This window comes from Elephas maximus, chromosome 7 (genome assembly GCF_024166365.1).
Source record: "Elephas maximus indicus isolate mEleMax1 chromosome 7, mEleMax1 primary haplotype, whole genome shotgun sequence".
In the NCBI taxonomy this organism is placed as follows: Eukaryota; Metazoa; Chordata; class Mammalia; order Proboscidea; family Elephantidae; genus Elephas; species Elephas maximus.
The window spans coordinates 103,828,029-103,899,354 of NC_064825.1; the positions used below are offsets into that span (position 1 = coordinate 103,828,029).

General features: G+C 45.1%; 2 protein-coding genes and 1 pseudogene across 3 annotated transcripts; 2 read left to right on the forward strand and 1 right to left on the reverse strand.

Moving 5' to 3' along the window:
• Positions 1-1,613: 1,613 nt before the first annotated feature.
• Positions 1,614-6,530, reverse strand: LOC126079847 (sialic acid-binding Ig-like lectin 6). Of its 2 annotated transcripts, none has more exons than XM_049891211.1 (6): positions 6,433-6,530; positions 5,214-5,492; positions 4,942-4,989; positions 2,679-2,930; positions 2,461-2,567; positions 1,614-2,354 (listed from the first exon to the last, which is right to left on the reverse strand). In XM_049891211.1, exons 1-4 carry the CDS (start codon positions 6,488-6,490, stop codon positions 2,827-2,829), a joined length of 489 nt encoding a protein of 162 aa, XP_049747168.1. In that variant the 5' UTR covers positions 6,491-6,530; the 3' UTR covers positions 1,614-2,354; positions 2,461-2,567; positions 2,679-2,826. The 2 variants fall into 2 exon arrangements, with proteins under 2 accessions (XP_049747168.1, XP_049747169.1); XM_049891212.1 differs by having other exon boundaries at positions 1,614-2,357.
• A 19,124-nt stretch (positions 6,531-25,654) lies between these two features.
• LOC126079806 (cytoplasmic tRNA 2-thiolation protein 1) lies at positions 25,655-32,199 on the forward strand. Its single transcript, XM_049891179.1, has 3 exons — positions 25,655-25,737; positions 27,216-27,761; positions 31,378-32,199. Exons 2-3 carry the CDS (start codon positions 27,254-27,256, stop codon positions 31,902-31,904), a joined length of 1,035 nt encoding a protein of 344 aa, XP_049747136.1. The 5' UTR covers positions 25,655-25,737; positions 27,216-27,253; the 3' UTR covers positions 31,905-32,199.
• Positions 32,200-47,080: 14,881 nt separating this feature from the next.
• On the forward strand, positions 47,081-52,050 carry LOC126080139 (kallikrein-14-like; annotated as a pseudogene).
• The last annotated feature ends 19,276 nt before the right edge of the window (positions 52,051-71,326 follow it).

A 71,326-nucleotide genomic window follows, 5' to 3' on the forward strand; every position in this document is an offset into this window, starting at 1 on the left:
TCCTTGTTTCTTTTCAGCTTCTGTTTCTTGGTTCCTTGGAGATCTCATGTGGTGTCAGATCTGTCTTTCCCCAACTGCTTTTTTGCTCCTTGATTAATCAGCTCTTTTATATCTCAAAAGAGACTGACTTAAGAAACAAAAGCATACTGATACTGCCTCATTAACCTAACAGAAAAACCAGCTCCAAGTGTGGTTATAGCAGTAGGTGTAAGGATTAGGATTTACAACCTGTCATGGATTGAATTGTGTTCCCCCAAAATATCTGTCAACTAGGCTAGGTCATGATTCCCAGTATTATATGATTGTGTACTATTTTGTCATCTGATGAAATTTTCCTATGTATTATATATCCTATCACTATGATGTTAATGAGATGGATTAGTGGCAGTTATATTGATGAGATCTCTTTGAGATATATATATAAAAAAGATCTCTTTGAGATATAAAAGAGAGAAGTGAGCAGAGACAGGGGGACCTCATACCCCCAAGAAAGCAGCGCCAATAGCACAGTGCGTCCTTTGGACCAGGGGTTCCTGTGTGGAGAAGCTCCGAGTCTGAGGGTAGACTGATGACAAAGACCTTCCTTCAGAGCTGAGAGAGAAGAGAAAGACTCCCCCTGGAGCTGTTGCCCTAAATTTGGACTGGTAGCCTACTAGGCTGTGAGAGAATAAATTTCTCTTTGTTAAAGCCATCCTCTTGTGGTATTTTTGTTTCAGCAGCAATAGATGACTAAGACAACCCATATTTTTGGGCAACATAATTCAGTTCATACCAGGTATCTAGTCACCAAAGATGGTTCCAAACAATTCCACCCCTTCCTATACAAACATGGTCCTTGTCCCATTGCAAGAGGGAGTTTCTTTCTCCTCCACTTGAATTTGGACTCGGTTGTGATGTTTTGACCAACAGAATATGGAGGAAAAGATGTTCTGACACTTCTGAGGCTCAGTCATTAAGAAGACCTGACAGTGGAAACAACCCAAGTGTCCACCAAAAGATGAATGGATACACAAAATGTGGAACATACATACAAGGGAATATTACTCAGCCATAAAGAGAATCAAAGCCCTGCTACACATTACAACATGGATAAACCTTGAAAACAGCTTGCTGAGTGAAATAAGTCAGGCACACAAGGACAAATTTTGCATGATCCCATTTATATGAAATACCTAGAAGAAGCAAATGCATAAAGACAAGTTTATTAGTGGTTACCAGGTGCTGGGAGAAGTGGAGGTACTGCAACCATAGCCTACATAAATTATAGCTAGTAGGGAAAAATTGGGAGTTGTTTCAAAATACAGGCCAAAAAAACCACTACTGTTGATTCGATTCCGACTCATAGCGACCCTATAGGACAAAGTAGAACTGCCCGATGGAGTTTCCAAGGAGCACCTGGCGGATTCGAACTCCCGGCCTCTTGGTTAACAGCCGTAGCACTTAACCACTACGCCACCAGGGTTTCCAAAATACGGGCAGTCCCGCATTATCAACTAGCTCCGTTCCTAAATCTGTCTTTAAGTTGAATTTATACTTAAGTCAGCACAGTTAGGTACGGTTTGTATCTAACATCAGTTAGTCAAATATTTGTCTTAGTATATAGCATACAGTGTACCTTTCTATGCTCATAAATATTAAAGAAACACTTCCAGATACACCAAAACATCTTTAACGTAATAATGCAGTGATAATAATGTTTTAATGCACGTCACAAAGTAGTTTCCTTTTTAAATTACCAACCATTGTATATACCTCAAATTTTTAATATAATAGGCTTTACAGGGCTTGGTTCCTAAGTACAGTCGGACATTTGTAACCTGGGGACTGCCTGTACCACAAAGTGGTGCCTTTCAAAAACAGAAATTTATTGTCTCACAGTTCTGGAGATTTGAAGTTCAAACCAGAGTATGGGCTGTGTTGATTCCTTCTGAGGCTCTGAGAGAGAGAAACTATTCCTTACTTCTGTCCTAACTTATAACAGATCCCAGCAATCCTGGGCTTTCCTTGGCTTGCAGCTGTGTTGGCCTCCATTATCACCTGGCTCTCCTTCTTCTGTCTACACCTGTCTCTGTGTCTGTTCTTCTATTTTATAAGACTCCACTCAAATGGGATTATGATCCACCCTGCTTCAGCAGACATTGTCCCAGGATCTCTTTGGCCTGATAACAAAGGCCATTTGCCTGTTCACAGGAGCCCTGTCTTCCCACTGGAAACTGGTGTGGGCTGAGTGTTTCCAGGGAGAAGCTGATTGTGATGTCCCCACGTCTGTCTGTCTGGTTTCCATATCCATACCTCGGTCCTGTCTTGAGAAGGGGGGTGCTCAGTCAGCTCTGCTCTGCTAGGGGCCTCCACACCTGCTGAGAAACCCAAGTCCCAAATCAGAATTGGTTACCTTAATTCTAACTCCAGGAATTTGAGGCCCATCACTGGGGTTCCCTGGAGAAGGGCAGGTATGCTCACCTGGTGTAGTAGATCCCGATGAAGCCAGGTGAGGAGGAAGCCAGGCCCCAACAGGGGCCAGGACCCCTCATATTTCACAGACACAGAACTGCTGGAGGAGGGTTTTCCTGGAGGAGGAAAAGGGAGGTGAGGCTCTGTCTCCTGTCCTCCAGCCCTCCCACTGACCAAACAAACCCCTGACTAGGTTGCTTGCCCTCAACACAAGCCCAGCAACTCACTATACACAGAGAGGCTCAAAGAAGTGTGCTGGGAGCCCACAGAGTTCTGAGCCAGGCAGGTGAATTCCCTTTCATTTTCAACTTGGGGCAGCTTCAGGACCCTGGGTGCTGGGAACTGGAAGGTGTTCAGGGATTTTCCTTCATAGGCTCAGCTCAGCATGGCAGGGGGATTGCCATCAGCCATGCATTCCAGAAGCAGGGACTGACCCTCCAGGACAGGTAGCAGTGTGCCATTACCCAAGGTCTTCAGAGCTGGGGAGAGAGAGAGAGGGCAGAGGCTCAGTGAGGGAACAAGCAAACCGGCCTGGAGGGAATGGGGTGAGTGGGTGGGTCTTGGAGTGAGGGTAGTGAGTGGGCGGGTCCAGGAGTGAGGGCAGTGACTAGGTGGGGTGACAGAGAGAGAGATAGAAGGGACAGGGATGATGGAGGTGAGAGGGCAGTTACTCCTTCACCTCCCACCCAAATAGAAACAGAGAACACGTGACTAATGACACTTATGCTCAGATACAGAGGACTCTGTAACCTGACCCAACAAATGCCAGTAAATTTCCACTAGTCCTTAAACTAGCCCAAGCCAGATTAGGCCTACTGTGGCATGTGCAGAAGGGCCAGCTGTGACCACTAAATGACCTCAGCAGAGGATGCAACAACAGAAGGAATCAGAAGGAAAATCATAACCCAGACCCTATTCTGAATTCAGAAGTCAGACAAGAACCACGTCACCTACTGCTTCATAGCTGCCTTCTAGAATTTTCCCTCCCCAGTACACCTGTACAGCTGCCATCTTGCTGCCCAAATCACAGGAGGGATCAGCCTCTGGAGAAGGACACCATGCTTGGTAAAGTAGAGGGTCAGTGAAAAAAAGGAAGACCTGCAAAGAGATGGATTGACACAGTGGCTGCAATAATGGGCTGAAGCGTAACAATTGTGAGGATGGCACAGGATCAGGCAGTGTTTCATTCCTTGTACATAGGGTCGCTATGAGTCAAAACCAACTCAATGGCACCTAACAACAACAACAGGAAGCGAAGTTTACAGGACTTGGTGACTCATGCAGTAGTTGTTGTTAGGTGCCAAGATGCTGTCGAGTAGATTCTTACTCATGGTAACCCCATGTCACAGAGCAGGTGCCCTGTAAGGTTTCCTAGGCTGTCATGTTTACAGGAGCAGATCACCAGGAAGAGTGAGAAAAGGAGGAACCTGGAGTAAGTCACAGAATTCTGTTAGGGTAACTGTGGGGATGGAGGTGCCATGGCCAGAGATTTGGGGCTCAGGAGAGAAAGATGGGGGAGATATCAGGGTGGAACTCAAAGTGAAGCCAGAGGAATGGATAAGCTCACCTAGGGTGAAAGCAGAGGGCGAAAGGGTGGCCCAGGGCACAGCTGGGACCACCCGTACTTGGGCTGATGGGTGGAGATTGAAACAACTTGGCCAGGGAGGGACAAGGTATAGAAGACCAAGAGAGAGGTGACATGCTAAGTGAAAGAAGCCAGACTCAAAAGGGCAAATATGATATAATTTCATTTATATTAATTGTCCAGAATAGTTAAATCTATAGAGACAGAAAGCAGATTTGTAGTTGCCCTGGCTGGGGAAGAAGGGGCTATGTGGAAAAACTGCTTGATGGGTACGCACTTTCTTTTTGGGTGATGTAAATGTTTTGAGAGGTGGTGGCTGCACAACATTGTGAATGCATTAAATACCAAGGAATTGTTCACTTTAAAACGGCTAATTTTATTTGATGAGTATTTCACCTCATTGAAAAATATTAAAGACACAGAAAGAGAGAGAGATGGAGAGAAAGGGAGACAGATGGAGAGGAGAGAGAGGCGTGGCAGTCAAATTTGGCAATGAATTTGACAATAAGGTGGTAACAGTGAGCTGGAGACTGGAGTCCCTGTGTGGCACAGTTAAGTGCTTGTTTACTAACTGAAAGGTTGGTAGTTCGAAGTCACACAGAGGCATCTCAGAAGAAATGTCTGGCAATCTGCTTCTAAAAAGGCACAGTTCTACTCTGACACACATGGGGACTAGACGGCAACTGGTTTTACTGGTTTAGTGAGCTGGACAGAGTTGTATGGGGGGAGTGGAGGAAGACAGGTCTGATTTAGGGGAAAGAGGAGAATGAGACCTGTAGGGGGCCTCTTCAGTCAGATTTAAACTTCATCTTATTTTAATTCTGATACAACTCCCCTTCCCTAAGCTGAAACAGACCCCATTCTTGGTCACATCCCAGCCCCTAAGAAAGACAGCTCATTCCTACCTCTGTAGTTTCCCAAGGAAGCGTTGATGGTCACAAACTGTGGAGCATCTGTGATAGAAAAATGTAGTAGTTTCTACTTCAGTCATTGGGTACCTTGCGGACCTTGGCTTTTTTCCCCCAAGAGGAACAGAACCTGGGAAGGGGGTGGTGCGTGGTGATCTGAGGCCCTCCCCAGCCTGGGCTATAGGTCAAAAACATCAAGGATTCCAGACTCTGGCCCCTTTGAGGCTCCGGTGCCCTCAGGGACCCAGGCATCCTGACCCAGCACTTACAGAAGACATCGAGCTGGACAGTCCTCTCTATGGACACACCTACTCCAGGTAGAGTCACGTAACAGGTGAGGTTGGTGTTGAGGTCTTGTGGCCATGGGATGAGTGTGAGCACCGAGGAACTGCGAATCTTAGAAGCCAGAAAATTGATGGCAGCTCCTGTCCAGAAGAATTTGAGGGGCTTCCCTTTCTCATAAGCCCATGGAACAGTGCAGTTCAAGTTCCCAGGGCGGCTGGACACCAGTGTCTTTGGGATGTAGATCTCAGGTTTCTGGGTCAGAGCTGAGGAAGAGAGAGAGAGGTTGCCTTCACTTATCTCCCTTAACTCCCAGGGTCCTGAATGCCTCCCCCAACCCTGGATGAGAAAATGCCCCGTTTTTCTGGGTCTTTATCCTACCTGTCACCTGCAGGAACACCTTCTTTTTGAAACTGTATTTCATGTAATCACCTCTCTCCGCTCGAAAGATGTATGCCCCCCGCCCCCCGTATGTACATTTCTGATGTTCAGGGAGCAGCCATAACTCTGGGGGTTCCCAAAGAGTTGGAATCTGTCCAGGGTCTCCTCCTGCACTGTTTGCTTGCCATTGTTTGTAGCCACCAGGACATTCTGTCCAGTAGCGGCATCAACCTTGTACCAATAGCCATAAGCTGGGTCCGAGTTAATCCAACAGTACTTGGGGTAGGAGACGGTGCAGGGCACAAGGACACACAGGCCCTCCTGCACTGTCACCGACTCCGGCATTTCAATGGTATAGTCAGGATCCTGAGACAAAGCCCCTGGAGAGAGAGAGAGACTCAGACTCAGACTGTCCAGACTCCACCCTGGACCCCACTAGCCTCTGATCCCCTTCTTCTTGTTGGGTGCTGTGGAGTCGATTTCAACTTATAGGGAGTCCATGTGACAGAGTAGAACTGCCCCATAGGGTTAATCTTTATGGGAGCAGATCGCCAGGTCTTTTCTCCCACAGAGCTCCTGGGTGGGTTTGAACCCCCAACTTTTTGGTTAGCAGATGAGTGCTTAACTGTCATGGCACCAGAGCTCCTCATAGCGACCCTATGGGACAGAGTAGAACTGCCCCATAGGGTTTTCTTGGCTGTAGTCTTTATGGGAGCAGATCATCAGGTCTTTTCTCCCACTGGGTGGTTTGAACAGCCAACCTTCCAGTTAGCAGCCAAGCACTTAACTGTTGCACTACCTGGGCTCCTTTTCTGACCCCCTTACCTTCCCACAGCTTGAACAGTAGCAGCACCAGCAGTGGCAGAAGCAACACTTGAGCCATAAGTGCCAGACACTGGCCTGGGAGAGTCTGATCTCCACGGTTCCTCGCTCTGGAAAGAATAAGTGGAAAAACAGGGTAAACCTCAACAGGAAGTTAGTGGGTGTGGACAGAATGATAAATGTGCACAGAAGTGCAACTTCAGACTTATAGCAGCCAAAGATGGGGAGGTTATTGGAGATCAGCCATTAACACTTCCCTACTCTGCAGAGAGTCCCAGGGTGGTGCAAATGGTTAACAGTCTTGAATACTGACCAAAAGGTTGGATCCAGTCCACCCAGAGTTGCCTTGGAAGAAAGGCCTGGCAATCCACTTCTGACAACTCAGCCTTTGAAAACGCTATGGAGCACAGTTCTACTCTGACACACATGGGTCACCATGAGTTAGACTCAACTCCGTGGCAAATGGTATGGCTCTGTAGAATTTAGGGAGGTCTAGAGAAAGAAAAAGATTTACCAAAAGTCATACTTGATGTGTCATTCATATTTGGAAGAGTTTATGAAAGATTGGAATTATTTCTACCTTGCGTATTCAGTAGAACTTGACAGTGACTTTTGTTTTCCCTAAGAAGTGATGCTGACTACTGAATCAATTCTTTTATAGACACAGGGCTATAGGGGGTTTTCATTTCTTTTAAGATAGCATTGATGAATTACATTTGCGCTTAATCTTCTGTTAAATCACCAATTTTTTACTTTGTTCTCTTTTTCTTTTCTTTCCAAATCTCCCAGGTCAGTTTTTAATTTTTTTTTTTTAATGTGATAAAATATATATACCATAAACTTTGCCATTCAATCATTTTTAAGTGTGCAACACAGTGACATTAATTACATTCACAATGTTGGGAAACCGTCACCACTATTTGTTTCCAAAAGAAAACATAAACTCAGTACCCGTTAAGCAATAGCTCCCCATCCCTCCTCCCCCATCCCCTGACAACCACTAATAAACTTTTGTCTCTGTGCATTTGCCTATTCTAGATATTTCATGTAAGTGAGATCATACAATATGTGTCTTTTTGTATCTGGCTTATTTCACTTAGCACTTATCATATCTGTGTCATATTGTAAAAATGGTGGTGTGGCGGCATCTGACCTCCTCTAACTTCAGGAGGGGAAGGAGAGAGAATCACCATCAAGATGAACATCAGCCCAAGGCTGATTGATTCCTATGAGGTAGAGGTCAAACATACCTCTGTCCTCCAAACTTTCTATGAATTTTGACACCACCTGTCCCTCCCACACACTTTTCTACTTCTCTGTTGAGTTGATAATTGGTTGCAATGGCCAGATAGAACTCACAGACAATACTCACAATTATGGGGCCTATTAGAGAAGTAACAGGTTACAATTCAGGATTAGGAATGACTCCAGATTCTTCAGTAAGAACAGCTTCTCAATCTTGCCTGCAGGCAGGCCTCTCCCTGGCCCTCAGCCTCTCGGCATCTCAGGCCCTCAGGCCTCTTGGGCTGGCCTGGCCTCTGCTCTGCTCTGGTAAGTGTTACAAAGCTCTTTAGTTCTGCCAATAAGTGCCCAAAGGCACCCCACTCTGCCAGCAAACCTCAGCCCAAAGGCGCTCAGCTATCTCGCTCCATGGGTCAGCACACCCACTGTAGTTGCTCTGCTCCTGGGACCAGAAAGCCTACCATGCCATCTTATGCCAGTCTCCTAGTTCTGCTGCCAAGATTTCTCCACCACTGCTTCTCGCCATCACACACCATCTCCAGTGTTACAACTCTGTCTGTCTTCTGGGTCTAGGAGGTTCTCAGCACAGGAAGCCGAGGTCCAAAGGATGCTCTACACTCCCAGCTCTTCTTCTTGGTGGTAGTGAGGTACCCATTTGCTCTGGGATTGGTTCTCTTTTAAGCCTAGCAGGATGGCAAAACTGACCAATCCCCTCATTAGGGTTCCATATACCTTGTTTATGTATTCCCACCCTGCAATAGTTTCATACACCTTATTTGCATTATTAGGAGGCTATCCAATCCCCTTGGTGGGCCACAAGCACCTTTTTTGCATAGCCTCATGCAATTATTACAAAACCAAGAATGGCTGTAAGTGCCGTATTAAGTAATTTACTGCACTGCATGTATCAGAACTTGATTTCTTTTTATGGCTGTATAATCTGTATGTATATATATATATATTTATAATATTTTATTTTATTTCTCCATTCAGCTGTTAATGGGCACTTGGTTTGTTTCCATCTTTTTGCTATTGTGAATAACGCTGCAATGAACATTGGTATACAGGTATCTCTTTGCATTCCTGCTTTCAAGTCATTTGAGTATACACCTAGGAATGAAATTGTTGGATCCTATGGTAACTCTATGTTCAACTTTTTGAGGAACCATCAAATTGTTTTCTACAGTGGCTGCACCATTTTACATTCCTATCAGCAATCTATGAAGGTTTCGATTTCTTCACAGCCTCACCAACACTTGTTATCTCCCATTTTTCTGATTATAATCCCTGGTCACTTTTTATAGGTTGCTATTTTTTCTATTTTCAAGTTTTTTCTCTTTTCCCTTTAAATATAGTTACCGTAGTTTACAATTTTTTTCTGATCATTTCAACAATGAAAATCTTTGTAGATCAGTTCCTATTATTTGGTTTTGTTGCTTCTAGTTTGTGGTGTCTAATTTCCTTCTATGCTAGGTTCTCTTTGTACATGAGTCATTATTATTAAAATATCACTCATGTACATACTTTTGGAAACCCTGGTGGTATAGTGGTTAAGAGCTACTGATGCTAGCCAAGAGGTCAGCAGCTCTAATCCGTCAGGCCTTCCTTGGAAACCCTATGGGGCAGTTCTACCCTGTCCTTTAGGATTGCCATGAGTCAGAATCAATTCGACGGCAATGGGATATTCTCCTTTTTTTTTTAGACAAAGGGAACTTCTCCAGAAAGGTTGTAAAGTTTCTTCTTCTTTCTACAGTCCTAAGGTAAGGTGGTTACACAGGAGCCCTGGTGGTACCATGGCTAAATGCTCAGCTGCTAACTAAAAGGCTAGCAGTTCAAACCTACCCAGTGGGTCCATGGAAGAAAGGACCTGGAGATCTGCTCCCATAAATATTACAGCCCAGAAAAACCTATGGGGCATTTCTACTCTGTCACATGGACTCGCTATGAGTCAAAATCAACTCGACAGTACCTAACAAATTCTGTAACAAATTTGGGGATTTGAGAACTCCCCAAATCTAGAGTAATTGGGGGAATTCAAAAATTGGAAGCAAGAAATATAGTAAGAGTTGGTAGAAAGGTGATTGGAGCAGGACAGTGGAGCTGACAAAGGACTCCGAGTTCAGGAATAAGACTGAAGCCAGAGTGTGGGTGACTATGCTGTCCAGAATAAAATGGCCCTCTGGCTTCATATTTCTTGGGGGACACATGTAATTATCTACATCCATATAAGAAGCCCTGGTGGTGAAGTGGTTAATTGCTTGGCTGCTAACTGAAAAGTCAGCAGTTCCAGCTGCTCCTACGAAGAGAGATGTGGCAATCTGATTCCATAAAGATTACAGCCTTGGAAACCCTATAGGGCAGTTCTACTCTGAGAAAAGATAAGAAAAATAGTTGCTTTGCTATAGTTATCAGAAATTGGGTGGATTCCAATTCTTAAAAGAGCAGTAAACAAGTTCTCTCTATTGTAGGGAAATTTTAAGAAATCACAATGAGACACAACTGAAATGGCCTGGAAAAATGTTTCCAACAGTAACCAGAGACTTAAGGTTATATCCATATCGATGAATTGGTCAGTTGAGCAGGGACTTTGTGATTTCCAAAGCCAGTTGATAAAATCTTTAAGGGCTAAAATTAGATTGGGAAAAATACAAGAAATAGTAAAAGTTGAATAAAAACTTAGAATGTTTCAACAGACTTGCCACTACCATTATGTTTTATGGTATACAGAATTAAAATAATTTCCAAGACCTTTTAGGTAACTTACTGATACTAAATTGAGTTAATAGATATTTGTCATAATTTAAGCTTATATACTTTTGCTTTTTATTCACAAAAGAAAATATATATATAAATATACATATATATAAAACCCTTTCCCGTTGAGTCGATTCTGACTCATAGCGACCCTATAGAACAGAGTAGAACTGCCCCATAGAATTTCCAAGGAACACCTGGTGGATTTGAACCACCGACCTTTTAGTTAGCCGCTGTAGCACTTAACCACTATGTCACCAGGGTTTCCATAGATATATATATCTATGTCTGCAAATGAATGAGTTCATTTTTACCATTTTAAAGGGATATGCAACAAAGACCACATTTAAGAGGTTTATTAAAAATAAATTTACTTGATAATGGTCAAAAGTTTTATCTGTCTGACTGAAATTGATGGTTTGATTTATGAGAGAGTTTTAGAAGCTTCAATGTTAAATAACATATAAAACAAAGAATTAGGTTTCTCACTGTTAAAACAACAAAATTTTCTTTGATTTCTGAGTTGAAAGATTAATGTATTTGTCTAATCTAAAACAAAGTTCTGGCCTCTCTTTAGAATAAGATTCCTGAGTCGAAAATTAAGCCACAAGGCTTTTGGAAAAAAAAAAAAAGTTAAGCTTTTTACCTTTAAGATCTTTGGTTAAATAAACTATTGTTTCATGGCAACTTATAATAAACTCCTGACAGCTTTGAAACATCATGAAAAGCCACAAAAATATTTTTTATAAAGGACAAGTGCTAAAAAGTTTTATTTAACATGTTCTAAATTATATGGAATGTGTTGTCAAAATCAAGAGAAGTGCCCGATTCTCTTTGGGTTAAAATTTATATGTTAACATTTTCTCTTATGTTTTTGCCTAATATTAGACAACAAATATGTAATAGTATGTCATAATTTTGTTATTATTTCTTTATTGTTAACTTGGTCACAACCTTATTTTATTTTTTGAATCTAGCATCATCAAAGCCAAAGGTTTGATTGGGGAAAACACATCATTTGCCTATGAATTTTTTTTTTTTTTACTATTCAGGTATTTAGAGGCTTGATAATCTTGGTATATTCTTGGTGTAGCCTGTCTAAATGATATTTGGTCTCAAGATATCTAAAGTTCTTTAAAAATATGGTTAATGGTTATATTTAGAAATATTTTTGCCTAAAGTTTTTTTTAACTGATTTTATTTGGCCTTTACTTTGTGCTTGGAGTTAATTTCTATCAGGTCTTTGACTACTAAGAGTATCATTTTTGTAAATTAATCGTGGCCATATTAAGTTTTGTCATCTGTAGATACTTTTTACTTTGCTGATTTTCTGAAAACGGTTGACCAGAATATTTCAATAAAAGAGATGGACTATATTGTTCTTATGAAAGGACTGTGACTGGACTGAATCCAGGTTTCCAGAACCCTTATGCAGAAGCTGATGAGTTCACAAACTGCTGTTGATCCAGAATCAAGTGGAACAGAAATTAACTACATAAGACTGAGTAAACTAAAGGATACTATGGGTTTTATGTGGGAATATTGCTGATATCTTAAGGTCCTACTTTCTGGATATAGGAATCATTTTCTTTTCTCCTAAATTATCTAACTAATGGGTTTAGATATTGTAACTCTTAAATTAGAAGTTCCTGTTGATAAACTTCACAAAGTTGTAAATATCATAACTAGAGAAGCATCTGAAGTTTGAGCTGATTTTACAAAATAGAACAGCATTAGATTTCCTATTAGTTCTCTCAAGAGGCAGCTTGTGCCTTAATAGATAAATGCTGCTGTGTTTATATTAATACACAAGCTGAGGTTTTGCAGAATGTAGCTGCTGCTGAGGCACATAAAAGCCATTACCGATGCTGCTTATGCATAAACAAACACCCCCCGAGATTTGTTTCCGTGGTTCAAAGACCATAGGGTCATTGTTTCATTGGTTATTTCAGACAATTGGCCTAATATTATTGTTAGTGTTTCTATTCTACCTCCTAGCTCACTGTATGGTACCTGGCATTTTAAAAACCAGATGGTGCCCAATTACCATTTTTTGAGATTTTTGGTCAAAGATTCTATAGCAAGATCATGATCCAAAGAAGGGAACCATGAGAGCGTTGTATGTAATTCTCCTGGAATGCAGTTTTCTGGCTCTCATGGAGGTTGGGGCAACCCACCAAGGCCATCGCCTTTGGTGTCCTTTTGAACCTTGAGCTTTGAGGAAAAAAAAAAACCAAAAAACTGGTTCCTGAAGCTTTGAGTCAAACAATGGTCCAGATAAACTAGTAAGATTCTTTTGCTCTAGGCTTTGTGCCTTTTTTTTTTTTTTAATTTAGTAAAATCTGTCTGTTTTAAGAAACTAACTTCAAAGTGAGAATTATGTTTAGGGTAAATCAGTAATCGGTTTAACTAGTCTTCAAGACAACGTCGTCTGAATGCCTGTCTAATGTTTGTAATCAAACTGTCACCCTCCTACTATGCAGAAAATTATGTATCTTAAAGAAACCACGTTCTCAGAAGAGATCAACCTCAATGGCTCAGACTCCATTTTGTCTTAGGTTCCACTTTTGCTTCTGAGAAAGCGACCCATGACTGTTAATAGACAAACCAAGGAGAGGCAGCTTGCCCTTAGAAAAACACTTAGCATATTTTAAACAGATTGAAACAGACAAGAGATCGAGCTGGCTGAACTAAATAGCCTCTGACTCAGTATTCTTGGAATCTAAACCTAAGTGCATATAACTTTTGCTGCTGGCACCCAAGAATTACTTGTGATTAGCAAACTAGTTACTTAGACAAGATAAGAGGCTATATTTCAAGGCCTTGTGTGCTTGACCAGCTATAAATTACTGATAATCTTCCTGAGATGTTTTTCAAGGCCCCATCAGGTGCAGACAATGAGCAGTAAAGATCAATGTGACCTATGAATGACCTTCCACATGAGACTAACATGAGCAGAGACCCCTCGCCAGGACTTGAACCAAGGCCCAGAGGCAACATGCAGGTACAACATCCCAGAATAAGCCCTCTTTGATATCCCGGCAGCCTTTGCGACAGACTCCATCTTAGTTCCAGCAACCTCTGCGAGGAAATCTATCTTGAATTCTAGCTGTATGTGCATTTCATTTTCATAATCCCTCTCCTTCTCCTGGATATCTCCACCCATCTAATGAATAAAGATAATGCCCTTTTCCCACCTAAGAACTTTATAAACCCTAGGAAATCCTTTGTTTGAAGAGAGACTGGAGGCTAGCTTAGGCGGAAACACCTCTCCACCTCTCCCTCACGAACCTTTGCTTTCTTTCTGTCACTAATAAACCTTTGTTTGTGTGGAACCTCTGAGCCTATCCTCGTCATTCTTAGTCAGAAGAAGGTAAGAACCTAGGCAGGGCTTAGTTCTGAGCTGGGAAACCTTGCCCTGCAACAAAACTTGGCGAGCCAGCCAGGAGGGATTTTTTCCCTCACTCCTGGGTCTGGGGGCAGATTAGAAGACCTGCTAAGCCCTGATGGACGGACAAGCAGCTGCCAGCGCTCCATTTGACCTGTGTCTCTCCCTTCAATGAGTAGATCTCCGTGCGTGCTCCTCTCATCCCAGTTTCCACGGGAACAAAGGACATCTCTCTGTCTTGCATCCTGAGACCTGGTAATTGAGACTTGGTGTCTATTTACAGTTTGTTTATGGTGACGGCGTTGGCCCCAAGATCTGTGAAACTTGGAAAATCACGTGTGCTTAATAGATACTCTTCCCAGATTGAGTTTTAAAGCCTCCCTCCCGGACTCACGCAATCTGGGAGTCTCACAAGTTGAGTGATTCCCCTCGATTGAAGCTTGGCATCTGCAGTGAGGGGGTGTAAGACCTGTGAGACCTGGTGTAATAAAGATCTGAGAGATCTGGTGTAGTCTGAAGACCTGGTAATTGGCTTTTTCATTCTTCTTTATTTCACTTTCCTCTCCATTTTATTTTCCTTTTCATTAAGTGCTGGCTGGTGGGTGATAGCCCTGGCATTTTGCCCAGTTAGTGCAGGCATTTTTCCTGCCTGTCTCCCCACTTATGGGAGCCCAAGTTGTGATTAGTTTTGTAGTGTTTTGATTCTTAATTGTTACCCAGTTCAGTCTCATTGCATTTGTGATCACAAGGAGGGACTCTTGGTGACTCTAGAGTTTGGGCAGATGTATGAGTGTGTGGTGGCTGTCGTTTTTGTGTGTCTGGATGTTGTCTGTCTCTGGTTCAGCAACCCTAGTTCTGGGGAGTGAATGTAGACATCTCTATCTGTTTAGACGAGGAGATTGAAGGACCCGCATCTGGTATTGGGGATAGGAGGTACCCAGAGGGTTGAAGTGGAGATTCAGATATTCCTAGTAGTGTGTTGGACCTCAGTAAGATCATCCTCATTCCCTCTTTCCCTTTCTGGCTTTTCTGGCCCAAGCGCTCTCTGTCAGTCTGTTCATCTTATGTGTGACCGGTGCTGTCTGGGAGGTTGAGACTGCAAGATTTTCTCCGTCACCTCTGTCTGTGTCTTATGTGTCACTTATGTGTGATGCATAGAAATTAATTGGTGAAAAGAAATTCAGGCTGAATTAGAACGTATTTATAGAGACTCCTGAGAATTTATTGATTGGGCTGGTGAAAGAGATGCACAGGGAGAGCAGATTTTCAGTCTAGACTGGGACTTGAGTCAAAATACAGAAAACACTCCAGGCAGAGTGTTAAGATTTTAAAAAAGAGGTTCTCTCCCAGAGCTGAGAAAACTCTCAGCTGCAGCACAAGAGACAAATAAATTCCTATGGATTAAAAGAAAAAGCTGGTGGTATCAACTACCCATAAAAATAAAAAGCTTGGTTCTTGGGAACAGTTAATTGGACAGAATGAGAAATCAGGAAAACATACCAGGAGATTCACGCTTAGGGTGCATTCTTAAACACTGACAATTCTTTTCTTATGATCAATTAAAGAAAAAGAAAGCTTCAGAAAAAGAAGGAAGTCTAGAGTGAAAAAATCTCTTGGCTAAATAGACTGGCCTGCCAAGTTTACTTTAACTGAGATAAGGAAAAAGATTTACAGACCAAAAATGTCAAGCAGCCTTTCTAACTGCTGTCTTGCAGGCTAAAGGCCATCCCCCAAGAAATCAAAGAAAAGGAGAGAGACCGAGGCCACAGGAGCAGAGAAAGCACCGTGCCCCTTTGGAAAGAGACCAGTGCACATGGTGTAAAGAAAAAAAAAAAATTTAGTCTTATAATAAAAGTAACAGTTCCAGAACAGTAAAAGGGAAAGATATTAGTTATCTTTTACCTTTCAAAAATGTCTGCCTGACTAAAGAACTTTCATTAGAATAAAAAACCAAGCCACATGGCTTTAGGGAAAAATAAAAACTAAGTTTTTTATTTTAAGATCTTTGGTTAAATAAGTAAAGTATTGTTTCTTGGTAACTTATGATAAACTCCTGACAGGTTTGAAAGCCACGGGAAGCCCCTTATCACCCGCACCTACCTGCGTCTTAACTGGTCCCAATCCCTTGCCCTGTCCACCCCCTTCTTCGATGTGGTTGGGATCAGGCAACAAGCTGTACCCTACTCTGCCCTCAGCCCAGAAAACTGGCATGTACCCCCTTAGGGAAGTAGCTAACAGGACTGGGGGCACAACCCGAGTTAATGTGCCATTTTCAGTCTCAGGCTTAAGCCAGGGCAAAGAAAAGTTAGGGAGTGTGTCAGAAGACCCTGAGAAGTTTAAGCATGAGTTCATGAAACTCAGCTTGAATTTTAATTTGACCTGGGGAGTTGTGATGGTCATTTTAACTTGCTGTTGTATCATGGATGAAAAGACTAGGATCCTGACTAATGCTAGAGAACAGGCTGATGAGGTTAACTGCCCAAAACCAACATATGTTATTTTCAGACCAGGAGGAGAAGCAGTCCCTGACACAGAGCCAAACCGGGATTACAATGGGGATGGTAGGGAAAGGGTCAGACATTTAGTTGAATGTGTTACAGGTGGGATTCAGAAGTGTGTAGCCAAGCCTGTTAATTATGATAGGGTGAAAGAAATTACTCAGACAGCAGAGGAGAACCCAGTGGTCTTTCTCACCAGGCTAACTGAGGCTTTTAGGAATATGCTAACACTGACATTGAGAGCCTGAAATGAAAGACTTTGCTAGCCATGCATTTTATTATCCAATCTGCAGCAGATATTAGAAGGAAGTTACAAAAGATAGAGGTAGGACCCCAGGCTCCATTCTCTGGACTGGTTGAGGAATTCTTTAAGATCTTCAATAACAGAGATCTGGCAGCAGAAGATAAAATGAAGAAAAAGTCCCAGTTGTTGGCAGTAGCACTTCAAGGCCCACCTCAAGGTAACCCTACAGGATCTCAAAGACCAAGACTTACACGAGAATTTCCTCATCGGCCGGTGAGTATTGAGCCAGACCAGCGTAGGTACTGTAAAAAGAGATGCCATTGGAAGGCAGAGTGTCCTGAGTGCCCTAGAACAGGGCACCCAGCTGACTTTCCCTGGAGGCCAGCCCAGGTGGCCCACTGTGCCTGATGTCCCTCTCCTTGGAGGAGAAAGAGCGGTCCTATTGATGAGGCCTAGAGGTCTGCTTAGCTCCCGGCCAGAAGACCATCACTGTTTCTGCTGCGGAGCCTTAGGTTACTCTCAACGTGGGAGGTAAGGAGACTGAATTTTTACTAGACACAGGAACTGCCTTCTCTATTCTGACCCAAAATCCAGGCCCACTCTATGGTCTTGCCTGCACGGTCATTGGGGTTGACAGAAAGCCTAAGGTAAGGAATTTTACTTTCCCCCTTTCCTGTGAAGAGGGCCAGAGAACTCTATCCCACTCTTTCTTGTATGTCCCTGACAGTCCTGTTCCCTTGTTAGGGAGGGATTTATTAACTAAGCTGGGTGTAACAATATATTTAGAAAAAGGGCAACTCACTGTAGCTGTAGACAAAAGCCAGAGCTTGGGGCTACTCCTTGAGCTGACTGAAGGAAAGACTCCTGAGTTTGAGAACCCACCTCCCAAAGAGATATTAGAACAGGTAAATCCAGAAGTGTGGGACACCACAACTCCAGGTCTGGCTAAAAAACACCCCCTGTGTTAATCAAACTGAAGCCCAACACACCCTATCCTTGGAGGAGACAATATCCTATGGATTTGGAAGCCCAAAAGGGAATAAAGCCAGTATTAGAGGATTACTTAAAACATGGATTAATCCAACTCTGCCAGTTCCCTTGCAATACCCCCGTTCTCCCAGTAAAGAAACCAGTCAGAAGTTATAGATTTGTACAGGATTTAAGAGCAGTAAATGAGGCAGTAATTCCCATTCACCCCATAGTCCTAAATCCATATACCCTCCTCACCCAGGTACTAGGAGAAGCCTAGAACTTTTCGGTGCTGGACTTAAAGGATGTATTTTTTTGTATACCCCTGTGTAGTACATGGCAATATCTTTTTGCCTTTGAGTGGCGGGACTCCAACACTCAGGAGACCACCGAATATATCTGGACTTGCTTACCTCAAGGTTTTAGAGACTATCCTCACTTATTTGGAAATGCCCTGACAGGAGAATTGAGGGAATTACATATATGGACGATATATTAATAGCCAGTCCAACTGAGGAAAGTTAAGACAAGGATACCATATTAGTGTTACACTTCTTGGGAGAATGGAGCTACCGTGTGTCCCCAAAAAAGGCCCAAATCTCTAAAAAACTGGTATAGTACCTAGGTTTTATACTGACCCCAGTGAAACAGATGCTGGCTCTGGAGCAAAAGAAGGTTATCACTGCCCTACTGGCACCTACCACCAGGAAGCAGTTTAGGGGCTTCCTAGGGATGGCTGGATTTTGCTGAATCTGGGTCCCTAATTTCGGCCTTATAGCAAGGCCTCTGTATGAGGCCCTTAAAGGGGAAGAAAGAGCTCCCTTATATTGGACCCCGGAACATCAGCAGGCTTTTGATAAACTAAGGATGGAATTGGGGAAAGCACCAACTTTAGGGCTCCCATATTCAAGAAAGCCCTTTAAACTATCTGTATATGAGAAACAAGGGGTGGATTTAGGGGTCCTCACTCAGGAAATTCGTTCTACAACGAGGCTAGTAGCTTACTTTTCAAAACAGCTTGACCCTGTGGTTCAAGGCTGGCCAGGGTGCCTCTAAGCAGTTGCAGCTAGGGCCCTATTCATAAAAGCAGCAGCCAAGTTGTCCTTGGGACAACCCACTGAGGTATTAACTCCTGGCTGAGAACGAAAAGGAGAAAAGGGCCAAAAGTGAATATACCCAACAAGACCCAGGTGGGTGGCTAGTCAATGATAAAGGAATTCTCTATGCTCCTGAGTCTAGACTATGGAAGATTGTTAAGAGCTTTCATTCTGCCACCCACTATGGAAGGGATGCATCAGCGAACTTGCTGAGTAAGTGCCTTTATGGGAAAAACTTATATAAGGTGATTAAAGAAGTGGAGCTCAATTGTGAAACCTGCCAAAGGAACAATCTCAGTTGTACGTGATACCCCCTACACTTGTAAAACCAGTCCAACACAGAGGAGTCTCCTTCCCAGGAGAATATTGGCCAGTGGACTTTACTGTCATGCCTCCATGCCAAGGGTATAACTATCTACTAGTTTATGTTGATACTTTTACAGGCTGGATAGAAGCTTTCCCTGTTAGGAACAATAAGGCTACCGAAGAGGATGGAGATTTTCCTGAAGAGCTCCCAAACTACACCTATGAACAAGTAGAGGACCTGAAGTTCCTGTTTCAATGGAGAAAAGACACCTCCCAGCAGTAGATAAGTATCTACATAGATGAGGAGCAAGAGCGGAAATCTAACCGTTGGTTCTGGGTAGTTGCCATACTGGGGATAAGCCTAATAGTTCTCTCATGGTACATGAATCTTTGCATACTGCCTAAGGGTTGGAATCATTTCAGCTGATCTTCAGCAGTAGTAGATAAGTTGGGAAACCATGACGTACTTTTTACTACTCCTCCTCCTCTTTCATAAGACCTGGGGACGATGGGAGAATTCACTGATTTCGCTTGTCTGAAAGCATAATACGTGGAAATGACATGAGTAACTGTTGGATTTGCCATCAGAGGCCAACAGGGGGTTCTGGGCTCAATCCTTTGTTGTCAGCAGTTCCTGTTTATCCTCCTTGGTATCAGTAAGTTACCTTCCCTTTTTCTAATCCAGAGGGGAAGAAGATAACCACCTTACAAGTCATACCCAGCCCAGTTGAGGTCAATCAATTTGGTGAAACTCCTTGTCTAGAGCCAACCAACCTAATCTGGCGAAGCAATATTCAGCCAGCTACCAGGGGCTTTAGGCGCTTCCCCATCTGTCCCCCAATTGTATCAAAACTTGAATATTTTAAAAACTTTACCAGTTAAGAGATCTTTTATAAAAATCAAAACACCCAGTATGAGATCAACAGGACATTCGATTCTAACTTCACCATAGGGCCCTGTGAGGCTCCAGGGAAACCTTTCAAATGATGAATACTGGCTCTCAAACAGGCTATGAGACATTTTGCCCCATCAATAATTCTTTGAAAATAAACTATGCCACTTGGGGTGTTTGGCAAATTAATGACCCTGATCGTACTTGTAATCGGAATCAAAAGAGCTAAGGTTGTGAGTCTTGGAAGACGTGGGTAAGGTCCATCCAAGCTCCTGCCTGGAACAGGAATGGGGCCTGGGGGCCTCTGAAAGGCCCTTGGTCATACCCAGGTGTGAATGGTCCTTAACTGGTCACTTCGAGGCATGGACCTTAAAAAAAAAAAAAATCCCTCTCTCAGCACACAAAAAAAATACTTTTTGGAAAAACTCGTCTCAGCTTCTGTGTCTTCCTACTGGGCTGTGGTTTTTGCGCAGAGACTTCTTTAGAGGAACATGGGCCATCTCGTGCCTCAGTTCAACCCAGGTCAGTGGTCACTGCTCTATAAGGGGGTGACTCCCCTAGATGAACAAATTCAAGTCTTTTCTGATTTACAATCCTGTGTTCCAAAAGGAACTGATGTATCCTTGACCAGGAAGAAAAGAGAGTCTCTTACCCTTATTGCTTTAGGAATCACTGCTTTAGTGGTTGCCTTAGGGGGTCTAACGGCAGGAGTCATTTACAATGTGCAACAGTGCAGAATGTGTCCTCTGTTGTTAAAGGACTCTGGACAAGGACTATGTGTCCTTCGAAAGTCTCTAGGCTCCCTTGCCAACATGGTTATTTATGGATCATCAAATGGCATTAGACCACATGTTAGCTGAACAAGGAGAAGTTTGTGCTGTTGCCAACACATCCTGCTGCTTTTATGTCAATACTTCACAAGAAGTAGAACTTAGAGCTACCTGACTATTAAAAAAAACCCAAACCCAGTGCCGTCGAGTCGATTCCGACTCATAGCGACCCTACAGGACAGGGTAGAACTGCCCCATATAGCTTTCAAGGAGCGCCTGGTGGATTTGAACTGCTGACCCTTTGATTAGCAGCCATAGCACTTAACCACTACGCCATCAGAGTTTCCACCTGACTATTAGAGAGAGCAAAATGGTTAAAAGACACTAGGTAAAGATAGGCTTTCTCCATATAGGACCACATTAAAGGGTATTTGCCTTCTATGACCTGGTTTTTGCCTCTATTGGGACCCGCAGTGGCCATTCTCTTCCTACTTCTATTTGGTCTCTGCCTGTTTAAGCTTTTGGTAAAGTTTGTGTCCTGTAGCTTGCAGCAATTTCAAGTTAAATTAACAATGCTGCAAGATTTCCAACTCATATCTGAAAGTGAGGCCACTAGTCCTTACAAAACTTTAGACCAGATAGCGAGACATTTCTACTCTGGTACGCAGGTCAAAGACCCTGTGTCAGCCTGAAGAAGCTATACAAGAATAGACCACCACCCATGCTCCTTGTAAAGATTTATGAGTATGAAATCTCTCGGGGGGGAGTGAGACAGGCGAGAGATTGGGCTGGCCGAGTTAAATAGCCTCTGACTCAGTATTCTTGGAACGTAAACCTAAGTGCAGACTACCATATAACTTTTGCTACTGGCACCCGAGAACTACTCGTGATTAACAAACTAGGTGCTTAGACAAGATGAGGGGCTATAAATAATAGATAATCCTCCAGAGTTGTTTTTCAAGGCCCCACCAGGTACAGACAATGCATACTAAAGCTCAACGTGGCCTATGAATGGCCTTCCACATGAGACAAACATGAGCAGGAACCCCTCACCAGGACTCAAACCAAGGTCCAGAGGCATCACACATGCACAACATCCCAGCATAAGTCCTGTGTGACATATAGATTCCTCAGATCCAGGAGTATGAGGGCTTTGGTAGGGTGGGTGGGGGAGGATATCAGGGGTTCCAGGGTTATAAACCGTTAAGTGCCAAAAGTTTGGCAGTTTGAATCCACCCAGCTGTGCTGTGGAAGAAAGGCCTGGTGATCTACTATGGTGCAATGAATTACTTAACATGGCCCTTCTAGCCATAGTCTTTGTGACTCACACACAATGATTGAGTAGGACTATGCAAATTAAGTATATGGAACCCTAATGAAGGAACTGGTCGGTTTCACCATCCCACTAGGCTTAAAATGAGCCATCCCAGAGGTGGAAAGGGAGGATCTCACCACCACCAAGAAAGAAGAGCCAGGAGTTGAGTGTGTCCTTTGGACCTGGGATCCTTGCATTGAGAAGCTCCTGGAACCAGACCAGGAGAGAGCTGTAACACTGAAGACTGTGAGAAGTGGCAGCAGAGAACTGGTGACAGCAGAATCTGGAAACCAGCAGGAAACTGGCAGGAGATGGCTTGAGGGGTTTCCTGCTCCACACAGAAAGAAAGCTGAGTACCTTCGGGCAGCAGGCTTGCTGGTGGACTAGGGTGCCTCTGGGCACTTGGTAGAGCTAGTTTTGCTGACCCACGGAGCTAAAGCTGAGTGCCTTTGGGCAGAGGCTTACTGACTAGGTGAAGTAGGTGAAGTGGAGTGCCTCAGGGCACATATTCGCAGAGCTAAAAGAGCTTTGTAACACTTTCCCAATCAAAGCAAAGGCCAAAGGCTAGAGAGAAGCATGCCTGCAGGTGCAGCTGAGAAGAGACTGTCCTGATGGAAGAACTGCATCCTGAGTGTTCCTGAACTTGAATTGTAACCTGTCACTTCCCTGATAAACCCCATAATCATGAATACAGCCTGTGAGTTCTGTGTGGCCATAGCAACAAATAATCTAACTCAACAAAGAAGCAGAAAGTGCCAAAGGAGGAACAGCTGGTGTTAGAATTGGTAAAGATGGTGGAGAAAGGAGGCATGACTGACCTCCGCATCTTAAGAATCAGCCGTGGGCTGTTCTTGATTCTCTTTCCTCCTTGTGAAGTTAGAGGAGGTCAGACGCCTCTCCCATGCCATTTTTACATCTATTTCAGAAAATTTATAAGCACTGAAAACCCTGTGGAGCACAGTTCTACTCTGGCACACATAGGGTCAACATGAGTTGGAATCAACTCAACGGCAGCTGGTTTGGTTTGGGTTTTTTTTTGTGTGTGTGTGTGCGTGTGTGTGGAGGGAATACATTTCCTGGCCTTTGCTACCTGCTAGAGGATTCCTGCACTCGGCTGCTAACCGGAAGATCTGCGGTTTGAATCCACCAACTGCTCCACAGGAGAAGACGTAGTGGTCTGCCTCCGTAAAGATTTACAGCCTTGGAAATCCTATGTGGCAGTTCTACTCTATCCTGTCGGGTTGCTATAATGAGTTGGAATCAACTTGATGGCAATGTTTTCGTTTTTGCTGTGAGAGGGCTCCTGTATTCCTTGGCCCACAGCCCCTCCCTCCCTCTTATGACAGTTGTGATTACATTACATAATCCAGGATGATCTTCCCATCTCAAGATCTTTAATCACACATGCAAAGCCCCTACTGCCATTTAAGGAAATATATTCACAGGTTCCAGAGATTAGGATGTGGATATCTTTGGGGGCCATTTTCAGCCCACCAAGGGTGTCAAGACCCTTGTAGAAATCAGAATATATGGGCCAAAAGAAGCCAGGCTTGGGGTGATCTGTCCTCAGGAATGGTTGTGCTTTGGCTGAAGAAATGTGTATCTGGACTTGGAGGCAGGATGTGGGGAGAAGGCACAAAGTGGCGGTTTAGAGTGCTGGGTATTCCTGGCTGGTTGGTCCCTGGGGAATCTGTGGCTTCAGATCTGTTTTTCAGTCTCTCTGCTCCAGATGTTGGATGTTATGGGTTGGTATGTTCAAGTCCTAACCCCTGTTACCTGTGAATGTCACCATATTTGGAAACAGCATCTTCAAAGATGTAATTAGTTATGCTTGCATGAGGTCATACTGAAGTCCAGACATTCCAGCACCATGTTCTGCGGCCCTGCACTTTATAGTCTTGAGATATCTGAGACTCTGGTCCCTTCTGTCTTGAGAAACTTTGAGCCTCTGTGTTGTGGGGATCTGGGTTCTGAGGCCTCTGAATCTCCACGGTCTGGTTTCCGGCCCTGGGAGGTCCAGGTTCCTGGATCTCAGATATCTGAGTCTTTGAGCCCTTCTGTCCCAGAGGTTTGAGTCTCTGAGGGCCTCCAGAGCCCTTGGTCGTGGGTGGGTGAGTATCTCCAGATCTCTGGCTCTTGAAAGGTCTGTAGTGCCTTGGTTCTCTTGACTCCTTAGATTTCAAGGGTCTGAGTTTAGACCCCTTGGTCTCAGACCCCTTGGGCTCCAGGGGAGGGACTGGGGGGAAAGGGGTGGTGGTACGAGTCTGAGTCTATCCACACTCCGATCCAGGGGATCTGCGTCTCCAGGGTTGCCAGGCCCCTGGGTCACTGGAACTCTGGGACTCCATGACCTTGGCCCTAGAAGCTTCTGGGTCTCCAGGGTCTGAGCTTTTAAATCCCATAGTCTCAGAAGCAAGAATCTCTAGGGTCTTCTGGTCTGCTCAAGACCTCTCTCACCTACCACCCATTCTGGTGCTCCATCTTCTGCTGCATGGAGTGGACGCTCACTGCCGGACGCCTGCGCAGTAGACCTCAATGGTACTCACTAGCCAGAAGCAAGCGCTTGCTTGCAGAGACTCTTAACCGCGCACTCTCATTATTACTACCCTCTCCGGTGCAGGTTGCGCCGTGGGTTCATTTGGAACACCTCCTCAAGAAACCTTGGCCCTGCGCATGCGCCAGTTACCCAGTCACATTCGCCACTGATCCCCGCAACGCCACCTTAAAGGGGGGGAGTCGTAGGCTCTATAACCCCTTAAAAAAAAAAAAAAGACCGTAGTGGTCTACAAAATCATAAAATCCGGATCCAACCATTTCATCTGTCAATCATTCTGCATGGTGACAGCACGCTGCCAAAACAATAATCATCTTGGCCGAGACAGGCGGTCATGGACATGCGCAGAAAGAAAACAGGGAAGTAAGGCCTCTATTAGTGCATTTTGGGAGTTGTAGGCAGAGTGTGGACGGGTCCCTCTCAATAACATGTCTGCAGTATGTGAGACAAGACTCGCCACCCCCGCTTCTAAGGAGTACTCTGGCTGTACTTCTTCCAAGACAGATTTGTTAATTCTCTGGCAGTCTACGGTAGATTCAATATTCTTTGCCAACACCATAACTCAATGCTATCAACTCTTCTTCGGTCTTCCTCATTCATTCTGCAGTCCCTGGAGAAGAACAGCTTGGTAACCCAGAGGGTCAGCAAAAAAGAGGAGAGACCCTCAAGGAGATGGATTGACACAGTGGCTGGGTGCAACAATAGGCTCAAGCATAGCAGTGATTGTGAGGATGGCGCAGGACCAGAAAATGTTTCATTCTTCATTCTGATGTACATAGGGTCACTATGAGTCAGACGCAACTAAACAGGCACCTAACAAGACAAAGCACCTGAAGCCTTGGTGGCACCGTGGCTAGACTGCTAGCTACTAGACTGCTAACTGAAAGGTTCACAGTTCAAAACCACCAGCTGCTCTGTGGGAGAAAGATGTTAGCAGTTTGCCTCCGTAGAAATTTACAGCCTTGGAAACCCCATTGGGGCAGTTACACTCCGTCCAGTAAGGTCGGTAGGGATCTGAAGGGATCCGTGGTTTTTTTTTTTTTTAGGCGGAAGAGCGCTAAGGGCGGGCGGGTAAGCTGAAGACCACAAGGATTGCTGGGAGTTGTAGGCCAAACGTCCGGGGAAACCCACGAGCTCTGGCTGGGCTGTAGCACAGGCTTCTGGGAGATATAGGCAAGATAGCCCCGCTGCTTCCTGGGAGTTGTAGTCTCCTGAGCCTCTTCCGGGCCACCGGGCCAGGCGTCCGCGTGTTAGGAAAGGCAGAGTCCAGAGGTCCCAGGTCAGTATCTTCTGTCGCGGGCTCGCTCGTGGATCCCGGTCCTTTATTGCAGCGTGGTTCTTGGGTTAAAGTTTTTTCTCTGTGATCTTCCAACGCCTGTGTCTTGTCAGCCTTCTTGTCAAAGGCTCCTCTGGCTGTCGACCTGGCTTTAGAAGCTGCTGTTCGGCCTGCCGCCTGCCCGCCCACTACTTTATCCAGGGCAAGATATGACCACCTCCTTGTCTTCAAGCCCAGTCGGTTACTTCCGGGCGCCCCCTCCGCTGTTCTAGAATCTTTGTCCTGATGGAAAGATGTCACACACAACCGATTCTCTGACAAGATTGCAATCCAGAGGCCTCCTCGGGTCCAAGTTCAGCCGTATGGTCACATTTATTTTTCTCATCCTACAGATATTTACTGAGCTCTGACTTTGTGCCAGTCCCTGTGTGGGGCAGGGGGAGACAGTGGTGAACGAGGCCGACCCGGTCCCTGCCTTGAGAGAGCTCAGTGGGAAAGCCAGACCTGTCACCAGTGGTAGTGAGAGCCAGGGGCAGGGTTGGGCAGGGGGCATCCTTGCAGCTGCAGTAGCCTACAGAAGGCGCTGACCCAGCCTGGGTCCTAAGGTCTTTGGGGGGAAGGCTCCCAACAGTCACTTCACAGCTGACACACCCACATGGCATCTTTTTTTCCCAACCTGCAGTCTCAGTCTTCCCCCTTCACTAAATGGCCCCGTCATCTAGGTGTTCAGCTGAGACGGGTCAAGGACAAGCTGATCTAGGTCTTTAAGAGGCCACAGAACCTTGTGAAAGAGACTGGAGGGTGGGAGATTCTGACAACAGAGTAGGGTTGAGCTCAATCTTCGGGGTCCACCTACCCCCATCCCCAAAACAGGGTGCAACCCAGGTTGGCTTCCTTGGACGTGTGATACAGGCTGTGTCTTCGTGGAGGTGAGCACCCTGCCTTTTGGAGGATGCAATCGTGCCCATTCCTGGAGACAGTACTCCACCCCAAAGTGAAATACGATTGGTCTTTCCCGTTTACCCCCTCCCTGTCCTTAGAGTCGCTGAACTTTCTCTAGCTCTCTGAACAGCACTGGAGGCCCAGGTCACCCTGCCCCTCTGATCAGGGCTGTAATAGGGGTGGCCTCCCTGAAAGCTGTGAAACTGGTGCTTAATATCCATCCCCAGTCCTCTAGACAGAGTACAGTATGCGCTCAACCTAATTCTGGTTCTCTACCCCTTTTCCCCCCAAAACCGACTCCTTCGTTCCCTTCTCTCTATGGCGCCTGCTGGGTGCAATCCAAAAAGCCTCCCTGGAGGCAGGGGGTCTCAGTAAACCGGAACCCATGTATAATCTGTCCCACTACGGAAGAAACCTGCTTCCCTCACCGGCCTCAGCAAGATTACTCAGGCCGGGGGCACTATCCAGGTGGACCCTCCGGAGACAGCGAACCCACAATCCTGAATCCACTGTAACCTGCCTCTCCTCTCCCTGCTCAGGAGAAGCCGACCTCTCCTGCCCCTTGGGGACCCCCGCGATGCCGGCTCCGACTTGTGCCTCCTGCCACGCGGCGCGCGCCGCCCTCCGCCGCCCGCGTTCCGGACAAGCACTGTGCGGCACCTGCTTCTGTGCCGCCTTCGAGGCCGAGGTGCTGCACACGGTGCTGGCGGGCCGCCTGCTGCCCCCGGGGGCCGTGGTGGCCGTGGGCGCCTCGGGGGGCAAGGACTCCACGGTGCTGGCGCATGTGCTGCGAGAGCTGGCGCCGCGCCTGGGCGTATCGCTGCGCCTCGTGGCGGTGGACGAGGGCATCGGTGGCTACCGGGACGCGGCCCTGGCGGCCGTGCAGCGCCAGGCGGCGCGCTGGGAGCTCCCGCTCACCATCGTGGCCTACGCGGATCTCTTCGGGGGCTGGACGATGGACGCCGTGGCACGCAGCACGGCCGGGTCGGGCCGAAGCCGCGCCTGCTGCACCTTCTGCGGGGTGCTAAGGCGCCGGGCGCTGGAAGAAGGTGCACGCCTAGTGGGAGCCACGCACATCGTGACGGGTGAGTGCATGCGCCGAAGAGGAGGGTCATGGTGGGAAGGAATGGGACGCATGCACAGGCGAGGGGTGCCCGCCCACCTTCTTGAGAGGCTTACTGGAGGGGAGTTGAGCGCATGCCCAAGAAATGCTAAAGGCTATCCTGTTGTTTATCCTGTTGTTAGGTGCCCTGAGTTGGTTCTGACTCATATAGACCTCATGCACAACAGAACAAAACACTGCCAGGTCCTGCACCATCCTCACGATGGGTGCTGTGTTTGAGCTCATTGTTGCTGCCACAGTGCCAATCCATCTCCTTTAGGGCCTTCCTCCTTTTCACTGACCCTTTAACAATATGATGTCCTTCTCCAGGGTCTGGTGACTCCTGATAACATGTCCAAAGTATGTGAGACTACTCTCACCATCCTTGCCTGGAAGGAGTATTCTGGCTGTACTTCTTCTAAAATAGATTTGTTTGGTCTTTTGGTAGTCCATGGTATATTCAATATTCTTCGCCAACACCATAATTTGAAGGCATCAATAATTCAGTCTTCCTCATTCATTGTTCAGCTTTCACATGCATATGAAGTGACTGAAAACACCAAGGCTTGGGTCAGGCACACTTTAGTCCTTAAAGTGACATCTTTGCTTTTTAACACCTTGAAGAGGTCTTTTGCAGCAGATTTGCCAGTGCAATGCATCTTTTGATTTCTCGACTGAGGCTTCCATGGGTGTTGATTGTGGATTGAAGTAAAATGAAATCCTTGACAAATTCAATCTTTTCTCTGTTTATCATGATGTTGCTTATTGGACCAGTTGTGAGGATTTTTGTTTTCCTTATGTTGAGGTGTAATCCTACTGAAGTCTTTGATCTTCATCAGTAAGTGCTTCAAGTCCTCTTCACTGTCAGCAAGCAAGACTGTGTCATCTGCATGTTGCAGGATGTTAATGAGTCTTCCTCCAGTCCTGATGCCACTTTCTTCTTCATATAGTCCAGCTTCTCAAATTACTTGGTCAGCATATAGATTGAATAAGTATGATGAAGAAATACAACCCTGACACACACCTTCGCTGACTTTAAACCACGCAGTATCCCCTTGTTCTGTTTGAACAACTGCCTCTTGGTCTATGTACAGGCTCTGCATGAGCACAATTAAGTGTTCTGCAATTCCCATTCTTTGCAATGTTATCCATAATTTGTTCCGATCCACACAGTCGATGACTTTGCATAGTCAATAAAACACATAAACATCTTTCTAGTATTCTCTGCTTTCACCCAGGATCCATCTGACATCAGCAGTGATATCTCTCACCCACATCCTCTTCTGAATCTGGCTTGAATTTCTGTCAGTTCCCTGTCAATAAACTGCTGCAACAGTTTTTGAATGATCGTCAGGAAAATTTTACTTGTGTGTGATATTAATGATATTGTTTGATAATTTCTACATTCTGTTGGATCACCTTTCTTTGGAGATATGGATCTCTTCCAGTCCGTTGGCCAGGTAGCTGTCTTCTAAATTCTTGGCATCGCTGACTGAGTGCTTCCAGCGCTGCATCTGTTTGTTTAGGCCCTGGGCCTGTCTCAAGGGGAGGATTCTGACAAGAAGGGCGTATGTGCATGCTCCAGTTTGAGGCTGGAGCCTACTGAAGGTTCAAGACCAGGCAAGAGGATGTGCTTTGGTTTTTAGCCACTATCTAGATCTACACAGGTTGACAAGTAGAGGGGGTTGGGGTTAGTCCCTGGGGATTAGGTCTTTGGTTCTGTACTTTTTTCTAATTTCTCTAATATTTTTTGTCTCTCATGGCTCCTGGCTGCCTCCCTTCAGAATCCATCTCTATCTCTGAAAAGCATCTCTGCCTTACTCCTTCTCTTTGTTGGCCTCTGTTCTCTTATGTGGTGTTGTTCCAATTCATCGCGACCCCATGTGACAGAGTATAACTGCCCCATAGGGTTTTCTAGGCTGTAATCTTTACAGACGCAGCCCTGGTGGTACAGTGGTTAAGCAGTCGGCTGTTAACCGAAAGAGGTGTAGTTCCAACCCACCAGCTGCTCCAAGGAAGAAAGATGTGGCAGCCTGTTTCCGTAAAGATTTACAACCGTGTAAACCCTATAGGGTTTAGTTGGAAATGGACTCGATGGCAAAGGTTTATTTATTTTTGGTTACTCTCTATGGGAGCAAATCACCAGGTGTTTCTCCCATGGAGCCGCTAGGTGGACTCTAGCTGTCTGCTTTTCAGTTAGCAGCTGAGTGCTTAACCATTGTGCCACCAGGGCATTCTCTTTCCTTCATCCATTTCTTCAGCAGTTACTGAGCATCTGCTTTGTGCCATATCCAAGCTGTGTGGCCATGGCCAATTGCTTAACCTCTGTTTTCTCATTTCTAAAATGGGAATATTAATGGTACCCAGCTCACAAACTTGTTATGACAGTTGTGGAGGTTAGTAGTCCACCATGGGTCTCACTGGGCTAAAATCAAGGTGTCGGCAGGGCTATGTTTCTTCTAGAGGCTCTAGGGGAGAATCTGTTCCCTTGACTTTCCAGCTTCTAGATGCCACCTACATCCCTTGGCTCATGGTCCCCTTCCTCCATCTTGAAAACCAGCAATGGCAAGTAGAGTCCTTCTCATATCACATGACTCTGACCTTGCTTCCATCTTCACATCTCCGATTCTGACTCTTCTGCCTCTCTCTTCCACTTTATGAACCACTGTGATTACATTTAAGGTCCCTGGGTGATGCAAACAGTTTGCCCTCAACTACTATCCTGAAGATTGGTGGTTCGAGCCCACCCAGTGGCACCACAGAAGAAAGGGCTGGCAATCTGCTTCCGTAAAGATAACAGCCGAGAAAATCTATGGAGCAGTTCTACTCTGTAGCACATGGGCTCACCGTGGATCAGAATCAACTCAATGGCCATGGGTTTGGGTTTTTTGGGGGAGTGATTACATTGGGCCCACCTGGAGAATCCAGGCTAATTACCCTATTTTAAAGTCAGTTGATTAACATCCTTAATTCTCTTTTGCTATTCAACTAACAGATTCACACGTTCTGGGGATTAGGAGTGGACATGGGTTTTTGTTGCTTATCACAACAACTCACTTGAGACTCTCCATTAAATACCACTTTTGCTTCTTCTGTACATTTTGAACTGGGGCTAAAACGGTATTTGCAGCTTAAAGCACTTTTGCTCCCCATGTGGAAGGGCATCTCAGCACAGGGCCTGGTACACACACAATAGGTGGGCAATAAACGGGTGCATCCTAATTGCTCAACTGCAGCCTGTGTGTATACTCTTCTTTCGTTTTTTGCGGTACCCACCTCCAGGCTCCACTTAGCTGCCCCGCGGGTGTCCAGGCATCTTGACCCCAGCCCCTAGGTCCCACCTACTCCCCGTCTTTGTATCCCGGTTGTACCACGGCGCTTGGGGGTCTCCATGACTTCCGTCCCCCACGCCGACCTCCTCCCTATCTCTATGTGCTGTTCACCCCAGGTGTGTGGAGGGGTCTCTCCCTGACTTGTACCCCCTGCCCCCACCTGTTCCCCATCTCTGTGTCCTGGCCTCCTCATGGTGCCTGGGGTCTCCATGACCAGCAGCCGCCTGCTCCCACGCCCACCTCATATGCTCCCATCTCTCCCTGCAGGCCACAACGCCGACGACATGGCGGAGACCGTGCTCATGAACTTCCTGCGGGGCGACACTGGGCGGCTAGCCCGCGGCGGGGGCCTGGGCTCGCCGGGCGAGGGGGGCGCGCTGCCCCGCTGCCGCCCTCTGCAGTTCGCCTCGCAGAAGGAGGTGGTGCTGTATGCGCACTTCCGCCGCCTGGACTACTTCTCCGAGGAGTGCGTGTACGCGCCCGAGGCCTTCCGCGGCTACGCGCGCGACCTGCTCAAGCGCCTGGAGGTGGTGCGGCCCTCGGTGGTGCTGGACCTCGTGCACTCGGCTGAGCACCTGGCGCTGGCACCAACCGCGCAGACCGCACCGCCCGGCGCCTGCACCCGCTGCGGGGCGCTGGCCAGCCGCCCGCTCTGCCAGGCCTGCGCGCTGCTCGATGGGCTGGACCGCGGCCGGCCGCGCCTGGCCATCGGCAAAGGTCGCAGGGGACTGGACGAGGAGGCGCCGCGGGCTGGGGCTCAGCCCCGTCCATCCGCGGTCCTCCCCACCTTCTAGCGCCTGGGGTGCTCTGGCAGGGGTCCCCATGCCTAGGATGGTGATGGCCGCCTTTGAGCAATGCAAATAAACTTGAGTTTCCTTTTCCCGGCTTCTATGTTAATAGGGAGATAGGGAACAGTTACTTGTAACTGTGTAGAAGCTGGAGCCCCAGACTTCTGGGTCTGAAAAAGGAGGGAGCAGGGGCCCAGACTCCTGGGTCTGAGGGAGGAGGGGGCCTTGGGGCCTGAACTCCTGGGTGTGAGGAAGGTAGGAAGGAAGGGCAAAGTGGCCTGGACTCCTGGGTCTGAGGGGGAAGGGGGCTGGGACGTTGGACTCCTGGGTCTGGGGAGGAGGGGGTTAAACAACCTTGGATTCCTGAGTGAGTTTGGGGATTAGGGAGCTGCTTGCCTAGTGCCTCTGCTGAGTTCCAGGTGCTCACAATGGTCCTCACTCTTCTTGAGCACTTTGGCGCCTGGTGTGTCCTATTTTCCTATGGTGGGATGAGCAAAATCACCTGAGTTAGTGGCCACCCCCCGCCCCTTTACAGTAATCACGCTGAGTGTTCCTCGAGAACTTCTCAGGCAGTAGGTGCTGAGTTGAGCTCTTTCTAGGTACCGCGTTTTTTCATCCCTTCCATGACGTTATTGGCTGTAGCTGCAGTGAGTAAAAGGAGGCTCAGACAGGTGCAGTAACCAACCCAAGGTCACCCAGCTGGAGGGGGGCTGAACAGGGTCTGCATGGCTCCAGAGCTCTTGGGGATTGCAGCATTGCCCCTCCCTGACCCCTGCCCTGTCCCGTACCCACCTGACTCTCCTGATGTCCCCGTGTGGTGGGTGAGGAGCAGCTGGCTCCCCTGACCTCAGGCTTTGGAGGCTGACCTGGTGAGCCAGGGTCAGTGACAACCTCTCTGTCTGTCCGTTTTCTCCTTTGAAAATGGAATCAGAAGCCACCATCAAAGCACTAAAGCACTGGTGATAAAGTGCCCAGTGTGGTGGTGCAGTGGATAAGTGCTTGGCTGCTAACTGAAAAGTCATTGGTTTGAACCCACCAGCTACTCTGAGGTAGAAAGATGTGGCAGCCTGCTTCCATAACGATGTACAGCCTAGGAAACCCTATGGGGCAGTTGTCTGTCCTGTAGGGTCACTAAGAGTCAGAATCAACTTGATGGCAGTGAATTTGGTTTGGTTTGACCTTAGTTGTTCATGTTAAGTTTGGCCACCGAGGAGCTCTGGGTTTCAAGGTTGCTGCCTTGTTCTAGGAAGGTGCGAGCCCAGAAGTTTCTTGCCTGACCCATGGAGAGAGAGACGTGGTTTTCTCAGTCCCACCTCCAGGCTCTTGTCAGGAATGCCCTGCCTCTCCCATCTTCCTGCTCAAATCCTCCAGTGTCCTCCTAGAAGCCTTCCCTGGTCCTCTCCTCCCACCCCTGGCAGGCCAGGACTTAGGACTTTCCCAGATCCCAGCCCTTCAGACCTGCCTTCATGTGTGGCCCTCCAGACTTTGGATCTTGTGTTTCCTAATTTGATTCGGCTGGAGGGACAAGATCCCTTGTCTCCCCCATGAAGAAATCAAGTATCAAGTTAATTCTCATCCAGCAAACAATCATTGTGCGTCTCTGTCCCAGCCTGAGATGTGGCAGTGAACAAAAGATAAAAGCCTTGTCCTCAGGGAACTCACACTGTGGGAGAAACAGAAAATAAGCAAGTGAATATAAGTCAGGTCATGATGCGTGCTGAGGAGCCCTGGTGGCGCAACGGTTAAGCATTCAGCTACTAACGGAAAGGTTGGCAGTTCAAATCGACCTAGTGGCTCCTCAGGAGAAAGATCTGGCTATCTGCTTCCTAGATAACCCTATGGGGCAGTTCTGCTCTGTCATATAGGGTAGCTATGAGTTGGAATTGACAGCACTCAACAACAGTGACAAGTGCTACAAATAAAAATAAAGCAGGGTAAGAGGATAGAGACAGGAAGAGCTGGTTTCCACTGGGGGTCAGGGAAGGGCCTCTTTGAGATGGTGGCATTGGAGTAGAGACCGGAATAATTCCAAGGAGCAAATCATGAAACTTTCTTGTTAGTTGCTGACTCCATCTCACGGTGATCTTATGTGTAACAACATAAAATGTTTCCCGGTCTGGCAGCATCTTCCTGATCGCTGGTATGTTTGGGTCCGTTCTTGTGGCTGTTGTGTCACGCCATCTCATGGAAGGTTCCCCCGTTTTCTCTAACCCTCTGCTTTATCAAGCAGAATGTCTTTTTCTAGCGATTGGGAAGCTGTCTTTGGGAAGCACTTTCCAGGCAGAGGGAACTGCCATTGCGAAAACCCTGAGGTGGAAATAAGCTTGGCCAGCACAGAGAGCAGCAAGAAAGGAGATGAGACTGCAGCCAGGGGCAGTTATGCAGGGGCTAGAAGAGGTGGGAAGGACTTGGGTTTTATTCTAAGAATGGTGGTAAATCACTGGAAAGGCTTGGGCCAGGTTCTGATTGCCAGCTATAGGGTTACTATGAGTTGGAATTAGCTTGACAGCAAGGGCTTGGTTTTTTGGGGGACTGTGAGAGGGCAAAAGATGATCATGGTCAATCTCTGGGATGCTTCTTCTATGCTCCAGGCACTGTGCTGAGTAGTCTTCCCGCATTAACACATGGATATATGGTTGTCGGCTAAGCACTGGCTGCTAAGCGAAGGGTCGGTGGTTCAAACCCACCAGCCACTCTGAGGGAGAAAGATGTGGCAGTCTGCTTCTGTAAAGATTAAAAACCCGAAAACCAAACCTGTTGCTGTCAAGTCGATTCTGACTCCTACTGACCCCGTAGGACAAACTGGAACTGCCCTATAGGGTTTCTAAAGAGCACCTGGTGGATTTGAACTGCTGACCTTTTGGTTAGCAGCCATAGCTCTTAACCACTAGTTCTACTCCATCCTATAAGTCAGTGGGTTCGGTTTTTTGATGTTTTGGGGGGCCACCAAGTCAATTCTAGGTAGGTTGAAACCGGCAACCTTTCAGTTAGCAGCCGAGTGCTTAGCTGTTGCACCACCAAGGCTTCTTTCATGGATGTGAAGGATGGATTTTTATCTTCAGTTTTACAAAGGATAAACTTGTGACCCAGGGAGGTGAAGTGACTTGCCCAAGGTCATACAGCAGCAACTCAGTGAAAGGTCAGCAGTTCAAACCCACCTGCTGCTCCACAGAAGAAAAGACCTAGCAGTCTACTCCCCTAAAGAGTAAAGCCTAGGAAACCCTATGGGGGCAGTTCTACTGTCATATGTATAGGCTCGCTGTGAGTCAGAATCAATTGGAGGGCACGAAACCTTAGCCTGAACCTTCTGCTGTCCTGATGGTGAGTTGTTGTTGTTCTTGTTAGGTGCCGTCGAGTCAGTTCTGACTCGTAGCGATCCTGTGTACAACAGAACGAAACACTGCCCAGTCCTGTGCAATCCCCACAATCGTTGTTATGCTTAAGCCCATTTATCATAGATTGAATTGTGTCCCTCCAAAATGTGTGTCAATCTGGGAGAACTAGATGGTGCCCAGCTACCACCGATCACTGCCCTGACAGGGAACACAACAGAGAATCCCTGATGGAGCAGGACAACAGTGGGATGCCGATCTCAAGTTCTCCTAAAAAGACCAGACTTAATGGTCTGACTGAGACTAGAGGGACCTTGGAGGTCATGGTCCCTGAATCCTTTGTTAGCCCAAAACTGTAACCATTCCCGAAGCTAACTCTTCAGACAGGGATTAGACTGGACTATAAGATAGATAATGATGCTGGTGAGGAGTGAGCTTCTTGGCTCAAGTAGACACATGAGACTATGTGGGCAGCTCCTGTCTGGAGGGGAGATGAGAAGGCAGAGGGGGACAGAAGCTTGAATGGACACGGGGATTACAGGGTGAGAGAGGGAGTGTGCTGTCTTATTAGGGGGAGAGCAGCTAGGAGTACATAGCAAGGTGTGTATAACTTTTTCTATGAAGACTGACTTGCTTTGTAAACTTTCACTTAAAGCACAATAAATTGAAAAAAAATGTGTCAACTTAGGCCATGATTTCCAGTATTGTATGATTATCTACCATTTTGTCATCTGATATGATTTTCCTATGTGTTGTAAATCCTTCTTCTGTGATGTTAATGAGGTAGGATTAGCATCAGTTATACTGATGTAGGACTCAATCTATAAGATTAGATTTTGTTTAAAGCCAATCTCTTTTTTTATAATTTTTATTGTGCTTTAAGTGAAAGTTTACAATTCAAGTCAGTCTCTCACACAAAAACCCATACACACCTTGCTACACACTCCCAATTACTCTCCCCCTAATGAGACAGCCCGCTCTCTCCCTCCACTGTCTCTTTTTGTGTCTATTTCGCCAGCTTCTAACCCCCTCCACCCTCTCATCTCCCCTCCAGGCAGGAGATGCCAACATAGTCTCAAGTGACAACCTGATCCAAGAAGCTCACTCGGCACCAGCATCCCTCTCCAACCCATTGTCCAGTCCAATCCATGTCTGAAGAGTTGGCTTTGGGAATGGTTCCTGTCCTGGCCCAACAGAAGGTCTGGGGGCCATGACCACCAGGGTCCTTCTAGTCTTAGACCATTAAGTCTGGTCTTATGAGAATTTGGGGTAAAGCCAATCTCTTTTGAGATATGAAAGAAAGGAGTGGAGAAACATGGGGATCTCATACCACCAAGAAAGAAGAGCCAGGAGAATAGCGCATCTTTTGGACCTGGCTGTACTTCTTCCAAGACAGATTTGTTCATTCTTTTGGCGTCCATGCTATATTTAATATTCTTCGCCAACACCATAATCCAAAGGCGTCAATTCTTCTTCAGCCTTCCTTATTTATTGTCCAGCTTTCACATACATATGAGGCGATTGAAAATACCGTGGCTTGTGTCAGGCCCACCTTAGTCTTCAAGGTGACATCTTTGCTTTTTAACACTTTAAAGAGGTCTTTTGCAACAGATTTACCCAATGCAATACATTATTTGATTTCTTGACTGCTACTTCCATGGGCGTTGATTATGATCCAAGTAAAATGAAATCCTTAACAACGTCAATCTTTTCTGTTTATCATGGTGTTGCTTATTGGTCCAGTTGTGACGATTTTGTTTTCTTTATACTGAAGGCTGTAGTCTTTGGTCTTCATCAGTAAGTGCTTCAAGTCCTCCTCTCAGCAAGCAAGGTTGTGTCATCTGCATATTGCAGGTTGTTAATGAGTCTTCCTTCATATAGTCCAGCTTCTCAGATTATTTGCTCAGCATACAAATTGAATAAGTATGGTGACACACACTTTTCTTGACTTTAAACCACACAGTGTCCCCTTGTTCTGTTCTGTTCGAATTACTGCCTCTTGGTCTCCATACAGATTCCTCATGAGCACAACTAAGTGTTCTGAAATTCCCAATCTTTGCCATGTTGTTATGATCCACAGAGTTGAATGCCTTTGCATAGTCAATAAAACACAGATAAGCATCTTTCTGGTATTTTCTGCTTTCAGCCGTGCTCCATCTGACATCAGCAATGATATCCCTTGTTCCACATGCCCTTCTGAGTAGGGCTTGAGTTTCTGGCAGTTCCCTGTTGATATACTGCTACAATTGCTTTTTGAATGCTCTTCAGCAAAATTTTACCTGTGTAAATTTTACCTGGGTACAAATATGGATTTCTTCCAGTCTGTTGGCCAGGTAGCTGTCTTCCAAACTTCTTGGCATAGACGAGTGAGCGCTTCCAGCGCTGCGCCAGTTTGTTGAAACATCTCCATTGCAGTTTCGTCAATTCCTGGAGTAATGGTGAGAGGGAACTCTGAGTAGCTGGGGAAGGTGGTGTTCCTGGTCCTGGCCACAAGGGGTCGCTGTGACCACACCTGTGAATCTAATGGCCTCGCTATGATTAATGTTCTCAATCAGTTGATTCTAAGTAAAATGATTACCTCCAATCAGCTGAAGACATTAAGAGCAAAAACTGAAGTTTCTGGAAAAGAGAAAGATTCTGCCTCAAGATTATGACATAGATACTCTCCCGAAGTTTTCAGCCTGCCAGGCCTACAGATTTCAAACACAAGACTGCTGGAGTTTACAGGCTGCCACCTGGCCTACAGACGCTGGACCTGCCAGTACCCACAACCATATAAGTCAGTTTCTTAAAATAAATTTATCTCTTTCCATACGTGTGCGTATGTGTGTGTTGTTGTTATTAGGTGTCATGAAGTCAGTTCTGACTCATGACGACCCCATGTGTTGCAGAATAGAACTGCCCCCCATAGGGTTTTCTTGGGCATAATCTCCACAGAAGCAGATTGCCAGGCCTTTCTCCCGTGGAGCCACTGAGTGAGTTTGAATCACCAACCTTGAGGTTAGCAACTGACAACTTGTGTATATTTATATGAATATAAAAAAAACCCATTGCCGTCAAGTCGATTCCAACTCATAGAGACCCTATAGGGCAGAGCAGAAGTGCCCTATAGGGTTTCCAAGGAGCAGTTGGTGGATTCGAACTGCCGATCTTTTGGTTAGCAGCTGTAGCTCCTAACCAGTGCTAAAAGGAGCCCTGGTAGCACAGTGGTTAAGCACTCAGCTGCAAACCTAAACGTCGGTGGTTTGAACTCATCAGCGGCTCTGCAGGAGAAAGATGTGGCAATCCGCTTCCATAAAGATTACAGCTTAGGAAACCCTATGGGGCAGTTCTGCTCTGTCCTGTAGGGTCATTATGCGTCTGAATCAACTCGACAGCAACGGTTTTATGGGTATATTTGTATATCCATCCTGTTGCTTCTGGTTCTCTGGAGGTCCCTGAGTAATACAGACAAGGTAGTTCAGGAAAGCCTCAAGAAGGATGGCGTTTGAACCAAGACCGAGATAAGCGGGGAAGTAAGCTCTGCAGATTACAGGAAATGTTCCAGGCAGAGGGAACAGCAAGCGCAAATTCTGAGACAGGACCATGCCTGGCACATTGAAGGAAAAGATGGAGTGGAGGGAGAGTGGAGGAAGGGGATAAAAAGGGCCACATTACATAGGCTCCGACTTGGATTTTGAGTGAGACAGAAGTCATGGAGGTTTCTGAGCAGAGGAGTGATAGGATCCTCCCTTTATTCATTCAACAAACATTTCCTGACGCCTCCCAGGGCCAGGCCCTGCATGAGCATTGGGGAAACAGGGCTGAGTCAGCCCCAGTCGCTGCCCTCATTGGGCTCCCCATTGTGGGGAGGCAGGCAGGGACACAGGCAGGTCTAAGCCCAGTATGGAATGTACTACAGTGTGGGTTAGTCAGGGCACAGGGGAGCCCCAAGGTGGGGTGCCCAACTCAGTGTTGGGCTTCGTGAGATTCTTCTTGAAGGATGTGGTGTTTAAACCAAGACCCAGGAGATGTGTAAGAGCTTGCCCCACACAGGGCTGGGAGACGGATGCATGCACCAGGCGCAGGGAACAGCAGGTGCAAAGACCTGCAGTCATGGGGCTCAGTATAACTTTGAGAATGGCACAGACAGTTAAGTGCTGGACTACTAACTGAAAGGTTGGTGGTTTGTATCCTCCCAGAGGCAACTTGGAAGAAAGACCTGGCAATCTGCTTCTGAAAGATCACAGCCTTGAAAACCTTATGGAGCACAGCAGCACACCTGGGGTCACCATGAGTCAGAATTGACTAGGTGCCAACTAACAACAACAGTGCCACATGGACAGAGAAGAGCAGAAGAGGGTGGTCAGGTTTCCATGAAGGGTCAGAATCCTGCGCTAAGGGGCAGGGACTTTCTGCGGGACGTGCTGGGGACCTGGGAAGGGCCTAGAGCAGACAGAGCTAGCTCTGGGTGTCAGAAGGTCCCTTTATAGATCAGGAGAAGGTGGGGGCAATGGTCCATGAAAAAGACGCAGTAGTGAAAACCAAGGCAGTGACAATGAGGTTGGAATGGTGGCAACAGGTATGAGGGATAATTAAGAAGTACTCACCTGGAGTTGGAAATCCTACTCAACACTACGGTGTTTTGTTAGTATAGGACCTCCTACATAAACTCAAAGGCTGTGGAAATACTAGAAAAGTCTGTCCTAAGAGACTTGACAAATATAAAGATGTCTGCCATTTAGGCAGAAGGCCATGGTAAACTTAGGGAGATTCTTTTGCTGAGGGAGAAAGCCATAGTAAATGTAGAGCAGGCGTTGCTGAGACAGGAAGCCCTAGTTAACAATCCTCTACATAAACACAAACCAGTTGCCGTGCAGTCAATTCCGACTCATGGAGACCCCATGTGTGTCAGAATAGAACTGCGCTCCATAGGGTTTTCAATGGCTATGATCTTTTGGAAGCTGACTGCTAGGTCTTTCTTCCAAGGTACCTCTGGGTGGACTTGAACCTCCAACCTTTCAGTTAGCAGCCAAGTGTGTTAACCATTTGCACCACCAAGGGACTCCACATAAACACACACACACGCATGCAAAAACCCAAACCAGTTACCATCAAGTCAGCTCCAACTCATGACAACTCTATGTGTGTCAGAGTAGAACTGCACTCCATTTTCACGGCTGTGATCCTTCGGAAGCAGATCACCAGGCCTATCTTCCAAGGCACCTTTGGTTGTGTTCGAACCACCAAACTTTTGGTTAGTAGCCCAGGACTTAACAATTTACACCACCCAGAGACTCCTCCACCTAAACACAAGGGACCTTCTCTTCTTATTAAATGTGGCAGTGGGTCTCTGAAGGGACCAGGGCTGATGAGGTTGAAGCTCCTGCAGCCCATGCCCTGGGATCAGAAGCATTCTCCCCTGGAGGGGTTGGGAGCCCAGTCTCAGAAAGATGGACTTCCCTGTCCGTATTCAAAGCTCGTTTCACCTGTATTTATCTCTTCCAGGACTGGGAAATTGAAAAGCATATTGAATTTGAAGAAACAGAGGCATTGGTGCAGAAATTTGGGAGAAAATCGGGCTCTGAGATAAACTTACTCATTCAACCAGTTTCCACAGAGCCCCTGCCACGTACCAGGCACTGGTCTGGGTACTGGGGACTCAACAGTGAACAGGATAGACAAGGTCCCTGCCTCCGTGAAGTCCAGATTCTAGTGAGGGAGACATTTCTTCATTCCGTGAACATTTATTGAAAGCACTTGCTGTGTGCCCCACACTGTTCTGGGAACTAGAGAACACAGAAATGGACAAAAATCCCTGCCTTCTTGGAGCTGACACTCAGATTGGGAAGATGGGGTGGGGAGTGTGTCATGTATTTGATAGTATGATGGTTACATATAAAAGTCAGAAAGTGGCTATCAGTGCCATAGAGAAAAAAAAAAAAATAACGATGAAGGAAGAAAACACATAAAATAGTTGCAGATTTTTAAAAGGCATAGAAAGCAAAGCAAGAAGAGACTGGGGTAGAAACTAAAAGGGAATGTCCACTCTAGAGAGGTGATTAGGGGTAGTTAGGTTGTTAGGAGGTCCCTGAGTAGTACAAATGGCTTATGCTCAACCACTGTAAAGGTTGGCAGTTCAAACCCACCCAGTGGCTCTGATGAAGAAAGGCCTGGTGATCTGCTTCCGTAAAGATTACAGCCAAGAAAACCCTGTGGAGCTCAGTTCTACTCTGTAATACATGGGGTCGCCATGAGTCAGAAGCGACTCAACAGCAACAGGTTTTGTTTTTAGGTAGTTAGGAGGGAGGAAGGTAATCCACGTAAATAATGTAGCACGGTGCCTGGCTGGGCTAATCCCACAAAGAATGTGACACTTAAGCTGAAGGGTGAGAAGGAGCCAGCCACAGGCAGAGTGTCAGGAAGCGAGTCCCTGGCAGAGGGAATAGCAAGGGCAAAGGCCCTGAGGTAGGAAAGTGCCCACCATGTTGAGGACACCAAAGAAGTCCAGCAAGACTGAGGCAGAGTGCATGACGGGGTGATGAGGTTGGAGAGATGGACATAAGCCAGGCATTAAGTTCCTTGGAGGTGTTTAGATTTTATTAGAATTGCAGCAGGGAGTCACACGTTGGATTTATGCAGGGTTTAGCCCGATAGTGTTTATGTTTTAAGAACACGTTGGTGGCTGAGTGAAAGAAGGACTTGGCGGGGTGGGGAGAAAGGTTTGAGTGGGGAAGCAGAGAGACCAGTTTGGATATTATCGCAGCTGTCCAGGTGAGAGATAAGGGTGGCTTGGACGAGGGTGGGTGAGATGAAGATAAGTGGGTGGATTTGCTGTCTATTTTGGAGCTAAGGTGACAAGAACTGCCAAAATAGGAGGTGAGAGCAAGGGAAGAATCAAGGACCACTCCCAGCTTTTTGATCCAAGGAACTGGGTGGAAGATGGCGGCATTTACTAAGATGGTGGCGGTGGTGGCGGCGGGGATGGGGGGGAGGCAATGGGAGTAGGCTATGGAGCTTAAAAAGGAATAAAGGGGAGATAGCATAGATGAATAGAGGTGGAACAGAGCCATTGAGATGTTCGCTCAACATCGGGGGTGCCCGGGTGTGCGCACAGAGGCTATGTGGCACGTAGGTGATGAACAGCACCTAATGTGCAAGCAGAGACAGGTGTTGAGTTAGAGGTATCTGAGAGGTGGTCCAGGGAGAGTTTGGGTAATCAAAGAGACACACAAGGTCAGCCGCACAAGGATATTGAGTCGGGCAAGCTGGGGTTCGAATCCCGGCTTTGCTACTTGCTCATCCTGCAACATTGGGCAACTGACCTCATTTCTCTCTGTTTCCTCATTTGTAAAATGGGGGTGATCGTGTGTACATCTCAGGGCTGATGGGAGAACTAAATGAGATGTGGCACATGGTATGCATTGGAGCCTGGGTGGTACAAGCGGTTTGCTATCAGCTGCTAATCTGAAGGTTGGCGGTTCCAACCCGTTAGTGGTGCCGTGGAAGTAAAAAAAACTAGTTTTTTTTGTAAACTGCTTCTGTAAAGATCACTGTTGTTGTGCCGTCAAGTCCAACTCATAGTGACCCCATAGGGCAGAGTAGGACTGCTTCATAGGGTTTCCTAGGCTGTAATCTTTATGAGAGCAGATTGCCAGGTCTTTTCTCCCTCGGAGTTGCTAACTGACCTTTCGGTTCGCAGCTGAAAGCTTAACTGTTGTGCCACCAGGACTCCTCTGTAAAGATCACAGCCATTGAAAACTCTGTGGAGAAATTCTGCCCTGTCACATACGGGGTCACTATAAGTCAGGGGCTGAGTTGACTCCATGGCAGCTAACAAAAACACTAAACCCATTGCCATCGAGTCAATTCTGACTCATGGTGACCCTACAGGACAGAGCAGAACTGTCCCATAGGGTTTCCAAGGCTGTAGTCTTTATGGGAGCAGACTGCCACATTTTTCTCTTCTGCAGTGGCTGGCAGCTTCAAACTGCCGACCTTTTAGTTAGCAGCCGAGCACTTTACCACTGCCACTCCAGGGCCCAAAAAAGACAGGTGAGGGGGTCCTTGTGGAATTTGCTCATTGCACAATCTTCATCGTCTACACCCTCCTGCCAGACTGTTCTAGGGGATGGTGACCCAGCAGGGAACTCCCTGCCCAGACACGGAAACAGATCTGGAGGCAGAGTGGCATGGTGTTTAAGAGCCCGATGACGTGGATTCAAGTCCCAACTCTGCCGCTTATGCAAGTTACTTCTGTCTAAGCCCTGGTTTCCTCACCTGTGATGTGGTGCTAATGAGAATCCCTAACCTTATAAAGCTGTTGTGAGGATCAACTGTGATAATGCATGTAAAGCCCTTGGCAACCTGCCTGGCACTGTGCAGATCAGGTCTGGCTTTTATTATAAATGGAGACAGAGAGTGGCACTTATCACAACGAGTCAGGAGGCCTAGGAAGAAAGGACACCCTTCTCCCACGTTCCCGTCTCAAAGGCCCGCAATTTCCGCAGTCAGAGACCACCTTCCCACCACCTGTTCCCACGGTCACACCCTGGCCCCTATCTCCATCCAGAAGGGTTTCACCTCTGAAACCACAAAATCCCACATCCCACTCCCTGACCACAGCCTCCCATGCTTCCAGCACTGTGGGTGGCTCTGCCATACCTGTTCTTCCACCTCAAAGACATCTTGACCCTCCTCAGGAAGCCTCTCCACCATATCCCTTCTGTCTTCACATCTGTCACCTTTATACAGTCCACTCCTTTATCCTGGTGGCAGTGGTTGTCGACGAGTCAATCCCAACTCATGGTGACCCCATATGTGCACAGTAGAAACGTACATGGGATTTCCAAGGCTCTGGCCATTTGGAAGCAGATTACCAGGCCTGTCTTCCAAGTGTCTCTGGGCAGGTTCAAACCACCAATCTTTTGGCTAGCAGCCGAGCGCTTAACCATATGCACCACTCAGCTGCCTTTATATAAGCTGTCTTCGACTCCCCTGTTTCAGCGTCCTTCCTACAATCATCAAGTCCCATGTGTGCCTTCTCTTTGCCTACAGCCAGGCTGCTGGAGGATAAAATACGTGTAGTATTCAACTGCAGAGATGGTGCCTCTTTAAATCCATGGTCATCGACTTCACCTGGGTACCTTCTTGTCCATCCTCGGCCTTCCAACCCCACCCTTCCAGATGACCCGTGAGATGAGCTGGCTCCCACCTCCGCTGAGGAAACAGAAGCCATCTGACAGGCCCTCCCTCAACTTTCTGCCTCTGGATCCATACCCCACCTGCAGCCTGACCTGCTCTTTCCTTCTTCCTTCCTGGGACAATGGAGGAGGCGTCTTCCCTCCTGTCTGGGGCTAATTCCACCACTCTGACAGTTGCACCATCCATTGCTTTGTTCGCCGGCATTTCCGTCTTTGTGGTTGCTACGAGCTCGCTGCCTGGATTCAAATCATGGTGCCACCACTGAGCATTGTGTAACCTTGGAGAAGTGACTTCTCTGTCCTGGCTTCCTCATCTGTAAAATGGGGATTATAAGAGTGCCCTTCTCATGGGACTATTGGAAGGATGCAGTGAATTCGTTCACGTGAAAGGCTTTAAAATTGTGTTAGATGCACAGGTCAGTGCTCAAATAAAAATGGCAGCTGTCTTGGGACACAACAGAGAGAAGACTTAAGAGCATGGATGGTAGATTCAGACTGTCCTAGAGTTTGTATCCTGCCTCCTGTACTTACTAGCTGTGTGACTTTAAGCAGGTCATCTCCCCTCTCTTAGCCTCAGTTGTCCTAGTCTATAAAATGGGGACAAGATAGTGTCTTGGAGTCTGGTCTTTCCATGATCTCCCTGCCCCATCACTTTCTACTCTCCCCCTCACTGTGTTTCAACCACCCTGACCTCCTCAGGGCCTTTGCACTTACTGCTCTGTCTTTCTGGAATAGTCTTTCTCTAGATATCGCCATGGCTCACTCCCTGAATTCCTTTAGGTCTTTGCTCAAAGGTCACCTTGATCATGCCTTCCCTGACCCTACCCCCTCCCTGCTTTATTTTCTTTCGTAGTATTCATAACTATTATATATTGCGTTCATTTGCTTTATTTCTTGATTGCTTCCCATTCTGGAATGTAAATATCAGTAAGAAAGGTTTTTTTTTGTCTATTGTATTCATTATTTTTTTATTCATTGTTGTATTGCCAGTGCTTAGAGCTGTGCCTGATCCATGGTAGGTGCCCAATAAATATTTAAGTAGAAAGGGGGGGATTAGGGAGAGAGGAAGGAAGGAAGCCAGCAAATAAGGAAAAAAGGAAGGAACGAAGGAAGGGGGGGGAAGGAAGGAAAAAGAAAAGAAAGAGGGAAGGAAGGGAAAGAGGGAGGGAGGGAAGAAAAGAAGGAAGGAGAGAGAAGAAGAAGAAAAAGGAAGGAGAGTGAAGGAATAAAGGAAAGAGAGAGGGAGGGAGGAAGCTGATCCACATAAAGAATTTAACACAGAGCCTGGCTGGGCTAAGCCCCCAGTAAATGTGAGCTACTCATTTTGTTCTAATTACTACCCAGTTTTATTTTTCTCATAAGCAGCCTTCATTGGTCAAACACCCACTCTTATCCCCCTTGCATATAAGACTTGTCTTCACCCCTCCACTCACTGCCCAGGCTTCCATCCTGTCTCCCTCCCCGCTGCCCCCCCCACACAAGGATTTTCTCCAAGGCCACTGGTCACTGCTCTGCCCTTGCTCCAGTGGATTCGAGAGTCTCCTAGTGACGTATGACCCTGATGCCATAACCTGTTGCCATCGAATCGATTCCAACACATAGCAACCCTATTAGGACAGGATAGAATTGCCCCATAGCTTTAATTTTTATGGAAACAGATTGCCACTTTCTCCTGTGGAGTAGCAGGGGGTTCATTTAACAACCTAGCGCTTAACAACTGCACCACCAGGGCTCCTTACCCGGATGCCAATCCCTCATTAAAATATGCTTTTGGCTTCCCCAACTCCACAGTCTCCTATCTCTTCAGTCTTTCTCTCTCAGTAGCTTCTTCCCGTCCTCTAAACTACGGGCCTTCACTGGGGTCCTGGGCAGACATCTCTTGTCTTCTGACTCCATACATTCTCTCCTTGGGTGAACTCAACATGCCCTGGTTTCTGGTAGCATTTCCACTGGTGCTGCCTAATCCCTGTCTCTAACAAGATGGCTAAGATGTTGCTGTTAGCTGCTATTGAGTTGACTCTCGACTCACGGTGACTCTGCACAACAGGATTCAACTAGCGTGATCTGTAGGGTTTTTGCTGGCTATTTTTTTTTAATTATTAAGAAGTAGATTGCCAGACCTTTCTTCCTGGCCTGTCTTATTCTGCAAGCACTGCTGAAACCTGTTCAGCATCATAGCAACATTCAAGCCTCTACTGACAGGTGGGTGGTGGCTACACGTGAGGTGCGTTGGCCAGGAATCAAACCTGGGTCTTTCACAAGGAAGGTGGGAATGCGGAAGACAGGCCTCCTGAGTCACCGCGTGGTCTAGGGATGGGGCTGCCAAGACCCAGAGACAAATGACAGTCTTTAGGGAATTTAGGGACTGAGAATGGCAGGCCCTCCCCTCAAGTTAAGATGGGACCTCTAGCCGCAGGGCCCCCTCTCCAGCTACCTGGCATCGTTCCCCATTTCATCTACTCTATCTCTCCTGTTCCATCTCAGTCTCTGTCCTCCTCTTTCTGGGTCTCTGCTCCCTCTCTGAGTCTCTGTCTTGCCCTCTTTCTGGGTCTCTGTCCCCCTTCCTGGGCATCTATCCCTCTCTGTCTCTCAGCCTGATTCTCTTGCAACCTCTTCCTCTATTACTTTCTCTCTGCATTTTCCAGGACCTGCCCCTCACCCCCCTAGAATGTTCTTCCTGCTAAGAGCACTTCAAATCTTGGCTATAGGTAAGAGAGCAATGGGCAGGGGGTGGAGTTGGTGGGGGGTCCCTGGGGAACCAGGATGTTCATAAGTAGGCTGGTGAGAACAAGTAGGGAGTAGCTTGGGGATCATGGCTGAGGGGGGTGGTGGGGAAAAAGTTCTGAGTTGTAAGGATACCAGCATTGGGGGGTCCATAGGAGACAACTGGCAAGGAGAAATAAATGAGGAATTGTGGAGAACTTTGTTGTCCTGAGCAGCACAGGGCACTTCTTGACTCTGCTACAGAAGAACTAATATGGAAAAAGATGGAATGTTGTCATAAGTGATGGTGGAGGGGGGGTCATGGAAGAAGATGTGATATGATGGATTGAACGGGTGAGTGGTGAGATAATAGATTTGGGGGGTTTACATTGATTGAGAAGGTTATGGAAGGGACAAAGAACTCCTTGGGTATATTGGGGAAGGACTAAAGGAGGAAAACATGACATATTGATAAAAGTGGTGATAGTAAATATGGGAGAGTGGAGTCAAGGGTAGTAGTTGTAGCAAGGACCTGGATGAGGGGACTGTGGGACAAAATAACAGATGCTATGGTGGTGATTGGAAACCCTGGTGGCATAGTGGTGAAGTGGTATGGCTGCTAACCAAAAGGTCAGCAGTTCAAAACCACTGGGCGCTCCTTGGAAACTCTATAGGGGCAGTTCTGCTCTGTCCTATAGGGTTGCTATGTGTCAGAATTGACTCGATGGCAGCGGATTTGGTTTTTGGTGGTATGGTGGTGATTATGGTGGTGGTGGTAAGGGAGGTCAGCAGATTCCTTGATTGTATAGCGCAATAATGGGGTAATGTTGGGCATATCTCCCATTGGGTGGGACAGATAAAAGAGGATGGTTTGGGGGGCTGAGTCGAAATGAAGGGGACTTACGAGCAATGAATTCCTAGAGGGTTGAGGAGTAGAGCATTTGTTTATGTGCTTTACCCACCCCACCCCGCTTCTGCATATTTCTAGCCATGGTACAGAGTGAAGAGGATGAGAACAAAATGCTTGGTGGCTATGCATGCATCCAGAACTCCCAGCAGTGGCAGGCGGCCCTACTGGCAGACCCCAGGCATCACTTCCTCTGTGGAGGAGTCCTGCTGTCAGACCAGTGGGCCATCACTGCCACTCACCGCGCCCGACTGTGAGCGACCCCTCCCCTCTGCTTGACCCAAGTACATTCCAGAGTCTGGAGCCCTAGAGCTCAGCTGAAAATCTGGAGCCCTGTTTAGAACCCAGTGTAGAATCTAGGTCATGGTTTGGGATCTAGATAAGAGTCTAGTACCAAGAACACAGCTCAGAACATGGAATCAGCCACAAAACTTGAACTCAGTTTAGATTCTGAAGGCAGATAGACAGCTTAGAACCCATAGGTCAGCCTGGAGTCTCTCACAGAACCTAGAACCTAACACATAACCTGGAGATCCATCCAGAGCCCAAGCACTACATAAAGACTAAGATTTGGGACCCATTACAGATTGGTAGTTGAATTCAGGGCACAGTCTACAATCAGAAACTTAGAACCCTTCTCAGAACACCACCTAGAACCCAGAGCCCATTTTAGAACCTGGGATCCAACCATAAATTCAGAACGGACAGGAAGCTCCTAGAATGTGTTGGGGGAATCCTGCTGGAACATACAACTCAGAACTTGGAATACAGAATAGAACTTTCAGCTCATTCCACAACCAAGATTTAATTCAGAGTCAAATCTACAGCCCTTCTTTGAACAATCTAGAACCCAGTTCTAAAATTCAGAATGCAGACCATAATCTGAAGCCGCATATAAAACCCACAGCCCACCCTGGATTCTATACCTAAACCTAGAACCGAGACCCCAGCCTAGAAGTCAAAGGCCAGACTAAAGCCCAGAACTCATCCAGTGATTATAAACCAGATCTAATGCCTTAACCTGAAGTTCAATCTAGAAGCCAGAGCCCAGGTTCCATCCCAGTGTCTTGAAAACAAAGCCCAGAGTACAAACCAGCATCTGGAACCTTGAATCCAAGCCATAACCTGGAGATCCTTCTAGAATCTAGAGCCCAACCTGAAGTGAAGAGCTCAGATCAAAGTCTAGAGCCAAGAGTTGAGACTAGAACCCGTAATTCAATCTGAAACAGAGCCCAGCTTAGAATCAAGAGCTCAGACCAATGTTTCAAGCCCTGAACCCAGCTGGAGCACAGAGCTCAAACCATTGACTAGAACCCAGGTCATAAACCAGAGCTTAATCTAGAACCCAGAGCTCAATCTAGAAACTGGAACTCATATCAGTGTCTATAATCTAGGGTCCAGGTCATAATAATCCATTGCTCAATATAGAATCCATGGCCTACCTTAAAACTTAAAGCTCAAACCAATATCTCAAACCCAGACTCAAGCCATAACACAGAGCTCAAAATAGAACCCTCATCCTACCCTAAAACTGAAAACTCACACCAGTATCTGGAATTTATGCCATAATTCAGACTCATGGTAGAACCCTGGTCCTAGCCTACAATCAAAAGCTCAAAATGTCTAGAACCTAGAGCCCAGGCCATAACAGAGACGATGTTGCCTTGGAGCCCACTCCAGAATATCAATTCTGATTAGAGTCTAGAGTCGTAGTCCAGAGTCTCACCTAGAAGTCAAAGCATATAATACTTATTTTATACCCAAGCCAGGAGCCAGAGCACAACTAAAGAGACGGAGGGAAGGAAGGTAGGGTTGAGCTAAGAGAGAATGTCCAGGCTATGGGAAAGGGCACAGGAGACCATGAAATCCTCAGCCTGCAGTCAAAGAGATGCTGTTTTTGTTGGGTGCCATCGAGCTGATTCCAACTCAGAGCAACCCCATGTGGGTCAGAGTAGAACTGCCCCATAAAGTTTTCTTGGCTGTAATCTTTATGGAAGGAGATCATTGGGCCTTTCTCTCGAGGAGCTGCTGAGCGGATTTGAACTGACAACCTTTCGGTTAGCAGCCAAGCACTTAAACGTTGCATCACCAGGGTTCCTTACAGTCAGAGGGAAGCACATTAGACTTGGAGGAAAACTCATCTGCAGGGATGAAGATGGTGCTAGAGGGTGGGGAGGGGTCTCCGGCTCAGACCATGAGCAGGACTACTCTTGGGGTCGTAGGCCAGGATCCTTTGGGTAGCCCTGGGGCAAGAACAGCCTGAACAGATGGGAAGCCACACAACCGGTGTTACACGTGGCTCACCAAGTGCCACACCCTCAATACAAATCCCGGCCCCACAACAACGACCTGATGATGCTACGGCTGGAGTGGCCTGTCCACCTAGGGAGGACAGTGGAGCCCATCACTGTGGCCCAGTCCTGTGCCAGCCCTGGAATCCCCTGGTGTGTTGGGCTGGGGCACCACATCCAGCCCCATTGGTGAGGACCCAGGTTCCTGCATCACGGAAAGAAGAGGGCTGAGGCATGGGCTTCTGGGTTTGGGGGGGCGGTGCTGGGGACCTGGACTCCTGAGCCTGGAGGAGGAAGGGCTGCGGGTCCGGACTCCTGGGCCTGAAAGAGGAGGCATTGGGAGCCTGGGCTTCTAGGACTGGAAGAGGGGGCACTGGGAGTCTGGGCTCCTGGCCCTGGAGGAGGAAGGGCTGGGGGTCTGGGCTCCTGGGTCTGAGGGAGGAGGAGACTAGGGGCCCAGACTTCTGGGTCCTATCAGAAGACAGACCTAGTGATAACCCCTCAGCGCCTCCCCTGCCAGATACCCTGACTCTCTGCAGTGCGTGAACATCAGTCTCTTCTCTGATCAGGCGTGCCGGCAAGCTTATTCCAGGGCAATCACTCCTGGCATGGCTTGTGCAGGGGTCCCCCAGGGCGGCAAGGACTCATGCCAGGTGAGGCTCAGGGTGGAAGCTGGAGAAGGGGATATTATTTGGGGGTGGAACATAGACACCAAAGGGTCTCAGAAACATGAAAGTCAGCAGAGGTCCAGAGAGGGAGAGAAACCCAGGGACTGAGAGCAATTGTGATAGCCAGTCTAAGCTGCTTCCTAGGTGTACAAGCTTGAGTAGTGGACCTAGTGCCTTTAGGTCTCAGTTTTCTCATCTGTCAAGAGGGAATAGCATCTCTTAGGGTAGCTGGTGGAATTAGATGAATTAATCCGCGGAAAGAGCATAAGGCAGAGCCTGCCCATAGCTCTAATGACTGCTATCATCGTTGTCATTATTGCATGTGGGTATATGGGAAACTACAAGGTACCCTGGTGGTACAATGGTTAAAGCTCTCAGCTGTTAACTTAAAGGTCAGCAGTTTGAATCCACCAGCCATTCTTGGGGAGAAAAATGTGGCAGTCTGCTTCCGTGAAGATTTACGGCCTTGGAAACCCTGCAGGACAGTTCTCCTCTATCCTAAAGGGTGGCTATGAGTCAGAATTGACCCAGTGGCAATGGGTAGGGGAGGTATGATTATGGCAAACTGGGCTCGGGTTCTCTAAAATCTTAATCCAGCCCTGAGAGAGGTAGAGGCAGGGAGATACAAAGACAGTTTCTTAGAGATAGAGCTAAGATGAAGAGAGGACCAGGGAGAACCAAAGACGGAGACAGGCACAGAGATGGAGAGATACAGAGAGGGAGCAGGAAACAGTGCAGAAGGACAGACTGACCCTCCCACACCCAGGCCGAGATTACTGAGCTGGGCAGGATGGCCTCCTGGAGGCCCTGCTCAGCACCTTAGCCCTCTCCCACATTTCTGCCTCCTATCATTGGCTTCTCACACCCATGGATCTGGCCATCTGTCAATGGTATCTTTATGTCTGTCTCTCCCTCTCAGGGTGACTCTGGGGGACCCCTGGTGTGCGGAGGACAGCACCAGGGCCTCATGTCCTGGGGGATGGAGTGCTGTGCCCTGCCTGGTTGCCCAGGGGTCTACACCAACCTGTGCCAATACCAAAACTGGATCCAGGAAATGATGCGGAGCTAGTGATCATTGGTGTGGCCCTGCCTGTGGCCACCAGCTGCCTCTAGTGTTTTCCCCAAGCCCTTACTCCCCCAGACCCAGGAGTCCAGGCCCCAGAACCCTTTCTCCCTCAAACCCAAGAGTCCAGGTGCCAGTCCCCTCCTCCTCCAGACCCAGGAGTCCAGATTCCCTCCTCCCTCAGACCCAAGAATCCAGGCCCCCAGCACCCTCTTCCCCCAGACCCAGGAGTCCTGGCCCCAGTACCCTCCTTTCTCAGACCCAGAAGTCCAGACTCTACCCTCCTGGTCCTTACCTCTGGGTCAGAACTCCCGTTTCTCAGAGCAGTTTCTTAAGGTTTTCTCTCCCCACCCATTCTCCCTAACCTCATGTGATGCCATTTTTCCAGACCCCTTAGGCACAGAGGGCAGGAATGTAAAGGCTCTTGAACTGGCATCGTATTCCAAAGCAGACACTTTTCAAAACTCTCAGTGCCTTTACAAAGCAGCTCATAATAATAATAAACTGAATAATCCCAAATTTCATTCCTTTATTCATTTCATTCTTTCAGTAAACAGCAAACACGCACAGCAGCCCCATCGTGCCCAGTCAGGAGCTACATATGTGCCATCAAGTGGCTGACTCTGTTTATCCTGTACTCTGGGGTTCTGCTTCCTCCACCATCATTGAATCTGGGGGCTTAGAAGGAAATGCCTGAGACTTGCTGTGACCTCCAGCAGGGCTGCCCCGCTCCCAGCCTCCTCTCTGGGTCCTTTGAGCAGAATGGCTTCTGAGATCCAGAGTAAGGAGGGCAAGAACCTGCCTAGTTTCAACACAACAGAGAGTGCCAGACAGAGCAGGAGAAAAATGTAGAACAGAACTCACAACCACGTAAAAAGACCAGACTTAATGGTCTGACAGACACTGGAGGAACCCCTAAAACTATGGCCCTGGACACACTGTAAACCCAGAAATGAAACCATTCCCAAAGCCCTCTCTTCAGACAAAGATTAGACAGGACTATAAAACAAAAAATAATACATGTGAGGAGTGTGCTTCTTAGTTCAATCAGATATAGGAGACCAAATGGGCAGCTCCTGTCCAGAGGCAGGATGAGAAGGCTGGAAGGGACAGGAACTCATTGAATAAACACAGGGAACCGGGAGTGGAAAGGGGGAGTGTGCTGTCACATTGTTTGGGGATTACAACTAATGTCACAAAATAATTTGTGTATAAATGTTTAAATGAGAAATTAACTTGAGCTGTAAACTTTCACCTAAAGTAAACAGGCACACAGAAAAACCTGCCTAGTTTCCTGGAAAACGCTATGTGAATAGAGGGTTCCCCATCCACCCCCACCCCCAATTTCAGGTGAACAGAGTTGACTTAAGCACACTTTTGAGTCATCAGACCTCAGGTGAGGAGAGTTAAGCACACTTTTGCATTCAAGTCCTAGCAAAGCCCTGCTCTCATCTTCTTTATTTCCACCCTTCCTCCCTGACTCCAACCCTCTCCCTCCCCACAGGCGCCAACTGGAATGGCCTCAAATATCCTGTATCCCTTGGAAGACATGTTGCATTGTGCTGTTTCTAATTTACATGAAGCCATTATGTTATGATTCTCATTCTCTTTCTTACTCTCATTCATCAGTGGCTATTCGTGGGGCACCTACTCTACACCAGGCACTGTTCTATCTATTGGGTACCTAGAAGTCCCCTGAAAAAAAAAAAAAGCGCGTTGCCGTCCAGTTGATTCTGACTCATAGTAACCCTGTAGGACAGAGTAGAACAGCTCCGTCGGGTTTCCAAAGAGTGCCTGGTGAATTCAAACTGCCGACCTTTTGGTTAGGAGCCTAGCTCGTAACCACTGTGCCACAGGGTAAGTCCCCAGGTGATGCAAATAGTTAATGTGCTCTGCCACAGGAACCTGGGGTGGAAAGGGGGAGTGTGCTGTCACATTGTAGAGATTGCAACTAATGTCACAAAACAATATGTGTGTAAAGTTTTGAATGATAAATTAACTTGATCTGTAAACTTACACCTAAAGCACAATAAAAAATAAATTTAAAAAAAGAAACAATAAACTTATTTTAAAAGTATAGAGTCCCTGTGAGTGAAAAGTCAATGAGCCTGGGCTGGGGCCAGGCCCAGTGTGTGCCAGACCTGGTTTGTACCAGTTCTCAAGAGTCTATTGGCAAATTTCCAGGAATTTTGAGAGCTGGCGACTGACTCAGAGAGACACCATGTGTGTCAGAGCAAAATTGCTCCATAGAGTTTTCAAGGCTGTGATCCTTTAAAAGTAGATCACCAGGCTCTTCTTCCAAAATGCCTCTGGGTGGACTTGAACCTCCAGCCTTTCCGTTAGCAGCCAAGCACATTAGCCATTTGTACCACCCAGGGGCTCTTGTTAAACACAGACACTATTAAAGATGAGATTATATGAAAGATTGCCAGGAAATGAACCCGTAACTTCTGTGCTAAGGTCACATATACACATACACCTTGGCTCTCATATGTGGCAGCCATATAAAACCCATGGAGAAGGGGGCAAAAGCATATATTTGGGTAGCTTTGGACCCCCAGGGAGATGAAGATACAGCCCGCGCTATAATTCTCACCCTGCATCCTTCTATAAAACCGAAACCCAAATCAGTGGTCCTCCAGTAGACTCCAATTCATGGCGACCCCATGTATGTGAGAGTAGAACTGCACTCCACAGAGTTTTCAATGTCTGGGCTTTTGAAAGTAAATCTCAAGGCCTTTCTTTGGAAGTGCCTCAGGGTGGACTTGAACCTCCAACCTTTGAGTTAGCAGCCAAGCATGTTAACTATTCGTACCACCCAGGGAGTCCTCATCCTTCTCTGTTGTTGCTAGGTGCCGTGGAATTGGTTCTGACTCATAGCGACCCTATGTACCACAGAACGAAACACTGCCTGGTCCTGCACCATCCTCACAATTGTTGCTATGCTTGAGCCTATTGTTGCATCCACTGTGTCAAACCATCTTGTTGAGGTTCTTCCGTTTTTCACTGACCCTCTACCGAGCATGATGTCCTTCTCCAGGGACTGAACCCTCCTGATAACATGTCCAAACTATGTGAGATGAAGTCTCGCCATCCTTGCTTCTAAGGAGCATTCTGGCTTGTACTTCTTCCAAGACAGATTTGTTTGCTCATCTTTCTATACCTATTTTATTGAGAGTTTCTATCAAGAATGGGTGTTAGACTGTATCAAATGCCTTTTCTGTGTCTATTGAGATGATCACATGATTCTTTTGCTTCATATATGTGGTGGATTACGTTGATTGATTTTCTAACGTTGAATCATCCTTGCTTACCTGGTATGAATCTTACTTGGTCATGATTTTTTTTTTTTTTTAACATGGTGCTGAATTCTACTGGCTAAAATTTTGTTGAGAATTTTTACACATCTATTCATGACAGACATTTGTCCATATTTTTCTTTTTTTTATGGTGTCTTTGCCTGGTTTTGGTATTAGGGTTATGCTGGCTTCATAGAATGAATTCGGAAGTATCCCTTCCTATGATCTGGAATAGTTTGAGAAGTACTCGTGCAAGCTTTTCTCTTGAATGTTTGGTAGAGTTCTCTAGTGAAGCCATCTGGGCCAGGGCTTTTTTTGTTGTTGGGAGTTTTTTTTTTTTTTTTAAATTAGCTTTTCAATCTCTTCTCTTATTATGGGCCTGTTCAGGTTTTCAACCTCAGTTTGTGTTAGTTTACGTAGCTAATGTGTTTCTAGAACTTTGTTCATTTCTTCTAGATTTTCAAATTTGTTGGAGTATAGTTTTCGTAGTACTCTGTTATGATCCTTCTTATTTCAGTTAAGTCTGTTGTAATGACCTCCATTTCAATTCTTATTTGGGTTATTTGCAACCTCTCTTGTTTTTCTTTTTTCAATTTGGCCAGTGGTTGGTCAATTTTGTTGATCCTTTCAAAGAACCAACTTTTGGTTTTGTTGATTCTTTCTATTATTTTTCTATTCTCTGTTTCATTTATTTCTGCTCTGATCTTTATCGTTTCCTTTCTTTTGGTGGCTGCGAGCTACTTTTTCTTTTCTATTCGTTTGAGTTGCATAGCTAATGTGTTTATTTTGTCCCTTTCTTCTTTTTTGATGTGTGCATCTATTGCTATAAATTGACCTCTGAGCATTGCCTTTGCTGTTTCCCAGAGGTTTTGGTATTGTGTATTTTCATTCTTGTTTGATTCTAGAAATTTTTTTATTCTGTCTCTGATTTTCTCCTATTACCCAGTGGTTTTTAATCAAGATGTTATTCAGTTTCTATGTATTTGATTTTTTTCCCCTTGCTCTTCTTGTTATTAATTTCTACTTTTATGGCATTGTGGTCAGAGGAGATGCTTAGTATTATCTCAGTGTTTTGGATTTTGTTGAGGGTTGCTTTGTGGCCTAAGATGTGGTCTATTCTGGAAAACATTCCATGTGTGTTGGAGAAGAATGTGTACTTTGCTGCTATTGGGTGGAGTGTTTTATATATGCCTATGAGGTCAAATTGGTTGATAGTAGCCTTTAGAGCTTCAGTATCTTTGTTGCTTCTTTTTTAGATATTCTGTCCTTTACCAAGAGTGGTGTGTTGAAATCTCCTGTTATTATTGTGGAACTGTCAATTTGTCTTTTCAGCGCTGTTAGAGTTTGTTTTATGTGTTGTGGAGCCCTGTCATTGCGTGTGTAGATATTTATTATGGTATGTCCTCATGGTGGATTGTCCCTTTAATCATTTTATGTAATGTCCTTCTTTGTCTTTTATGAAAACCCTGGTGGCATAGTGGTTAAGAGCTATCTCTGCTAACCAAAAGGTTGGCAGTTCTAATCCACCAGGCACTCCTTGGAAACTCTATGGGACAATTCCTATAGGGTCGCTATGAGTCAGAATTGACTTGACAGCAACAGGTTTTGGTTTTGTCTTTTATGGTGGATTTTGTTTTAAAGTCTATTTTATCTGAGATTACCACTGCCACTCCTCATATTTTTTGGTTGCTGTTTGCTTGATATATTTTTCCACCCTTTGATTTTTAGTATATTTATGTGTTTGTTTCTAAAGTGTGTCTCTTGTAGACAGCATAATGATGGATCTTGTTTTTTAATCCATTCTGTCACTCCCTGTCACCTTATGGGTACATTTAAGCCATTTACGTTTAGCGTGATTATTGATGTTGTTGTTCGGTGCCGTTGAGTTGGTTCCGACTCATAGCTACCTTATGCACAACAGAATGAAACACTGCCCGGTCCTGCATCATCCTTACAATCGTGTGTTATGCTTGAGGTCATTGTTGCAGCCACTGTGTCAATCCACCTTGTTGAGGGTCTTCCTCTTTTCTGCTGACCCTGTACTTTGCCAAGCATGATGTCCTTCTCCAGGGACTGATCCCTTCTGACAACATGTTCTAAGTATGTAAGACGCAGTCTCGCCATCCTTACTTCTAAGGAGCATTCTGGTTGTACTTCTTCCAAGGCAGAATTATTTGTTCTTCTGGCAGTCCCTGGTATCTTCAGTATTCACCAACACCACAATTCAAAGGCATCAATTTTTATTCGGTCTTCCTTATTCATTGTCCAGCTTTCACATGCATATGATGTGATTAAAAATAGCATGGCTTGGGTCAGGTGCACCTTAGTCTTCAAGGTGACATCTTTGCTCTTCAACACTTTAAAGAGGTGGTTTGCAGCAGATTTGCCCAATGCAATGCATCTTTTGATTTCTTGACTGCTGCTTCCGTGGCTGTTGATTGTGGATCCAAGTAAAATGAAATCCTTGACAGCTTTAATCTTTTCTCCATTTATTTTGATGTTGCTCATTGGTCCAGTTGTGAGGATTTTTGTTTTCTTTATGTTGAGGTGAAATCCGTACTGAAGGCTGTGGTCTTTGATCTTCATTAGTAAGTGCTTTAAGTCCTCTTCACTTTCAGCAAGCAAGGTTGTGTCATCTGCATAACACAGGTTGTTAATGAGTCTTCCTCCAATCCTGATGCACCGTTCTTCTTCATATGGTCCAGTTTCTTAGATTATTTACTCAGCATACAGATTGAATAGGTATGGTGAAAGAGTACATCCCTGTCACACAACTTTCCTGACTTTAAACCGATCAGCATCCTCTTATTCTGTCCAAACAACTGCCTCTTGACCTATGTAAAGGTTCCTCGTGAGCACAATTAAGTGTTCTGGAATTCCCATTCTTCGCAATGTTATCCATAATTTGTTATGATTCACACAGTTGAATGCCTTTGCATAGTCAATAAAACACAGGTAAACATCCTTCTGGTGTTCTCTGCTTTCAGCCAGGATCCATCTGACATCAGCAATGATATCTCTGGTTCCAAGTCCTCTTCTGAAACCGGCCTGAATTTCTGGCAGTTCCCTGTCAATATACTGCTGCAGCCATTTCTGAATAATCTTCAGCAAAATTTTGCTTGCATGTGATATTAATGATATTGTTCCATAATTTCCACATTTGGTTGGATCACCTTTCTTGGGAATAGGCTTAAATATGGATCTCTTCCAGTCAGTTGGCCAGGAAGCTGTCTTCCATATTTCTTGGCATAGATGAGTGAGTACCTCCAGCACTGCATCCGTTTGTTGAGACATCTCAATTGATATTCCATCAATTCCTGGAGCTTTATTTTTTGCCAATGCCTTCAGAGCAGCTTGGACTTCTTCCTTCAGTACCATTGGTTCCTGATCATATGCTACCTCTTGAAATGGTTGAACATCAACTAATTCTTTTTGGTATAATGACCGTGTGTATTCCCTCCATCTTCTTTTGATGCTTCCTGCAGCATTTAGTATTTTCCCCATGGAATCCTTCACTATTGCAACTCGAGGCCTGAATTTTTTCTTCAGTTCTTTCAACTTGAGAAACACCAAGTGTGTTCTTCCCTTTTGGTTTTCCATCTCCAGCTCTTTGCACATGTCATTCTAATACTTTACTTTGTCTTTTCGAGAGGCCCTTTGAAATCTTCTGTTCAGTTCTTTTACTTCATCAATTCTTCCTTTCGCTTTAGCTGTTCGACATTCGAGAGCAAGTTTCAGAGTCTCCTCTGACATCCATCTTGGCCTTTTCTTTCTTTCCTGTCTTTTCAATGACCTCTTGCTTTCTTCATGTATGATGTCCTTGACGTCATTCCACAACTCGTCCGGTCTTCAGTCACCAGTGTTCAATGCGTCAAATCTGTTCTTCAGACGGTCTCTAAATTCAGGTGGGATATACTGAAGGTCATATTTTGGCTCTCGTGGACTTGCTCTGATTTTCTTCAGTTTCAGTTTGAACTTGCATATGAGCAATTGATGGTCTGTTCCACAGTTGGCCCCTGGCCTTGTTCTGACTGATGATATTGAGCTTTTCCATCGTCTCTTTCCACAGATGTAGTCAATTTGATTTCTGTGTGTTCCATCTGGCGAGGCCCATGTGTATCATTGCCGTTTATGTTGGTGAAAGAAGGTATTTGCAATGAAGAAGTCACTGGTCTTGCAAAATTCAATCATTCAATCTTCGGTATTGTTTCTATCACCAAGACCATATTTTCTAACTACTGATCCTTCTTCTTTGTTTCCAACTTTCACATTAAAATCACCAGTAATTATCAATGCATCTTGATTGCATGTTCTACCAATTTCAGACTGCAGCAACTGATAAAAATCTTCTATTTCTTCATCTTTGCCCTTAGTGGTTGGTGCGTATATTTGAACAACAGTCATATTAACTGGTCTTCCTTGTAGGTGTATGGATATTATCCTATCACTGACAGCATTGTACTTCAGGATAGATCTTGAAACATTTTTTTTGACGATGAATGCAACACCATTCCTCTTCAAGTGGTCATTCGCAGCATAGTAGACTACATGCTTGTCTGATTCAAAATGCCCAATACCAGTCCATTTCAGTTCTCTAATGCCTAGGATATCAATGTTTATGCATTCCATTTCATTTTTGACAATTTCCAATTTTCCTAGATTCATACTTCGTACATTCCAGGTTCCTATTATTAATGGATGTTTGCAGCTGTTTCTTCTCATTTTGAGTCATGCCACATCAGCAAACGAAGGTCCCTAAAGCTTTACTCCATCCACGTCATTAAGGTTGACTCTACTTTGAGGAGACAGCTCTTCCCCAGTCTGTTTTTGAGTGCCTTCCAACCTGGGGGACTCACCTTCCAGCACTATATCAGACAATGTTCTGCTGCTATTCATAAGGTTTTCACCAGCTAATACTTTTCAGAAGTAGACTGCCAGGTCCTTCTTCCTAGTCTGTCTTAGTCTGGAAGCTCAGCTGAAACCTGTCATCCATGGGTGACCCTGCTAGTATTTGAATACCGGTGGCATAGCTTCCAGCCCCCACAGTATGACAGTATGACAAACTGACAGCCACATGGGGGTGATTATTGATAGGTGTGTTTATGGCTGTCATTTTGTAGTTGTGTGTGTGTGTGTGTGTGTGTGTGTAGTGCTGATGTTTTCTTTGTTCCTCTTACTCTTCTGTGCTGAATTCCTTTTGTTTGTGGGTTTTTTTTTTTTTGCTTTTTTGTTTGTTTGATTCATTTTTGTGTTTATTGAGACTTAACATTTTTCTTCTTTATTTTGATGAGAAGGTTTGTTAATTTTCTTTGTGGTGACCTTGAAGTTTACCCCATCTTCCTAAGTTTAAAGCAGTCTTTTATTAATTTTATTAATTGATATCACCTGACTTCCTCACCATTAGAAAGTTCTATACCTACACCATTTATTCCCTCTTTTAGTATTCTGATATTGTTGTCATTTATAGATTGACCTCTCTGGTTCCCTGTTGTAAATTTTTTAGTTTTGTTTTATCTTTGAGAGTTAGTTCATTATCTAGTTTGATACCTGGCTGATGCTGTCTTAGGTCCTAGATTCAGGCTGTTGTCTGATGTTGGTTCTTTAACTGAAGGATTGACTTTAATAATTCTTGTAAGTTTGGTTTGGTTTTTACATATTCCCTTAATTTCTGCTTGTCTGGAAATGTCCTAATGTCACCATCATTTTTGAGCAGAGTTTTTCAGGACACATTATTATTGGTTGGCAGTTTTTTTTCTTTCAGTATTTTATATATGTCATCCTATTGCCTTCTTCCCTGATGGTTTCTGCTGAGTAATCAGAGCTTAGTCTTATTGTTTCCCGTTTGTTTTTGTTTGTTTTTTATTGTGCTTTAAGTGAAAGTTTACAGTTGAAGTCAGTTTCTCATACAAGAACTTATACACACATTGTTTGTGACCTTAGTTGCTCTCCCTATAATGTGACGGCACACTCCTCTTCTCCACTGTGTATTTTCTGTGTCCATTCAACCAGCTCCTGTCCCCCTTTGCCTTCTCGTCTTACTTCCAGACGGGAGCTGCCCATCTTATGTGTCTACTACAGTTAAGAAACACACTCCTCACCAGTATCATCTTATGTCTTATAGTCAGTCTAATCTTTGTCTGAAGGTTTGGCTTTGGGAATGGTTTTAGTTTTAGGCTAACAGACAGTCCAGGAGCCATTATTATTTCCCCTTTGTATGAGACTTTGAATTTTTCTCAAGCTATTCTCAAGATTTTTTCTTTACTTTGGTTTTAGAGAGTGTGATTACAATATATCCTGGTGATTTTCTTTTGGGGTCTATCCTAATATGGGGTTCATTGAGCTTCATGAATGGTTGGCTTTTCATCTTTCATGATATTAGTGAAGTTTTCTGTCAGCAAATCTTCAATGGTCCCCTCTGCATTTTCCAATTACTCCCCCATTCTGGAACTTAGGTCACTTGCAATTTTTTTTTTTTTGAATGTATCCCACATTGTTCTCAGGGTTTCTTCATTTTACTTCATTCTGTTCTCTGATTTTTCCTCAAAGTGGTATCCAAGGATTTGTCTTCAATTTAGCTGATGCTGTCTTCTATTGTTTCAAATTTACTCCTAGATCTTTCTACTGCACTGTCCATTTCTGAAATATTGTTGTTTATCTTTTGGACCTCTAATTGCTGTTCTTGTGTGATTTCTACTTTCTTATTTATTTTGGGGATTTTGTATCTGTATTATGTTCCTGATTTCTTCCATTGCTTTGTCTGTGTTTCTTCTGATCTTTTCTGTATTTTTCATGATTTTGTTTATTTTTTCCTTATTTTTGTCTGCATTTTCCTTTATCTGTTGGTGAACTCTGAATATTAGAGTTTCAAATTCTCCATCAGGTAGTTTCAGTGCCTTTTCTTCTACCAGAATATCATCTGGTGTTTTATTTTGTGTGGCATTCTCGAGCCATCCTATCTTGTGTTTTATGTTTTAATATTGTCTGCTGCCTTCAGGACATTCAGGAACTACTTTCTTATTTATTGATTGTAGATTTGTTTGTTTTGTTCTGCTTTTTTTTTTGGTTATGTCTTGGCAGGCGGGCTGGGTGTGTTTTGTTGCTTGTTCATGTATGGGCACAACACTTCCCACCACTTTGTCCAGGTGGGCATGGCCAGTCATTCAGCTATGGTGCAGCAGGGCAGGACCAGTGGGGTTGGAGGGGCAGCGATAGGTATTTTATGGCACAAGCTGGGGCTGACAGGGCAGAGCTGGGGCAGTGCACAGTAGGGGCTGGAGATCACATTGGTGCTGCTCAAGGGCTTGGGGCTCAGCACACAGTGCAGATAGGCATGAGGTAAAGGAGAGGGTGTGAGGAGCAAAGTTGGTGAGTTGGTGAAAGGAAAGAAAAAAGAGGGAGAAAGAAAATCAAAGAGAAAAAATGAAGGAAAAAAGAAAACAGAAAAAAGTAAATAAAATGGTGGTATGGTAGGTTTCAGTGTGTGGGGTTGGGACAGACCCGGCAAGACCCTATGCCTGTGGCTATCTGAGCAGTGTGGCTCAGCCTGCCTAGAAATGGTGTGGGCAGTGCATTGGGCTAGTTGGGTGGGAGAAAGAAAAGGAAAGAGAGGAAAGAGAGAGAAGAAACTAACAAAGAAACAGACAAAAATAAACACATAAAAAAATATGTATATATATATAGTGGTGGGGCAGCCAGCTATTGGGGGTGAGGCAAAATTGCGGTGGCAGCAAGCTGATGTCTCTCTCTCCAGATGGCACAGCACAGCCTGTCAGGAAGGGACAGAGGCAGTGCAGGGCCTAGGTGAGAGGGAGAAAGAAAAGAGAAAAGTGGAAATATAAAGAAGTATAGAAACTACAGCTATAAGGGAGCTGGCCTGTGGGGGCGGCAGAGACCCAGGTAGGCCATGTTCCAGAGGCTCTCTAGCCATGCAGTACAACACAGCCTTGCAAAGGAGAGGGTGCTCAGGCCTACGTGAGTGGGAGAAAGGAAAGGAAGGAAGGGAGAGAGAGAAAGAGAGGAAGAAATAACAATTAACAAAAAGAAAAAATAAAAACAGTAAATAAATAGAATGGTGCTGAGGGAGGCAGGGCCAAGATGGCAGAATAGCCAGATGCTTTCTGTGGTCCCGTGTACAACAAAGACCTGAGAAAACAAGTGCACCAATTATATATGACAATCTAGGAGCCCTGAACATCAAAGTTGAGGAATTGGATTGAGCAGCAGGGGGAGGGAGAAATGGATCAGAAGCAGCAAGAAGTTGTCAGGCCTGACCTGGCCTGCACTGGCACCCTGCAGACTGGATCAGCTGGCATGCATGGTGAGGCAAGCAGTGGAGCTGAGGATGCTTTTCCACACTGGGAGAGACAGAGTGCCGGGGAGTCTGCTCAACCCTCCTGAACCAGAGAGAAGTGGCACTCAATTGGTGAAAGATAAGCACAAGCATCTAACCTGCTGAGTAGATTTTAAAAAATCCTTTTGGGAAATACCTCTCTCCCATTTACCTGTCCCCTCCCCACTCTGCTCCAGGTCCTAGTCCAGCTTCAGTGATTGCTGCACTCCCTGGGCCAGAAGTAGGACCCATTGTGTGCCCTGAGCCATCCTCTGGCCTTGGAGAGGGAACAAATTAACAAACAGGAAAAAATAATCCTCCATCTCCCCTAAGCCAGAAACTCAGGGCAGGCACAGCCCATTTGCCTAGGCACAGGCATAGGGGGTCCACAGACTTTGAATGCCTTTCACCCCTGCGTAGACCTGTGTGGGCCCATTTCAGCAGCTTAGGCCCTCATTAGCACAGAATAAAACTGACGCCTATTTTCATCTGTATCTGCTATAAGGGGAAGTGGCAGATTTATAACATTTGATGCCACCCTGCCCATTAAACAGGGCCCTCATCTAGCCACATCAGAAGCCTGAGGACTAGTGGCTCCACCCACTCCACCAAGCCACCTGTGACAGGGGTCCAAGAATAAGTGGTAACTCCTAGTCCTTACAGCCAACAGCATTGGGTGCCCATAGTACAGCTGTAAAACCCACCTACCTACACACTGTAGGCAACAGGGATATGACTTCCATCCAGACACTCAGGGATAGCAGTCAGCCTCCTGCCTTGATCAGCAAAAGACCCCCTAATGCAGCCAGATACCTGTGCCTACTCCAATCACCCCTGCCCATCTAGGACTGTAGGTGAGAGCCTGCACCACACACTCAGTGACTGATGACCTGGACAACTGAGCTGAATCCACACAAGAAAAGTAAGTGGACAAATGGGCTCATATACTTAGTAACAGCTCTAGCCACCTGGAGACAGGATGTGAGAGCTTCAAAGACACCAATAGTCAAACTAGCTCATACGACCAGCCTATTTGGGCATATCAAAACAAAACAAAGCAAGAAGCTAGGACACAGTAAACAAACATAAAATAAATATAATAACTTATTGATGGCTCAGAGACAGCAGTCTATCAAATCACATTAAGAGGCAGACCATGATGGCTTCAGCAAGTCACCAAAACAAAGAATCATGAAACTTTATGGAGGAAGATAACTTCTTTGGAATTACTGGAGATAGAATTCAAAGGACTAATACACACAACTCTTCAAGAGACTAGGAAGAATATCATGCAAAAGCAGTACAAGCCAAGGAACACACAGACAAAGCAATAGAGAAACTCAAGAAGGTTATACAAGAGCATAATGACAAATTTAACAGGCTGCAAGAATCCATAGAGAGACAGCAAACAGAAATCCAAAGATTAACAATAAAATTTCAGAATTAGACAACTTAATAGAAAGTCATAGAGGCAGAATTGAGGCAATGGAAGTCAGAATTAGTGAGATTGAAGATTAAGCACTTGACACCAATTTATTTGAGGAAAAATGAGATAAAAAATTAAAAAAAAATGAAGAAACCCTAAGAATTATGTGGGACTCTATCAAGTGGAATAACCTACAAGTGATTTGGAGCACCAGAATGGGGGGGGAGGGGGTGGGTAACAGAGAATACAGAGAGAATTGTTGAAGATTTGTTGGCAGAAAACTTCCCTGATATTTTGAAAGATGAGAAGATATCTATCCAGGAAGATCATCTAACCCCACACAAGCTAGATCCTAAAAGAAAGTCACCATGACATATTAAAATCAAATTTGCCAAAACAAAGATAAAGAGAGGATTTTAAGAGCAGCTAGGAATAAACGAAAAGTCACCTACAAAGCAGAGTCAATAAGACCAAGCTCTGACTACTCAGCTGAAACCATGCAGGCAAGAAGGCAATGGGATGACATATATAAAGCCTTGAAGGAAAAAAAAGTATAAGCCAAGAATTATATATTCAGCAAAACTGTCTCTCAAATATGATAGTGAAATTAGGGCCTTTCCAGATGAACAGAAGTTTATGGGATTTGGAGAAACCAAACCAAAATTACAAAAAAATACTAAAGAAGTCCTCTGGTCAGGAAATCAGTAACATCAGACAACAACTTGAGACTAGAACACAGGACAGAATAATCAGATATCAACCCAGATAGGGAAGTTACAAAAATAAATCAAAGCTAAAACAGAGACATCCATATGTAAAAGATGACATCATTAACGCAAAAAACAGGGACCAAAAATGTCATAGATCTTCCACATGAAGAGGAAGTCAAGACAATAAAAAAAAAAATAAAAGATCGGTTTAAACTTAGAAAAATAGGGATAAATATTAAGGTAACCACAAAAGAAACTAATAATCCTGCACATCAAAATAAAAAAGAAGAAAAACAAAGACTCAGCAAATACAAAATCAACGACAATGAAAAAGATGAAAAGAAAATACGGAAAGAAAAATAACTTGGAACAGAAAATAAGTGGAACAAAGAAACTGTCGACAACACACACAAAAATACATCAAAATGACAGCACTAAACTCATAAAACAGTCAACAACACACAAAAAACTACATCAAAATAACAGCACTAAACTCATAAAAACTCATACCTATCAATAATTACACTGAATGTAAATGGACTAAATGCACCAATAAAGAGACACAGAGAGGCAGAATGGTTAAAAAACATGATCCATCCACATGATGCCTACAAGAGACACACCTTAGACTAAAAGACACAATCAATCTAAAAAAAGTGTTGCAGGGCAAGGCTTTCCAGCTTGGGACCAAGTCCTGCTTAGGTTCTTGCCTTCTACTGACCGAGAATGACCAGAAGAGGCTCAGAGGTTTCACATGAACGAAGCTTTATTAGTGGCAGAAAGAAAGCAGTGGCTTGCGAGGGAGAGATGGAGAGGGGCTTTCACCTACGCTAGCTTCCAGTTTCTTTCCGAATTCAGGTTTTTCTGGAGTTTAAAAAGGGTTTTTAGGTGGGAAGGATCTCATGTTTTATTTATTGCTTTTTGGGTGAAAAAGTAGGGTTTTCTGGGAAATAGCGGGGTTAAGAAATTAGGTGCATGCGCATCTGGAATGTAAGGTGGAGTCAGTTTGAACAATGTCACATCACCACTGCACAATCTCAGTGGCCACTTGACAAGACTGTAAGGTCATACCCATTTTTACTGTACATGCCACGGGGATAGGCTGATTTTGTTCATCTTTGGAAAACAGCTTGTAGGGAAGATATGCAGAACTCCATGCATCAGAGTCTAGAATGTGGGTTATTTTGTAACACCACCCCCTATGATGGAGTCCTGAAAAACAACTTGAGAGAGATACGTGAAACTTTGTGTGTCATGGGCTGCATGTGTGGGTTGTTTTGTAACATCACCCCCAGGATACAGTTCCAGATCAACCGGCTGGTTATTCTAGCCTTGAGGCTGTCCAGCCTTCTGTCCCTGTCTGAAAAGGATGGAAAAAATATATCAAGCAAACAACAATCAAAAAAGAGCAGGAATGGCAATATTAATCTCTGACAAAATAGACTTTAAAGCAAAATCCACCAAAAAGGGTAAGGAAGGACACTGTATAATGATTAAAGCGTCAATAAACCAAGAGGATATAACCATAATAAACATTTACCCACCCAACAACAGGGCTCCAAAATACGTAAAGCAAACTCTAACATCATTGAAAAGAGAGATAGACAGCTCCACAATAATAGTAGGAGGTTTCAACACACCACTTTCAGTGAAGGACAGAACATCCAGAAAGAAGCTCAATAAAGATATGGAAGATCTAAATGCCACAATCAACCAACCTGATCTCACAGACATATACAGAACACTCCACCCAAGAGCAGCCAAGTAAATTTTCTTTTCCAAAGGACAGGGAACATTTTCCAGAATTGACCTCATATCAGGCCACAAAACAAGACCTAACAGAATCCAAAACAGTGAAATATTATGAAGCATCTTTTCTCACCACAAAGTCATAAAAATAGAAATCAGTAACAGAAAAAGCAAGGGAAAAAAATCAAATATATGGGAACTGAACAACACTTTGCTCGAAAACTACTGGGTTATAGAAGAAATTTGGGACAGAATAAAGAAATACACAGAATGAAATGAGAATGAAAACACATCCTACATGAACCTTTGGGACACAGCAAAAGCAGTGCTCAGAGGTCAATTTATAGCAATAAATGCAAACATCCAAAAAGAAGAAAGGGCCAAATTCAAAATATTAACCCTACAACTTGAACAAATAGAAATAGAGCAGCAAAAGAAGCCCATGGTCACCAGAAGAAAGGAAATAATAAAAACTTAGAGCTGAAATAAATGAAATAGAGGATAGAAAAACAACTGAAAGAGTTAACAAGATCAAAAGCTGGTTCTTTGAAAAAATCAACAAATCAATAAACCATTGGCAAAACTGACAAAAGAAAAACAGGAGAAGTAAATAACCTGAATAAGAAATGAGATGGATGATACCACAACAGACCCAACTGCAATTAAAGGAACCATAACAGAATACTATGAAAAACTGTACTCTAACAAATTTGAGAACCTAGAGGAAATGGACAAACTTCTACAAACACAGTACCTACCTAAACTGACACAAACAGAAGTAGAGCAACTAAATAAACCTACAACAAAAAGAGATTGAAAAGCTATTAAAAAACTCCCCAAAACAACAACCAAAAAAGCCTTGGCTTTGACAGCTTCACTGGAGAACTCTACCAAACTTTCAGAGAAGAGTTAACACCACTACTACTAAAGGTATTTCAGAGCATAGAAAAGGATGGGGCATCCGAACTCATTCTATGAAGCCAGCGTAACCCTGATAACAAAACCAGGTAAAAACACCACAAAAAAAGAAAATTACAGACCAATATCCCTCAGGAACATAGATGCAAAAATCCTCAACAAAATTCTAGCCAACAGAATTCATAACATATCAAAAAAAAAAGAAAATTCACCATGACAAAGTGGGATCCATACTAGGTACGCAGCAATGGTACAGTCAATGTAATCCATCACATAAATAAAACAAAAGACCAAGAACCACATGATCTTCTCAAGTGATGTAGAAAAGACATTTGACAAAGTCCAACATCCATTCTTGATAAAAACTCTCAGCAAAATAAGAAGAGAAGGAAAACTCCTCAATATAATAAAGGGCATTTATACAAAACCAACAGCCAACATCATCCTAAATGGAGAGAGTCTGAAAGCATTCCACTTGAGAATGGGAGCCAGGCAAGGATCCCTTTAACACCACTCTTATTCAACACTGTGCTGGAGGTCCTAGCCAGAGCAACTGACTAGAAAAAGAAATAAAGGGCATCCAAATTGGTAAGGAAGAAATAAAAATATCTCTATTTGCAGATGATATGATCTTACACACAGAATATCCCAAAGAACCCACCGAGAAAACTACTGGAACTAACAGAAGAGTTCAGCAAAGGATCAAGATACAAGTTAAACACACAAAACTCAGTTGGATTCTTTTGCAACAACAAAGAAAACTTTGAAGAGGAAATCACCAAATCAATACCATTTACAATAGCTCCCAAGAAGATAAAATACTTAGGAATAAATCTAACCAGAGATGGAGAAGACTTCTACAAAGAAAACTATAAGACACTACTGCAAGTAACCAAAAGAGACCTACCTACATAAGTGGAAAAACATACCTTTCTCGTGGATAGGAAGACTCAACATTGTGAAAATGTCAATTCTACCCAAAGCAATCTACAGATACAATGTAATCCCTATCCAAATTCCAACAACATTTTTTAATGAGTTTGAGAAACAAATCACCAACTTCATATGGAAAGCGAAGAAGCCCTGGATAAGGAAAGGGTTACTGAAGAAGATGAACGAAGTGGGAGGCCTCATACTACCTGATTAAAAAAAAAAAAAAAAATTTTAGAACCTATTATGTTGCCATAATAGTCAAAACAGCCTGGTACTGGGACAACAACAGATACATAGACCAAAGGAACAGAATTGAGAATTCAGACTTACATTCATCCACCTATGAGCTGCTGATATTTCACAAAGGCCCAAAGTCTGTCAAATGGTGAAAAGACACTCTTTACAAATGGTGCTGGCGTAACTGGATATCCACCTGCAAAGACATGAAACAAGACCCTTATCTCACACCACACACAAAAACTAACTCAAAATGGATAAAGACCTAAATATAAAATCTAAAACAATAAAGACCTTGGTAGAAAAAATAGGGACAATGCTAGGAGCTCTAATAATACATGGCATAAACAGAATACAAAACATAACTAACAATGCACAAACACCAGAAGAGAAACTAGATAACTGGGAGCTCCTACAAATCAAACACTTATGTTCATCAAAAGACTTTGCAAAAGAGTAAAAAGGCAACCTATAGATGGGGAAAAAATTTTTGGCTATGACATATCTGATCAGGGTCTAATCTCTAAAATCTACAAATACTGCAAAACTTCAAACACAAAAAGGCAAATAACCCAATTAAAAATTGGCATAGGATATGAACAGACACTTCACCAAAGAAGACATTCAGGCAGCTAATGGATACATGAGGAAATATTCAGGATCCTTAGCCATTAGAGAAATGCAAAACTACAATGAGATACCATCTCACCTCAACAAGGCTAGCATTAATCCAAAACACACAAAATAATTAATGTTGGAGAAGTTGTGGAGAGATTTGAACACTTATACACTGCTGGTGGCAACGTAAAATGGTACAACAAATTTGGAAATCAATTTGGCACTTCCTTAAAAAGCTAGAAGTAGAAGTACCATATGTCCAGCAATCCCACACCTTGAAATATATCCTAGAGAAAAAAGAGCCATCTCAGGAATAGACAGATCCATACCCATGTTCATTGCAGCACTCTTCAGAATTGCAAAAAGATAGAAACAACGTAGGTGCCCATCAGTGGATGAGTGGCTAAACAAACTATGGTGTATTCACACAATGGGTTACTATGCAACAATAGAGAACAACAATGAATTTTTGAAACATCTCATAATATGGATGAAATCTGGAAGGCATCATGCTGAGTGAAATTAGTCAGTTGCAAAATGACAAATACTGTATGAAACCACTATTATGAGAACTCAAGAAAAGGTTTAAACACAGAAGACAACATTCTTTTATGGTTACCAGGGTAAGGAGGGAGGGAGAGGGAAATTCACTAACTAGGTAGTAGGCAAGAATTATCTTAGGTGAAGGGAAGGACAAAGACAACACAGGGGAAATCAGTACCACGGGGCTAAACCAAAAGCTAAAAAGTTTCCTGAACACAACCAAACACTTCGAGGGACAGTGTAGCAGGGGTAGGGGTCTGGGGACCAAGGTTTTTGGAGATATCTAGGTCAATTGGCATAACAAAATTTATTAAGAAAATGTTCTGCATCCCACATTGGTGAGTGGCATCTGGGGTCTTAAAACTAGCAAGCGGTCATCTAAGATGCATCAATTGGTCCCAATCCAACTGGAGGAAAGGAGAATTAAGAACACCAAATACACAAAGAAAAAATTAGCCCAAGAGACAAAAGGGGCCATATAAACTAGAGACTCCATCAGCCTGAGACCAGAAAAACAGAA

Coding starts and splice junctions, on each gene's coding strand:
- LOC126079847 (XM_049891211.1), bottom strand. CDS start 6,490: ATGGCTCAAGTGTTGCTTCTGCCACTGCTGGTGCTGCTACTGTTCAAG. Junction 5,493..6,432: donor ACTGTTCAAGCTGTGGGAAG/GTAAGGGGGTCA, acceptor TCTCTTCCTCAG/CTCTGACCCAGAAACCTGAG. Junction 4,990..5,213: donor TGTCCAGCTCGATGTCTTCT/GTAAGTGCTGGG, acceptor TTTCTATCACAG/ATGCTCCACAGTTTGTGACC.
- LOC126079806 (XM_049891179.1), top strand. CDS start 27,254: ATGCCGGCTCCGACTTGTGCCTCCTGCCACGCGGCGCGCGCCGCCCTC. Junction 27,762..31,377: donor AGCCACGCACATCGTGACGG/GTGAGTGCATGC, acceptor CTCTCCCTGCAG/GCCACAACGCCGACGACATG.